Source organism: Quercus lobata, chromosome 9 (assembly GCF_001633185.2).
Source record: "Quercus lobata isolate SW786 chromosome 9, ValleyOak3.0 Primary Assembly, whole genome shotgun sequence".
Taxonomy (NCBI): domain Eukaryota; kingdom Viridiplantae; phylum Streptophyta; class Magnoliopsida; order Fagales; family Fagaceae; genus Quercus; species Quercus lobata.
This window is the reverse complement of record NC_044912.1, coordinates 24,922,335-24,994,423: the sequence shown is the minus strand read 5'-3', so window position 1 is coordinate 24,994,423 and position 72,089 is coordinate 24,922,335. Positions and strand designations below refer to the sequence as shown.

Below are 72,089 nucleotides of genomic sequence, written 5' to 3'. Positions count from 1 at the left end.
CCTACCATCCATGGCTCTGATACCATTGACTACCCAGGAGTGAGCACAGCAGTAATATAGAAGCATAAACAATGATAAAATAGTTGATAAAGAAGAGAATAGCAAAATAGATATAGTCAAAAATAGATTAAAACAGGGTATGGAATATAAAACTGAAACAAATAAAATCTTACTTGAAAATACTTCTGTCTTTGATTAAACTTGAAAACAAACTGTCTTTCTTACAAGCTTTGAAAATAAGAGCTGTCTGAAGAGTTACAAGATTACAAAGTAAAATCTGTAAAGGGTTACAAGGTTGTCTGTCTGGAGGAAGGTTACAAGATTACAAAAAGAAAGTAAAGTACAAAATTCTATCTAAGGGAGAGTACAAAGTCTTTCGGGGAAAGGGAAAAGGAAAGCTAAAAGTCTTTCTGAGGATTGGACCTTGGAATTGAAAAGGAAACTTAGACCTTAGAACTGGACCTAAAATCTGGACCTTAATTCTGGACCTGTCTTCTGTCTTCGAAGTCTGTCTATTTATAGATAAAGTGAACCTTGGTAAGTCTTCAAAAGTAACCTGAGTTAGGTGAAGTGAACTCAAGTTAATCTGTCGGCAGAATCTTGAACAGTAAAAGTCTATCTTGAACAGTGATAGTCTGTCTGCATGTGAATAATATTCTGTCAAAATATCTTTGAAAATATCTTTCTGGATCTGTCTGTATCTGTCTGGACTGTAATGGATCTGTCTGGAAGCTATTCATGCATGTCGATGAGTAGTGATCTGTCGCTGGTGAATAGTGATCTGTCGTCGCTGTCTGTCGGAAGAGTATTCTGTCTGTCTGTGCCTTCTGTCTGTCTGTCTGTCAATCTGTATCCGCGTAGTTATCATAATCTAGCGGATCAGAGTTATCCTCATACTGCTCATGCTCGTGGAGCACTCCATAATCATTACATAGGGCACAGTATAAAATAGGAATGAAAACAGGAACATGATCTTTGGCTGTCATCAATCTGGGATCTTTAACAATCCTTCTTTTCCCAATGAGCCTTCCTGCTGAAGGTCTTGGGCCATACACAGCTATCCTGTCGGTGTAGCCATATAAATGAAAACCTCTATCTAATTCTTTCTGTTCTTCATAAATCTTATTACTCATGAAATTGGACCATTCTTGAGCCAGAGCACCTGGATCATCAAGTGGTAAGTAAGTATCTCCTGTATACCAGTTATATTCAAGGATACCACACCAATCATGAATAAGGACTAAAATGTGTGCTGGCTGAGCTTCCATATAATAGCTAGTGTCCCAAACTGGAAGAGTACTCCAGATTTCTATCTTCATATAATTAAGTCCTCCAATCTGTGCTGCTGCTTCTTGGATGACTCTGGGAAATAAACTAATCTGATTTGCAGAAGTAATGGTTAATTTTCTGATAAACCCTGCTTCTAGCATTTCAGATAACCATAAGGGATCACAGATTACTGGATCTTCTGTCTCTGTGTTGATAAGTAATCCCGGGTAGGGATCAAATCTGTCTCCTGTTCTTTCATAAACTCTGTCTGAATTTCCAAAACTGTCATACCATTTAGCCTTATGAGATAACCACATATCACCTGTCATGTCTTCTGTTTTGATAAATGCTGTAGAGACTAATACTTTAAAAAGATGCATCCATCTGTCATAAGAACTTGTTATAGCTTTATGAATTAAAATATGCTGTTGGATTTCAGGGGGTAAGGTTCTAATAGCAAGTCTCGTTTTTTGCTGAATCTTAGGGTGGAGCTTTGAAAAGCTTGTTCCCATAAGATAGCTTTTTAGAGACTGTAGTTCTGTCTTTGTGGAGCTTGAATCTCCATCCTCCTTGCCAGGGAGTTGACAACCGAGTGCTTCAATAAATGCCCCGATGCTAACAAGATGTAATTCCAAAGCCTGAAGGGTCATTTGGAATAAGGGTTTCTGTCTGAGAGTGAATGCTGCCTGTAAATTATCAAGAAGTAGTTTAATATGAAAAGGAAGGTCTGTAAATTCTCCGTCTTGAAACATAAAATCACTGTCGGGCACTTTTTGCAGAATTACACTTTTATCACCACATGAATACATTGCCTCTGTTAGCAGTGTATCCTGAAGGGATATTGTCTCTTTCGAGACGCCTTCATGCATTTCCGAAATTTTTACTGAAGGTTTTCGGGTACCTTTGGGTTGCACCACTGGTGCCTTGCCCTTGTCTTTTTGAGAGAATCTTTTACTCATGGTAGTCTGCAATTGGGTTTTAGGAAAAGGATTATATTTGGAACAAATATTTTCTGTCAAAACTTCTTTTGAAATTCTTTTGCCTCTGTCTTTCTGTGAAATTCTTTTGAAATATTTTACAAGAAAAGTAATAAAAGCATTTATAAGACAAACAACATTTATAAAACAAACTTTTCTTTGTACACTTTTGTGCTCTTTCTGAGTAGCAATAATATTAGAGTGGTCATGATGGGGTCTGTCAAAGTAAGTGGGATTCAGAGATTGGTTAAAATCTAATATAATTCTATCCATTCTATCTATACATGTACTACTATATATCTCATCTTGTGAGAATATGTGAAATAAAATTTCTTCGTAAAGTCTTTCATTAATAGGGCAATCTATCAGGGGATTAATTCTGTCTGTTAGGAAATTGAATCTGTCATTATTCAAGAAATTACCACAATTAATATTTTCTTTAATGATTAATAAAGAAGATTCTGTCAAAGATTCTTTTATTAAAATATCTGTTATATTTAAAAATGCTATAGAGAGTGTACATTTGTCATTTAGTACTTCTATCAGTCTATCAGTATGTCTGTCATTATTATTAAAAGAAATAATAATTTTACCATCTATATTCTGTGTGGGGGCAATAGTCTCAAATTGCCATCTGTCAGTCCATATACTATTAGTCCATGCATATTGATTACAAAAGACTATATTCATATCTTCGTCTTTTATGCATTCTTCTGTAGATTGGACTTTTTGTAAGAAGGGAGAATAAAAACATATCTCTGTCTCTTTGTCTTGTTTATCTTTCTTTTTGTCATTTTCTATCAATTGATTAACAAATAACATTTCTGCCAAACTTCTTTCAGTTCTATAGATTCCTCTATCGTTGATATTTGTTAAAATAGTAACCTTTTTGGAAGAGTGTATTTCTGTCAAGACAAGTGGTACAGTGAATTTAAAGAATATATCTTTTCCTAACACATTAGTTTTAATTCCTTTATCTGTCATTAAAAAGGGATAAATAAAATTCATAAAAGGAGTTCCTAAAATAATTTTAGAAGGAAAGTCTTTAATTAAAACAAAGGCTATATCAAAATATATTCTGTCATGGCATATATGATTATGAGGTATACAAGTCATATCAACACCTAAATCTGTCAAAGCAATTTCTGTCAAAGAAAACTGTTTAGTAGTATCTGTATGCCATCTTTGGGGAATTACTCTGTCAATTAAACTTAAGAAATTCTGTCTATCAAATTTACTACTATTGTTTGAAACATTAATATCTATAACTTTTTTATCTGTAGGAGGATCAAAGGGGTCTATTATGGAATTGTAAAATTCTTTTACAATATTATGTTCATTTATGTCCGTCAGATTTTCTTCTTTAATTTCTTTAATTTCCTTTTTTATCATTTCTTCTTCTGTCAGTAGAGCTATTGGTTTTATCTCTACACCATCTTGTTTTAATTTTATTTTTACCTTTTCTTTCTTGTCTTTTTCTTTCTTGGCTTTTTCTTCCTTTCTACAATCTGTAACATGGTGACCATATTTCCTGCACCTAATGCAAGCAATAGGTATTTCTATAGTGTCTTTCAATTTTAATAAATATTCTTTCTTGTCTTTATGGTGATTTGGTAGATTTTCTATCAGTTTTATTATTATGTCTTTTTGTTTTCTTTTTCTCTTATTAATTTTAAGTGGGTTGGTTGATTTTAACTCTTGTTTAACTTGATCTATTTCTATCTTCCTACGTAGGGATTCTTTACTACTATTTGTTTTTGGTTTTTGCATGTCCTTTACATCTTTCCTATTTTGTTTTTCATGCAATTCTTTCAAACTATCATCATTATTTCTAAAACTATCATCTATCACTATTTCTTTTTCTAGCTTTCTACGTATAACACCTTCATCTATAACAGCTTCATCTTTATGTCTTTCAATTCTTCTTCTATCATTTGTCTTTATCACTTTCTCTACATCTTCACTATTCTGTCTTTCAAATATTTCTTTCATCTCTTTTACCATTCCTTTTTTTATTATTTCTTTCTCATTATCTATCAACTTGTCTGTCTCTATTAGGCTTCTTTGTCTATCTGTGTCTAGTACTGAACTAGAAATTTCTTTTAGTCTGTCATTTTCTATATTACTTCTATCTCTTATACGTGTTACTCTTTCCGTAATAGGGCCACTTTCTAATCTGTCAGTTGCTTTTAACATTTGTAAATTCTTATCAACTTCTTTTGAATTACTATTTATATACCAATTATCTGTCATAGTTTCTGTAAAAGATGATCTATGATGGGGTCCAAATTCTACTTCTTTTTTAAAATGTGAATTTAAAGCTTTCATTCTTTCATAGAGGTCCAAAAAGCTATCATTTTTCTTTTCAACTTTAGTATATATAGCAAATCTGTCAATATTTTCCAAGGACTCCAATTTTCTATTAATTCTGTCTAAAAAACTATTATTGTGGTTATTAGTCTGTCGGTTGATTTTATCTCCTGTTAAATTACTCCAATTATTTGTGTTACCATTATAATAATTATCCATTTCACTGTCAGAATCAGTTTCATAATCCATATCACTATTTGACCAATTATCATCTATATCTGTCATGCTATAGCCTTCATCATAAACTATATCATCATAGTCCATGTTTCAATTAGTGTGTGCCTAGCCTAAGTGTGAACAAGCAAACAGATGATGAGCTGATAAATGTATTTATTCTCTTTCTAAGCAATTAATAATTACTGGCGGAACTATTACTAACCACTGGTATCCTTGCTATCGGGACCACCTCCTCGGGAAACTCCATTGTGGGACCACCCAAACAACGCTTGTCTGTCGGCTACAACAAAGGGGCTGACCAACGCGAAACTATGGTTTGCCAACGAGTCTCTAGGCTGACCAACGCTAACAAGGAGCAAGTAGTGGCTATGTAGTAATATAAGTTCCTAGTAACTTCTTAATTGCAAAGAAATAAAACTCATACACCTACCATCCATGGCTCTGATACCATTGACTACCCAGGAGAGAGCACAGCAGTAATATAGAAGCATAAACAATGATAAAATAGTTGATAAGGAAGAGAATAGCAAAATAGATATAGTCAAAATAGATTAAACAGAGTATGGAATATGAAAACTGAAACAAATAAAATCTTACTTGAAAATACTTCTGTCTTTGATTAAAACTGAAAACTTCTGTCTTTCTTACAAGCTTTGAAAATAAACACTATCTGAAGAGTTACAAGATTACAAAGTAAAATCTGTAAAGGGTTACAAGATTGTCTGTCTGAAGGAAAGGTAAGGTTACAAGATTATCTGTCTGAAGGGAAGGTTACAAGATTACAAAAAGAAAGTAAAGTACAAAAGTCTTTCGGAGAGGGAAAGGGAAGTCTATTACAAAGTCTATCTAAAGCTTGGACCTTGGAATGGAAACTTGGACTTAAAATTTGGACCTAAATTCTGGACCTGTCTTCTGTCTTCGAAGTCTGTCCTTTTATAGATAAAGTGAACCATGATAAGTCTTTAAAAGTAACTTGAGTTAAGTGAAGTGAACTCAAGTTAATCTGTCGGTAGAATCTTGAACAGTAAAAGTCTATCTTGAACAGTAATAGTCTATTTGTCGATAGAATCTTGAACAGTAAAAGTCTATCTGGCAGTCTGTCCAGGTACGCATGCTGGTGAATAGTATCTTTTCTATCTGTGAAGAATCTGCATACGAATAATATTCTGCTAAAATATCTTACTGGTTCTGTCTGCATTCTGTTATTTTATCTTTTGATCTTTTGTCTTCTTTTTGTATCTATCAGTCTCTTGTCTTCTTTTTGTCTCCTTCTGTCACATGAGTCCTGTAGTTTGGAGAGGAGGAGGAGGATTCCATCTGTCTGTATCTGTTGGAAACTAATCTGGCGCAAGGGGCGCAGTGTCTATCTTGTCTGTTATTTTGTCTAACCACTTGAATACACTGTCATTTGTATTCTGAAGGGATATTATCTCTATTGAGACGCCTTCATGCTTTAATTGAAATCTGTATTAAAGATTTCTATTTTTGGCAGAATTTGGTCTGAGATTTTAGCCTTAGAATGGCTATCTTGCTTGCCAGGCAATTGACCGTTAATTTTAAAATTAACTAATTAAAGGTTATTATGAAATGGTAAAATATATGATGAGAAAGGACAAGAATAAACTAAAAGTCATGAACGAACCTATAGTACAAGACAAAGATCCTGGCAAAGGGATAGGAGAAATGATGGAAAGATACGTAGGAACAAAAGAAAGACTAGAATAGTCAACAAAAGTAGGAAATTTTATATATATATATATATATATATATACATATATATATACATACTTAAGTATATATATACTTAAGTACTACTGCTACTGGGTAGAATAGTATTATCTACCATTGTAGGAATCTCATCATCATCTATTACTAAGTCTGTCATTGTAGGAATCTCATCATCACTTTTATCTTTTGAGATGGAAATTTCTTTCAATAAGTGTATATCTTTGGGGAATGGGGGTAGGAGGAACTTAAAGAAAACTTCTGTCTTTAAAATATTAGTACATATTCCATTATCTGTCGTGAAGAAAGGGTAGATTAAAGCCAAAAAAGGATTTCCTAATATAACTTTAGAGGACAACTTATCTGTTAAGAAGAAAGGTGTTCTGAACTTGATTCCATTATTATATATGTATGCCTTAGTTAGTTTATTACTTATTTTAAGTCTATCACCATTAGCCTGAGTTAATCTGTCTGTCGTTGATTCATAATACTTAGAGGGTATTAATCCTTCTTGTATGCAATTCATATCAGCACCTGAATCAACAAGGGCAATAACAGTTAATGAAAATTCTTTATGGACTACCAAAGTTATCTCTGTGTACCACTTCTGAAATATCATTCTGTCAATTATATTTAAAAATTCATCTTTATCATCTTCTTTATGAGAACTTTCACCAGTACAATTATGCCTGTCAAGAAGAGAGGAGTCTGTCAGAGGTTCATTACAATATTTAATTCTATCTTTTATGCTGATTACTTGTGCAGTTATCTGTTCAACCATGCCTTTTAATATGAAATTTTCTGATTTTAATTTTTTCAATTCATTTTTTAGGTTATTAATATCTATTTGTAGGTCTGTCACAGTTATAGGTTTATTGGGTTTAAATCTATCAGTAATTTCTGTAAAATTATAAGTTGACTTATAATCTTTTAGATCTATTTCAAATCTATCAGTTTCAGTTAAGGATTCTTTTAATTTAGATAAATAATCTTTTTTAGATTGTAGGTCTGGAAGTTTGTCTATCAAATCCATTATTATGTCTTCTTGTTTTGTTAAGACACATATTTTTAATTTTCTTTTACAATAACAATTATCAATATTATTACAGTTACATAATTGAACATTTCCATCATGTGAAGAAACATCTATAGAGGAGGATGAAGTACTGTTACTATTATCTATCTGGTGAATTTCATTATCTGTTTCATCACTATCTGTCAGTTCTGTTATACGCATTAATTTATCCTTTAATTTTTTTGATATATCAAGTTTATTTATCTGTCTTTGAAAGTTACAGTATCTGCTAGTGTGTCCCTTTTTCCCACATTTGAAACAAGTAATGTCACTTTCCCTACGTCTATCATATTTCTTTCTTTTGGACTCTTCTTTCTTGTCTTTAGACTTACTTTTATAATATCTTCTATTATTGTTCTTATATCTATCATATCTATCACTTCTGTCATCTTTCTTTTCTTTTCTTCTTTTTCTAGAGGGAGCAATTAATGGATCAAAACCGTATTGCTCACAAAAAGTTCCTAGCTCTTTTTTAGCAAATCTTTTTTCTTTTTCTATCTGGTTTTTTAACCTTAAGTCATTACATAGCCATAAACCTGTTTTATTAATTGAAGATATTATGTCTCCATATGTTAGGCTAGGATAGTCTATAGTTCCGTCATTATTAACTATATCAAGTCTAACTTTCTGAGCAAAGAAATAGGGTAAACCAGCAATGAATTTTTCTTTCCAGTAGGACTGTTGGCAATCATTCCTACTTAAAACTTTTGAAATAAAAACATCTTTATACCATCTAAAATCTGAAAGTTGTGGACATCTTAAATTAATTAAAACATCTGAAGCTCTTTCTTTATATTGATTGGGATCACCAACAAAATGTTTAGTTATAGTAAAAATTAAAGTATTAACTGCATCTTGTGAAGGCTGTCTGTCTGTCATTATAACACTTCCATCTGTTTCTCTTTTAACAGCTGTCAATATTCCATTTCTGTCATCATTATTTAAATAATGATCCCACCAGCCTTTCAACTGGCCAGTAAAACCAGTGACTATTAAATGAGCTATCTGATGATCTTGTTTTCCATGATTTTTATAAACATTAGTGAGCAAAGTCATCTCATGTAAAAGGTTTATTATTTCATATTCTGACATTCCATCAATATTCCATTCATAAATTAAATCTGGCGAATAAGATGAATTAACATAAGTATGTCTTTCTTCAAATTGTAAATCAGGGGGAGTAGGTTTAGGATACCAATTCTTTCTGGGGTATAAGTCATCAATTCTTCCTTTTTTACGATCTTGTGATGAAGATGCTAAAATTAATTTATTAATTCGTAATTTATCTGTAAATTGTGATTCCAAATTATTTATATCTGTCAAATCTGTCAATTGATTGTCTTCTGATTCTTCATCCTCTGAAGAGTCAGTTCTTCCTTTTTTATTTAATGTTATAATATTCTTATTTTTTAATGGCTCCATATTCTTTGATGATTCTAATTTCATTAAGTCTAATTTTTTATTTATTTCATTAAGTAAATTATCAGTTTTCTCTGTCATGGGTTTCTTTAAAGGTGCTCTAAGGTGAGGAGGTATCTCATGAGGGATAAATAAAGGGGTATTAGACGTGTTTTCTTTTTTTATGGAAGTAGAAGGGGGTATAAGTCTGTCTTCTATCTCTTGTAGCTTTTGACCAATAGTTTTTAGATAAGTATTGGTGTAATTGTTCTGTTGAATTATACTATCTAGATTCTTATTATCATCACTTAGACTGGGTCTTTTAATAGGTGTAGCCAAAACTTGGACTCCACTATTTTGACTTAATATAATTGATTCAAATGGTGGATAAGTCTGATACACTTTCTCATGATTTTCTGTCTTTGTCCATGATAATATTTTCTCTATTACACTTATCTTTTTGTTATGATAGTCTAAAAAGTCAAAGAAACTAAAGTGTGTCTGTAAGTCTGTCATCATTTCAAAATACTTAGTTCTTAAATTGTTTCTTTCATGTTCATTATATTCTTCAAAAAACTGATTCTTTCTGTCATTATTTTCAGGTTTTAAATAATCATATTTTAGTAGTTCTTTATCTAAAACAAATTCTTTAGATAAAACATTAATTTGTCTATCATCTATAAATCCTAATATATCTGTGTGGGTAGGAGAATCAGGTTGAGGTTGGGGCTGATAAAGAGGTTGGTGAACATTAGGGGTAGGTTGTGTGGTATCTGTCGGATAATAAGCTGGCTCTGTCTGAATAGGGGTTTTCCTAGTATTTATAGGGGGAAGGTGTATAACTGGAGGAAGATTTTGGGGAGGTAAAGGTTTGGAATCAGAGAAAGGTGTCCTAGAGGAAAAGGAGCTTCTAGGGGTAAACATCATTGGGGTCTTTTTGCCTGTAGAACTACTAGGTCTTATGAGACTATCAGTATGTCTGTCATTATTATTAAAAGAAATAATAACTGTACCATCTGTATTTTGGGCTATAAAGTCTAGTTCAGTGTTTTCTATTTTTGGTGTGGGGGCAATAGCTTCAAGTTGCCATCTTTCAGGAAGGGTTATATCTTTCCACTGTATTTGTTGAGGTACCCGCAATCTAGTATTCCGGGTTGAGGCTTGCATAAGGAGAGTCTGTCCTTTAGGGGAAGGATCAACTATGGATTGAGGGTCTAAAGTGGTTTTCATCAGTTTATAATAAATCCTATAAATAATAGCTAAGGGTTTTGAGCCTTCTTTCATGTAATAACCATTTGTTTTTACATTTAAAGTTAAAGCATCCATAATATTTCTGTCAGATAAGCTTAAAGCAAAGTTAGGATAACAATTAAAATATACTGGTCCTTTATGTAAGCTTGTTTCCATCATTCCAAGAAGTGAGTCATCAAATCTTAAATGTCTGTCATCTCTTAAGCAAAGTAAAACACTTGCATTTAAAGCTTCTCTTGTTAATGGTTTAACAGCTTCTCTTGTTAATGGTTTAACAGCTACTTGAACCAAACCAACATGTAAAAATGCATATTTCTGTCTGTGTCTGTCAATTGAATCTATTGAGAATAACTGAATTGTTTCATATTCATTAAATAAAGAGTAAGTTCTTTCAACAGTTTTTATGGTATAATCTGTCAAGAAAGATAATTTAGAAAAAGTAGTCTGTCTGTAGATTTTATCAGTTCTTTCAGTTGGTATATTCCATTTATTCCATTCTAATAAATTTTTGTCTATATCTCTCATGCTAAATTCTTCAGAATTAACTATCTTATCACTTTCCATGTTCAGATTAGTGTGTGCCTGCCCTAAGTGTGTCTTAGCAATAGATAATGAGCGACCAAACATATTCATTTTATCTCTAAACAATTAATAATTACTGGCGGAACTATTACTAACCACTGGTATCCTTGCTATCGGGACCACCTCCTCGGGAAACTCCATTGCGGGACCACCCAAACAACGCCTGTCCGTCGGCTACAACAAAGGGGCTGACCAACGCGAAACTATGGTTTGCCAACGAGTCTCTAGGCTGACCAACGCTAAAAGGAGCAAGTAGTGGCTATGTAGTAATATAAGTTCCTAGTAACTTCTTAATTGCAAAGAAATAAAACTCATACACCTACCATCCATGGCTCTGATACCATTGACTACCCAGGAGAGAGCACAGCAGTAATATAGAAGCATAAACAATGATAAAATAGTTGATAAAGAAGATAATAGCAAAATAGATATAGTCAAAAATAGATTAAAACAGGGTATGGAATATAAAACTGAAACAAATAAAATCTTACTTGAAAATACTTCTGTCTTTGATTAAACTTGAAAACAAACTGTCTTTCTTACAAGCTTTGAAAATAAGAGCTGTCTGAAGAGTTACAAGATTACAAAGTAAAATCTGTAAAGGGTTACAAGGTTGTCTGTTTGGAGGAAGGTTACAAGATTACAAAAAGAAAGTAAAGTACAAAAGTCTTTCTAAGGGAGAATACAAAGTCTTTCGGGGAAAGGGAGAGCTATAAAGTCTTTCTGAGGATTGGACCTTGGAAATGAACCTGTAAGTTTGGACCTAAGTTTTGGACCTTAATTCTGGACCTGTCTTCTGTCTTCGAAGTCTGTCTATTTATAGATAAAGTGAACCATGGTAAATCTTCAAAAGTAACCTGAGTTAGGTGAAGTGAACTCAAGTTAATCTGTCGGCAGAATCTTGAACAGTAAAAGTCTATCTTGAACAGTAATAGTCTGTCTGCATGTGAATAATATTCTGTCAAAATATCTTTGAAAATATCTTTCTGGATCTGTCTGCATCTGTCTAGACTGTAATGGATCTATCTGGAAGCTATTCATGCATGTCGATGAATAGTGATCTGTCGCTGGTGAATAGTGATCTGTCGCCGCTGTCTGTCGGAAGAGTATTCTGTCTGTCTGTGCCTTCTGTCTATCTGTCTATCAATCTGTATCCGCGTAGTTATCATAATCTAGCGGATCAGTGTTATCCTCATACTGCTCATGCTCGTGGAGCACTCTATAATCATTACATAGGGCACAGTATGAAATAGGAACGAAAACAGGAACATGATCCTTGGCTGTCATCAATCTGGGGTCTTTAACAATCCTTCTTTTCCCAATGATCCTTCCTGCTGAAGGTTTTGGGCCATACACAGCTATTCTGTCGGTGTAGCCATATAAATGGAAACCTCTGTCTAATTCTTTCTGTACTTCATAAATCTTATTACTCATGAAATTATACCATTCTTGAGCCAGAGCACCTGGATCATCAAATGATAAATAAGTATCTCCTGTGTACCAGTTATATTCAGGGATACCACACCAATCATGGATAAGGACTAAAATATGTGCTGGCTGAACTTCCATATAATAGCTACTGTCCCAAACTGGAAGAGTACTCCAGATTTCCATCTTCATATAATTAAGTCCTTCAATCTGTGCTGCTGCTTCTTGGATGACTCTGGGAAATAAACTAATCTGATTTGCAGAAGTAATGGTTAATTTGCTAATAAACCCTGCTTCTAGCATTTCAGATAACCATAAAGGATCACAGATTACTGGATCTTCTGTCTTTGTGTTGATAAGTAATCCCGGGTAGGGATCAAATCTGTCTCCTGTTCTTTCATAAACTCTATCTGAATTTCCAAAACTGTCATACCATTTAGCCTTATGAGATAACCATATATCACCTGTCATGTCTTCTGTTCTAATAAATGCTGTAGAGACTAATACTTTAAAAAGATACATCCATCTGTCATAAGAACTTGTTATAGCTTTATGAGTTAATATATTCTGTTGGATTTCAGGGGGTAAGGTTCTAATAGCAAGTCTCGTTATTTGCTGAATCTTAGGGTGGAGCTTTGAAAAGCTTGTTCCCATAAGATAGCTTTTTAGAGACTGTAGTTCTGTCTTTGTGGAGCTTGAATCTCCATCCTCCTTGCCAGGGAGTTGACAACCGAGTGCTTCAATAAATGCCCCGGTGCTAACAAGATGTAATTCCAAAGCCTGAAGGGTCATTTGGAATAAGGGTTTCTGTCTGAGGGTGAATGCTGCCTGTAAATTATCAAGAAGTAGTTTAATATGAAAAGGAAGGTCTGTAAATTCTCCGTCTTGAAACATAAAATCACTGTCGGGCACTTTTTGCAGAATTACACTTTTATCACCACATGAATACATTGCCTCTGTTAGCAGTGTATCCTGAAGGGATATTGTCTCTTTCGAGACGCCTTCATGCATTTCCGAAATTTTTACTGAAGGTTTTCGGGTACCTTTGGGTTGCACCACTGGTGCCTTGCCCTTGTCTTTTTGAGAGAATCTTTTACTCATGGTAGTCTGCAATTGGGTTTTAGGAAAAGGATTATATTTGGAACAAATATTTTCTGTCAAAACTTCTTTTGAAATTCTTTTGCCTCTGTCTTTCTGTGAAATTCTTTTGAAATATTTTACAAGAAAAGTAATAAAAGCATTTATAAGACAAACAACATTTATAAAACAAACTTTTCTTTGTACACTTTTGTGCTCTTTCTGAGTAGCAATAATATTAGAGTGGTCATGATGGGGTCTGTCAAAGTAAGTGGGATTCAGAGATTGGTTAAAATCTAATATAATTCTATCCATTCTATCTATACATGTACTACTATATATCTCATCTTGTGAGAATATGTGAAATAAAATTTCTTCGTAAAGTCTTTCATTAATAGGGCAATCTATCAGGGGATTAATTCTGTCTGTTAGGAAATTGAATCTGTCATTATTCAAGAAATTACCACAATTAATATTTTCTTTAATGATTAATAAAGAAGATTCTGTCAAAGATTCTTTTATTAAAATATCTGTTATATTTAAAAATGCTATAGAGAGTGTACATTTGTCATTTAGTACTTCTATCAGTCTATCAGTATGTCTGTCATTATTATTAAAAGAAATAATAATTTTACCATCTATATTCTGTGTGGGGGCAATAGTCTCAAATTGCCATCTGTCAGTCCATATACTATTAGTCCATGCATATTGATTACAAAAGACTATATTCATATCTTCGTCTTTTATGCATTCTTCTGTAGATTGGACTTTTTGTAAGAAGGGAGAATAAAAACATATCTCTGTCTCTTTGTCTTGTTTATCTTTCTTTTTGTCATTTTCTATCAATTGATTAACAAATAACATTTCTGCCAAACTTCTTTCAGTTCTATAGATTCCTCTATCGTTGATATTTGTTAAAATAGTAACCTTTTTGGAAGAGTGTATTTCTGTCAAGACAAGTGGTACAGTGAATTTAAAGAATATATCTTTTCCTAACACATTAGTTTTAATTCCTTTATCTGTCATTAAAAAGGGATAAATAAAATTCATAAAAGGAGTTCCTAAAATAATTTTAGAAGGAAAGTCTTTAATTAAAACAAAGGCTATATCAAAATATATTCTGTCATGGCATATATGATTATGAGGTATACAAGTCATATCAACACCTAAATCTGTCAAAGCAATTTCTGTCAAAGAAAACTGTTTAGTAGTATCTGTATGCCATCTTTGGGGAATTACTCTGTCAATTAAACTTAAGAAATTCTGTCTATCAAATTTACTACTATTGTTTGAAACATTAATATCTATAACTTTTTTATCTGTAGGAGGATCAAAGGGGTCTATTATGGAATTGTAAAATTCTTTTACAATATTATGTTCATTTATGTCCGTCAGATTTTCTTCTTTAATTTCTTTAATTTCCTTTTTTATCATTTCTTCTTCTGTCAGTAGAGCTATTGGTTTTATCTCTACACCATCTTGTTTTAATTTTATTTTTACCTTTTCTTTCTTGTCTTTTTCTTTCTTGGCTTTTTCTTCCTTTCTACAATCCGTAACATGGTGACCATATTTCCTGCACCTAATGCAAGCAATAGGTATTTCTATAGTGTTTTTCAATTTTAATAAATATTCTTTCTTGTCTTTATGGTGATTTGGTAGATTTTCTATTAGTTTTATTATTATGTCTTTTTGTTTTCTTTTTCTCTTATTAATTTTAAGTGGGTTGGTTGATTTTAACTCTTTCTTAACTTGATCTATTTCTTTTTGACTAACATTAAATATTTCCATTATTTCATTTATTATATCTTTCTCAAATTCTAATTTACTAATTTGTTTAATAATTCTATTATGTCTGTCACATTGTTTTTTAGTATGTCCATATTTTTTGCATTTATGACAAATAGTATTATTAACATGTCTGTCAGTTTTCTCATTATCTGATAATTCTGTAGTATTTAAAACTGTTATGTCTCTTAATCTGTCTGTTTCTAAAGGTAAACTTAAAAGTTCTATCTTTTTAGCCAATTCTATTAAACTGTGGTTTTCAGTTCTGTCAATTATTTTAAGTCTCTCATCAATTTCTTCTTTAAAGCTATTACTCTTTTTGTCTTTTACTTCCATCTTTACTTTCCCTACACTATCACTAATAATTATTTTGCCTACTATTGTTGACTTTTTCTTTTTGTCTTTCATGTCTCATCTTTTCCTCTATTTCTATCTTCCTACGTAGTGTTTCCTTACTACTATTTTCTTTTGGCATGTCTTTCTGTACATCTTTACTATTTTGTCTTTCATGTAATTCTTTCAAACTATCATCATAACTTCTAAAACTATCATCTTTTAAACTATCATCTTTTCTTTCTTTCATTGTCATGTTTCTTTGTTTTACTATGTCTATCACTTTCTCTACATCTTCACTATTCTGTCTTTCAAACATTTCTTTCATCTCTTTTACCATTCCTTTTTTTATTATTTCTTTCTCATTATCTATCAACTTCTTATGTAGAGATTCTTTCTGGTCTGTCTCTATTAGGATCTTTTGTCTATCTGTGTCTAGTACCGAACTAGAAATTTCTTTTAGTCTGTCATTTTCTATAGTACTTCTATCTTTTGTAAGATCTTTTATTTTATCTTCTACACGTGTTACTCTTTCCTTAATTGGGTCAGTTTTTTCATCAACTAATCTATCAGTTGCTTTTAGTGTCTGTAAATTCTTATCGACAACTTCTTTTAAGCTATTATTTAAATACCAATTATCTGTCATAGTTTCTGTAAAAGATGATCTTTGATGGGGTCCAAATTCTACTTCTTTTTTAAAATGTGAATTTAAAGCTTTCATTCTTTCATAGAGGTCCAAAAAGCTATCATTTTTCTTTTCAACTTTAGTAAATATAGCAAATCTATCAATATTTTCCAAGGATTCCAATTTTCTATTAATTCTGTCTAAAAAACTATTATTGTGGTTATTAGTCTGTCGGTTGATTTTATCTTCTATTAAATTACTCCAATTATTTGTGTTACCATTATAATTATAATTATCCATATCACTGTCAGAGTCAGAATCTGTTTCATATTCCATATCACTATTTGACCAATTATCATCTATATCTTTCATGCTATAACCTTCATCATAAACTATATCATCATAGTCCATGTTTCAATTAGTGTGTGCCTAGCCTAAGTGTGAACAAGCAAACAGATGATGAGCTGATAAATGTATTTATTCTCTTTCTAAGCAATTAATAATTACTGGCGGAACTATTACTAACCACTGGTATCCTTGCTATCGGGACCACCTCCTCGGGAAACTCCATTGTGGGACCACCCAAACAACGCTTGTCTGTCGGCTACAACAAAGGGGCTGACCAACGCGAAACTATGGTTTGCCAACGAGTCTCTAGGCTGACCAACGCTAACAAGGAGCAAGTAGTGGCTATGTAGTAATATAAGTTCCTAGTAACTTCTTAATTGCAAAGAAATAAAACTCATATAAAAATTAGGACATTATCTCTATCTCACTTTTAAATATTATTTCACTAAACCTAAAATAAAAAGTCTCATCTCACTTCTAAACATTATTTCACTAAACCAAAAATAAAAAATAAAAAAGAATCTCATTGCACGCACAAAACACATGTGATAAACCCTTTTTTTTGTCTAGTGTCATAATTTTCTTTTCTAAAAAAAAATTGAATAAATTTGTTTTGAATATATGAATTAGTAGAATAGTATATTATTTTGTAAGCATTTTAAATAGAATTAAAAATATATTTTTATTGAATTATCCTCAAGTTTGTATCCCTTAAGCTTAAAATATAAACATATTTCTAAACTACATAAAAATTCAATCAAAATAATCTTATAGACAATATAGATTAAAGAATTTGAGTCGTGAGTAAATAAATAAATAAATTTATATGAGTCATAAAATGCGTCGCGAATGGGATAAAGAACGTGTCAGGGTTAGCTAAAAAGAAGGATGAGAGTATTGTGGCATTATCTCCATGTTCTAACTTAACTAACTTACCTCTCAAAAAAAAAAAAAAAAAAAAAAAAATCAGTGGGAGATGTGTTTTGTTTTACATTACTTCTCTAGTTCTCTTTCTTTTTTTATCACGTGCACCATTTAGAGTTAGAGTAGGTATTTCTTTGTCTTTTTTCTAATCTAGGGGTCTAATCTAGGAGACTGGAGGACAAAGAAATCAGCCATAGTAATACGGTTGTTTGTATATAGTATATTTTGTTAAAATTAAATAATTATTACTGAAAGTACTATAAATAAAAGTAAAAGTTAATTAAAATAGTATAGTAAAGTTCATGAATAGTGTAAAAAAGTGCAGTGAGATTATGAATAGTAGCAAAAATAAGCTGAATAATAAAATCATTTTAATTTTTAATTCTAACCCAAACGCATAAGTGTGCATTTAGTTTCAAATTGAAAAATCAGCTTATTTTACTATTTAGTTTATTTTTGCTCATATTCATGACCTCACTGCACTTTTTGATACTATTCATGAGTCATACGGTACTATTTCAGTTAATTTTTACCTTTATTTAGCTATTTTTTACCTTTATTTACAGTACTTTTAGCAAAAAAGTTTTCAATTTCAGCAAAATAAATGGATCCCAAACAGACCCTAAGAGGAATTTTTGGCAAAGTCATGGAAAAATTGCCCCCTCGGCCCCCTCGGCCCCCTTGGCTCCGCCAATTATTAAAGTACACTTTTAGCCTTTAATATAATTTGTGGTTGTTTTCATTTTGGGATTTTATGTTTCAAAAAAATGACTTTACTCAAAAAAATAAATAAATATTTTGACCATTCATATTTAATTCACTTTTGTGTTTGGTCCTTTATAAAAATGAAATTTTGAAACATAAAAGGTCAATATAAAAATAATATTAAAACAAATGGCCAAAATTTTAAAGGTGACTAGTATACTTTAGTCTAATAAGATCGACAAGGCGTCAGGGCCAAGGACAATGCTAACTATCAACTAACCAGTGTGGGGTGTGGCTCGATGGTAAAAGTTCTCAAATCGTTTCACTTAATGAATAGTATGAGCGATAACTCTAACAAGATCCTGATGGTACACATGATATTACTTATTGTCGTCACATAGCGTTGAGTAGATGAGTCCACACCGAAAACATCCCTTTTTATTCGAAGAAAAAAAAAAAAAAAAAAAAAAAAAAAAAAAAAAAAAAAAAAAAAAAAAAAAAAAAAAAAAAAACCCAACTAACTACCAACTAGAGAAACGTGGTGAGGAAGAGTAGTGTGATAAAAAATGACCCATGGGAGGTAGGGACGCATAAAACCATTATGAGATCAATGGTCCCCTTGCCCCATTAATTTTTTTTAATGAGAAATCTTATGTCCATAATATTTTCACAACAAATTCTAAGTGGAAAATTGTTATTAACTGTTATGAGTAAGCAAAAAGTAATTTAAATTGTAGATTCAAATTAGATCAAATAATAACTTACTATCTAAGATTTGTTGTGAAAGTGTTGTGAAAACGTTGTAGACATAACACTTTTTTTTAATAGCATGTATATTATTTTAAGATAAATTTCCTTTTAAGAGTCCGTTTAGGAATGACTTATTCAGCTGAAATTGAAAATTTTTTTGCTGAAAGTATTGTAGATAAATCTAAAAAGTAGCTGAAATAGCACAGTAGGACCATGAATAGTATCAAAAAGTGTAATGAGACCTATAAATAGTAGCAAAAATAATATAAATAGTAAACAAAACTGGCTTTTTAAGCCAATGCCAAACACACACTAAATCTTAAAAGTTTGGAATATGTTTCATTTAAATTTTAAACTTTTAAAGTATTTTACGTAAGTATTAAAGTTTTTAAAAAGATTCCATTTAAATCTAATATTGTATAACATTTACAAATGTTGTCATTACTAATGGACTATTATTTGAACACTATTGACATATTAAAATATCACTATTGAATTACATGTTCTATATGTTTATAACATGCATGTCAATTTTCATGCCAATCAGATATTATTTATTATTCAATCCATAAACTCATATTTCAAACATTATTTTAAACTATAGAAACTTGAATTTAAACAATTGATTGATGACATGACTATTAATCTTTTATCACCTTGAAATTTCACAAGTATGAAGAATATAAGAAAATATTATAATTTAGTAGTGGATTTGTCAAAATTCGCATCCAATTAAAAAATATTGAGTTATGTAATATTGCTTAGGTATAATTCTAAATAATGTTACACAATCTAATAGTTTTTTATTAAATTCATATTTGAAAATTCCACCGTTGGATTTCATGTTTTGTTATGTTTTAATATGCACGCCAATTTTCATGCTAATCGAATGTTATTTACCATTTGATTTATAAACTCATTTTTTATGCATTATTTTAAACTATAAAAACTTGAATTTAAACAATTAATTGATGACATGACTACTGATTTTTGATCACCTTGAAACTTTGCAAGCATGGAGAATATACGAAAATAATGTAATCCAACGGTGAAATTCACATCCAACTAAAATATATTTAGTAGTATAATATTACTTAAAGTTTACATCAAGTCTAACTTAAACTCAACCCTATATGTGTGTGTGTGTGTGAAAACTAACAACAACAACAAAAATGCTAATAATCATCGGAGAAACTTGGGAAGGAAGAGTAGTTGTAAGATCAAGAGGGCAAAGGAGGAACCATTATAAGATCAATGGTCCCCCAGTCCCAAGAATTTTTTTAATAGCATGTATATTAGATCATTTTATGATAAATTACTCTTTAAACCTTAGTTTTTGGTATGTTTTAGTTAAACATTAAAAAATACATTTAAATTATCTCACAGTTTCAAATTGTTTTATTTAAACATCAAAGTTTTTCATTCAAACCATCTAATCATGTGATGTTTACAGGTATTAACAAAAAAAAAAAAAAAGGTGATAGAAGGTTTATATATAATAATCTCATCACATGTGCTTTCACGCGTGCGCTGAGGTTTTTATTTTTATTTTTTAGGTTTACACATTTTACTCATGGCAGTTTTATTTTAAGAAGAAGTTGTATTAGTACTTGACTACTAATATGAGAGAGAAATGTGGAGGTGGGAAAAAAAAATAGTTTAGTGATAAAAAAAAAAATGGTACATTTGTGGGGAAAAAAAAAAGCTATTTTATTTTTCATTTGTTTTCAAAAAGAAGAAGTTGTACTAGCACTTGACAACTATCACGAGAGAGAAATGTGGAGGAGGAAGAAAAGACTTCATTTTTTTTTTTCTTTTTTTTATAATTTAGCTAAAAATTAGGAGTTTTTAAATTACTAATTTTACATATCTAACCCTAAGATTTAAGCCTTATAAATGGAAAAATTTGAGGGTATTTTAGGAATCTAAATTGAGGATCTCAAACATGGAAAACCTTTTTTTTTTTTTTTTTTTTGAAAGGAGGAAACCCCTTAAATAATAGTATAGATGAAACATTTTTAGAAACTTTGAAATTTAAATAAAACATTTTGAAAGTTTAAGGTTTGAATGAAATATACCAAAAACTTTAAGGTTTGAAAAGTAATTTACCCATTATTGTATAGCATACAAAATAAAATTTTAAATTTAAACTTCTAAAAATAATATTTGACTCTCTCTCAAAGTTAGCCCAAAGAGACCCTAGAAATAGAAATGACCAACTAGCTTAAACCTATGAGTCCCATCCCAAATATTTTTTTAGTTAATAAGTATGTAAATTTATGTGGCGCTATGATGAACAACTCGTCCGCTAAAAAAAAAGGCTCTTTCTCTCTAGAATTTTTTTTTTTTTTTTTTTAAAGAAAAAATTTGGATCAATCCTATTTGGGATTTTGTTTTCTAGACTACAAAAAACATTAACACCCTCTTACGATTTACTAATTTAAGTTATAGGAATGCAATTTTTTTTTTTTTTTTTTTGAAAAGGCCATAAAGAAATTGTAAACTAATTATTTCTCTATGTTTAGGTGTTGATATAATTAAGAGAATAGTATATATATATAAACAGATAGTGGCTGTCCCGACAGCACTAGGAATTTTTTTCAAGGGGGCCAAGATAAATATAATAAAGTTCTTAAGTGAAAAAAGAAAAGAAAAATTAGTTCATAAATTGACTTTGATTTAAAAGTTGTGCCCTACGCTCGTTCATGGCATTAAAAACATTTATAATTAATTCTAAACTAAATTACTTAGCCATCAGTTTATGGGAACAATATTATTTATTTAGGTTCAAATCTTTGAGCAATTCAAGGTGTTTCAGCACTTAAAGTTTCAATGTTTGATACAAATAATTGAGTATTAACCTTTAAGTTTATAACACTTTTTCTTTTAAAATATTGAAAATTTGAATATTGAATTTTATAATCTTCAATTTCTTGAATTGATAGAATAACAAGTATATAATAATAACTCAACTGGTAAAGTCTCTGATGGTTGTATAAGAAATCTGAGATTCAATCCCCACCTACACCAAAAACTGATTGGTGTCTTGGTCTAATAATAAAGAGTTATTATCAGAAACGGACGTTATAGGTTGAAACTTTCCCTAAAAAAAAAAATCTATAATAATAATTTAATTTAATTGGTCAAGGCACTAATATCAATCAAACAAACGTTCATCAAATAAAAAAAATAAAAAATCAAACAAAAATCAAACAAACAATTAAAAAAATCACTATTATCAAAGTATAATAAATTACTATAATATTGTCTAGAAAGTCTACTAATAATTGTTTAGTTAGAAAGCACAAACTCAACAAAACAATAAAATAAATAAAACCTAGTCTAGTCTAGTGATAACTTTAATTTCAAAGCACACAATTTATCAACTGCTCTTGTACTCTACTTCAGTGAAACGTCAAAACTACCTACTCTTCTATAGTTCTATCCCAAAAACTTGAAAGTATCTCAAACTTAAAGTTGCAGAAGCTATAAAAATAAATGAATAAATAACTTAAAATTGCAGTTGCAGAGCATAGAGAAAGAGAGAGAGGGGCGTATGGCTCACCAGTCACCACTCAAACTCGACTGGCCAGGAGACTCAGGACTTAGATGGCCTCAAAGACTCAAAGGGACCACTAATCGGAGTCCCACTTGAACTATTGCACACGCGTATGGAATTTTTTATATATAATAAATTCATATTTATTTTGGGAGTAAAGGGTTGTGACTTGTGAAGTTGATGGTGTGATTTGTATGTATTTATTTAGATTTTTGAATCATAATTTAATTGAGACTGATATCCTAATTAAGAAGGGATTTAGTTTTTATTTTTTTAGTTATTGTAAATTTCTTATGAGCCAAAGAATGGGCTGTGTTTTTTAGGATTGGAATGGCCACCTATGTCGAAGATATAGGTTGCTGCGGTTGTAAAACTTCTTCTCTATTCGTAATATATTTTGATATCGTAATATATAACATATAGGTTGCTGTGGTTTTCAGGACTCAAAAGAAACACTCACCTGGAGAATTCCTTGGATGAGATGCCCCAAACTGCTCCCCGTGGCCCCATCATTGATTGCTTGGATGGCATTTAGGGAGTCAGCTGGTTCAAAAAAAAAAAAAAAAAACCTAATTAATTGTTAACAATAAGTCAATAACGTTAATGTTAACGTTTCTAGAGAGAGAAAATATCAAAAGTCTCACCAGTCAATACTCCATCGCTCTTCAATCATCCAAAACACTTTTCAAACCTTTGCATCACTATAGGGAGCAATTTGACCTCAAATTTTGGATCTTTCACTAACCGTGTAAAAGAGAAAGAATGATTTGGTACTGCAGCAGAATTTTAAGAAGAAAATGAATATGAGTTAAGATAGTGAGGTGGCAGGAATGGATGATGCGGCCATGGGTGAGATGGTTTCTTTTTTTTTTCTTCTCAAAAGGGAAAAGTTCAAATCCGGCCAGTAACATAATGATAAACTAAGACCTAAAGTAACCCAATTTTAGAGGTATTATGTAGTAAGATAGCAAACTCTTGGTTACTAGAAAGCAACACACAGTTTCTCTTTGCGTGGAGTTAAGGAGTGGAGGCTGGAGGCAGAGGTGCAACAGTTAGAAAGAAAGAACACATTGAGTTCTCTATTTTCTTTCAAGAAGTCATCTTCTCTGTGGAAACGTTAACATCAACGTGAGGGCCAAAATGGGTAATTAGCCATAATTTTCTAACTACGTAGTTAGTAATTCTGGTTCTTAAATTATATTTTTTACTAGCATCTTAAATCTAAGAAACTCGATTTAGGGTCTATAAATCGAGTTTTTGAGACTCGATTTTCATGGGTTGTTCACGTCTGATGTGGCACATTTTCCAGGTGGCATTTACATGGAAATCGAGTCTCTAAAACTTGATTTCTAACCCAAAAATAATATTATTAATGACCCAAAATGCAGAAACAGCAAAAACCGCGAAAAGAAAGAAAAAAGAAAGAGAAAGAAGAAGAAGAAGAAGAAATGGAGATACAGCTCAAGTCGACCCAGGCCGCCGCGCGACCTCTATTTCTGTTTCTGGGTTTTTTTTTTTTTTTTTTCTCCTTTGATGAACGCATATTCTTCTCTGGTTTTTTTTTTTTTTTTTTTTTTTTCCTTCTCTGATGAACACATATTTTTAGATGAACACATATTTTCTGTTGTTGTGGTTTTCTTTTCCTGTTGTCCTTATGGTTTTTTTTGTTTTCTTTGTAAATGTAAATCGAGTCTTAGAAACTTGATTTCCATGTAGATGCCACGAGAAAAAAGTGTCACATCAAACGTGAACCACCCATGAAAATCGAGTCCCAAAAACTCGATTTATAGACCCTAAATCGAGTCTCTTAAACTCGAAATGCTAGTAAAAAATATAGTTTGGGAACCAGAACTACTAACTACATAGTCAGGATTTTATGGCCATTTGGCCATTTTGGCCCAACGTGAGTGAGTTTTTTTAAAATATTTTTTTAATGGATTTGTTAGTGGAATTCTAACTTATCATAATTTGGACCTTTAGGCCTGTTTGGTTAGTTATTTCTAACTAACATTTTCACATTTTAAATAATCTTACAGACTTTTCAACACATTTTTTCATCCACATGTATATCAAAAACACTCAAACAACATTACTTAAACTAACTTACCAAATAGGCTAAATACAAAAAAAAAAAATTAGGATTTAAGAAACTCTACATAATAGAGTATCCTAAGAACTTTAGAAAATCACAATCCAACTAGCATAGCAATTAACTGTCAATGTCAGTCCTTAAGAGCAAATTGTACCAATAATTAATAAACATTACAATCCATGATCAAGTTTGCTGGAGTGGTCCTTAAAAGATGGATTTGGATAGGGTGCACCAAGCGCAACTACCCACTTTTCTCTCACAAAAAGTTTTACCACACCCAATTTTTAACTATTTTTTACTTTATTTTTATTAAATGGTTGAGATTGAAAGCTATTTTTTTAACTCCCAATCTCAATCATCTAAAACTATTGTATCAGGGGCAATACCCTAGATCTTAATTCTTAAACCCTTGTTTGATAGGAAGGAAAAAGACAAACCCTAATAAATAAGCTATCGTTAGAAAGGACCAAAAGTTTAAGAGAAGGGAAAAAGACAAACCTTAATAAATAAGATGTCGTTAGAAATGACCAAAAGTTTAATGGCTTAGGTGAGCAATGGAATAGTTGAAATACTGACCAGCTGCCAAGGTTGTGAAGCTATGGCTATGATTCGCAATTTGATCAAAACCAAGTTTGTTATGTCAAAATAGTGTTCTGAACTCTCACATAAGGGGTGGGCCTCAAGCATGGGCCCTTCCATAGAGCCCACACTACAAGAAAAATGCCTATTAGCGACCAAGAATTTTTTACAGACCCAAAAAGCCCTCTCAAAAAATCTTATTTGTGATGACAAAATAAAGCCCTCGCAAATATTTGGTAAAATGTGAAATATTTGTGACAAACAAAAAAAGCTGTTGCAATTATGTGTTATAGCCGTCACAAATACTAATATTTTGAAGGGAAATCTTCCCTCCATATTATTTGCGAGGGACGATTAAAAATCTCACGCAAAAAGTGTATTATTTGTGATGGTTAAAAAAAACCGTCAATAATACTAAATTATTTGTGAGGGCTAGGATTGACTTTCACAAATAATCATTAAAATGTCAAAAATTTTGGAGGAAAATGTTCCCACCAAATTATTTTTGAGGGACAATAAAAATCCCTTGCAAAAAATTTATTTTTTGTGTGGGTTAAAAATATGCCCTTGCTAATACTAAATTATTTGCAAGGGCCACGATTGATCTTCACAAAAAATCATTAAAATATTAATTTTTTTGGGAGATAAAAGTTATTCTAAAATTCAAAGAAAAATAAAAAGAAACACATAAACATATATCACTTTGTATTCTTTAGATGAACCTTTTGTTTACAGTCTAAAAAAAAGAACCTTTTGTTTACAGTCTAAAAAAAAAAACCTTTTATATACATCCTATATAAGAAAGGTATGTCCTTATTTTCTAAACAATTGTACTCATAAAAAAATGATAGCACTTTAAACTTAAAAATGGTAGCCTAAAATTCAAGAATTTTAGCCTTTTGTACTCTCTCCCTCTCTCTCTCTCTCTCTCAAAAGTGAATAAAAATTTCTTCCCATTAAAATAATGCATAAAAGATGAGTTCATAGATTAAATGGTACATTACATCCGATTGACATGAAAATTGGCATGCATGTTAAAAACATATAGAACATGTAATCCTATGGTTGAATTTTCAAAATATGAATTCAATAATAAGTTATTGGGTGATGTAACATTTTTTAGAGTTACAACATGTGTAACTTGAATCCAACTAAATATTTTTTAATTCGATGTGAATTTTGACAGATCTACCGTTAGATTACATTATCTTCACATATTTTTCATGCTTATAAAATTTCAAGCTAATCAAATATTAATTATCATGTCATCAATCAATTGTTTAAATTCAAATTTTTGTAGTTTAAAATAATGCATTAAAGATGAGTTTATAGATCATATGGTAAATTACATCCGATTGGCATAAAAATTCGCATGCATGTTAAGAACATATAGAGCATGTAATCCAATGGTCGGATTTTCAAAATATGAATTCAATAATAAGTTATTGGGTAGTGTAACATTTTTTAGAATTACGTCAGGTGTAACTTGAATCCAACTCTATATTTCTTAATTCGATGTGAATTTTGACAAATCTACCGTTATATTACATTATCTTCGTATATTTTTCATGCTTACAAAATTTTAAGGTGATCAAAGATCAAAAGTCATGTCATCAATCAATTATCTAGATTCAAGTTTTAATAGTTTAAAATAATGCATAAAAGATGAATTTATAAATCAAATGGTAAATTACATCCGATTGGCATGAAAATTGGCATCCATGTTAAGACCATATAGAACACGTAATTCAACGGTTGGATTTTCAAAATATGAATTTAATTATAAGTTATTGGGTGGTGTAACATTTTTTAGAGTTATGTCAGGTGTAACTTGAACCCAACCCTATATTTCTTAATTCGATGTGAATTTTGATAAATCTACTGTTAAATTACATTATCTTCATATATTATTCATGGTTACAAAATTTCAAGGTTATCAGAAATTAATAGGTATGTCATTAATCAATTGTTTAAATTCAAGTTTTTGTAATTTAAAATAACGCATAAAAGATGAGTTTATTGAACAAATGGTAAATTACATCCGATTGACATGAAAATTGGCATGCATATTAATAGAAAATGTAATCCAATGGTTGGATTTTCAAAATATAAATTCAATAATAAGTTATTGGGTGGTGTAACATTTTTTAGAATTACGTCAGGTATAACTTGAACCCAACCCTATATTTTTTAATTCGATGTGAATTTTGACAAATCTATTGTTAGATTATATTATCTTCGTATATTTTTCATGCTTACAAAATTTCAAGGTGATCAAATATCAATAGTGATGTCATCAATCAATTGTCTAGATTTAAGTTTTAGTAGTTTAAAATAATGCATAAAAGATGAGTTTATAGATCAGATGGTAAATTACATCCGATTGGCATGAAAATTGACATGCATGTTAAAACCATATAGAACATGTAATCCAACAGTTGAATTTTCAAAATATAAATTCAGTAATAAGTTATTGGGTGGTGTAACATTTTTTAGAGTTATGTCAGGTGTAGCTTGAACCCAACCCTATATTTCTTAATTCAATGTGAATTTTGACAAATCTACTGTTAGATTACATTATCTTCATATATTTTTCATACTTACAAAATTTCAAGGTGATCAAATATTAATAGTGATGTCATCAATCAATTGTCTACATTCAAGTTTTAGTAGTTTAAAATAATGCATAAAAGATGAGTTTATAGATTAAATGGTAAATTACATCCAATTAGCATGAAAATTGGCATGCATGTTAAGACCATATAGAACATGTAATCCAATAGTTGAATTTTTAAAATATGAATTTAGTAATAAGTTATTGGGTGGTGTAACATTTTTTAGAGTTACGTCAAGTGTAACTTAAACCCAACCCTATATTTCTTAATTCAATGTGAATTTTGACAAATCTACTGTTAGATTACATTATCTTCATATATTTTTCATGCTTACAAAATTTCAAGGTGATCAAAGATTAATAGTCTTATCATCAATCAATTGTCTAGATTCAAGTTTTAGTGGTTTAAAATAATGCATAAAATATGAGTTTATAGATCAGATGGTAAATTACATCCGATTGACATGAAGATTGGCATGCATGTTAAAATCATATAGAATATATAATCCAACGGTTGGATTTGCAAAATATGAATTCAATAATAAGTTATTGGAAGGTGTAACATTTTTTTAGAGTTATATCAAGTGTAACTTGAACCCAACCCTATATTTCTTAATTTGATGTAAATTTTGACAAATCTACCGTTAGATTACATTATCTTCATATATTTCTTATGCTTACAAAATTTCAAGGTAATAAAAAATTAATAGTCATGTCATCAATCAATTGTTTAAATTCAAGTTTTAGTAGTTTAAAATAATACATAAAAGATAACTTTTTAGATCAAATGGTAAATTACATCCGATTGTTACAAAAATTGACATGCACGTTAAGATCATAGAGAGCATTTAATCCAATGATTGAATTTTCAAAATATGGATTTAATAATAAGTTATTGGGTGGTGTAACATTTTTTTGAGTTACATCAGGTGTAATTTGAACTCAACCCTATATTTCTTAATTTGATGTGAATTTTGACAAATCTACCGTTAGATTTCGTTATCTTCATATATTTTTCATGCTTACAAAATTTAAAGATAATCGAAGATTAATAACCACTTCAACAATCAATTGTCTAAATTCAAATTTTTGTAGTTTAAAATATTGCATAAAAGATGAGTTTAAAGAGCAAATGGTAAATTACATCCGATTTGTATAAAAATTGGCATGCATGTTAAGAACATATAAAATATGTGGCCTAACAGTTGGATTTTCAAAATATAAGTTCAATAATAAGTTATTAGGTGGTGTAACATTTTTTAGAGTTACATTAGGTGTAACACACAGTAACACTAATGATATTATATGTGACATGATAGTATTTTGGGAGTTGAACTCTTATTGAGGCAATTTCAAAATATTTTTGCATGGTGAACAAAATGAAAAAATTTGGATCATTATGTAAACAAATTTTTTGCACAGGTTTTGGAATATGCTTTTGTGTGTTGGCTGGATGTAGAAAAATATTATTTGGCATTTTTACTTTTTTTTTTTTTTAATTTGACTTTTCTTTTGCTTCTGTTTTATGTTTGACTTGGTTGGCACAGGTTTCTTGAACAGGTTGATATATTAATATTGGGCTTGAAAGCCCAATTTTTCTATTATTAAAAAAATAGTTTTTTTTTTTTAATATTTCAAACTGACCAAACCGACTAAACCACACCACTATAGATCGGAAAATCGACCCTAGGCAATGTGCATCAGTTACAATTATGAAAAAACTGATCTCTATCGATTCGGTAATAAATTTGGAAAAATACCATCCTTACTGAACCACGCACACCCCTAGATTTTGCAAGATTGGGCCCTTAAAAGCCAAATTTGAATTTGATGCACCAGGTGCAATTATCCACTTTTCTCTCACAAATGTTTTTACTACACCCACTTTTCAACTATTTTTTATTTTATTTTATTTTATTTAATAGTTGAGATTGAAAGTTTTTTTCTTAATTCAATCTCAGCCATCTAAAGTTATTGAATTAGGGGCAATACCCTAAATCTAAATCCTTAAGCCCTCATTTGAGAAGACGAAAAAAGACAAACCCTAATAAATAAGTTGTTGTTAGAAAGGACCAAAACTTGAATGGCTTAGGTGAGCCGTGTAATAGTTGAAATGCTGACCAGCTAACAAGGTTGTGCTGCTAAGGCTATGACTTGCAATCTAATTAAAACCAAATTTATTTTATATTTTTTTTAATATATATATATATATATATATATATTGTCAAAAAAGTGCTCCAAATTCTCACATAAGGAGTGGGCTTCACACGTGGGTCCCCCCATGGAGCCAGGGACGGAGCCAGAATTTTGAGTTAGGGGAGGCAGTTTTACTGTTGGCTGTGTGCAGTGATTTCAACTTCTGATTCTGCTACTTAGTTGCTGAGAATTTTTTTTTTTTTTTGGCTTGTATATTTTGCTTTAGATTTTAGATCTATGAATTTTTTTTTTGGTCACTAAAATGAGGAAAATGCTAGAGCTGTAAGTTTTTTTTTTTTATAAATTACTTATGTAATAAGTGGTTACTGTTAAGTAAAAAAATTATGTTAGTTGTGTGCTCATATGCGAACCAATAAGAATTTGCTAAAAAAAAGGTTTGTAAAAATGTTATAAAAAAGTTTGCGAGTATAACATTACTCTTAAAAGAAGCAATGATATTGTTAAAGGGAAATAAAATGTAATATTATAGAATAAAATTGCTAAAATTAATACACATATATATAATAATATATATATATATATTTTTTTTTTAAATTAGGGGGGGCCATTGCCCCCCCGGTCCAAGGGTAGTTCCGCCCCTGCATGGAACGCACCCTCTATATGAGAGCTCAGAACACTACTCTAGGACTATTAAGTATTTTTCGTTCAAGTCAGGGTCTTCTTGCAAAAATAAATTATATATATACACAAACACACTAAACTAACTTATTTTGACTATCCTAAAAAAATGTTGAACACTTTGACTTGATAATCATAAAAATTTGGGTTCAACAAAAATAAGAGTAATGTTATGTTCACAACATTTTCACAAATAAGTTCACAACAAATCGTATATGGTAAGCTGACATCACTTTTTTGCTCACTAATAATAGCATGTTACATAAGATTTGTTGTGAAAATTTTGTAGACATAACATTACTCCAAAAATAAGTCTAGCCCCTAAAGGACCCAAACATAATCCTTAACCCCTTAAACAGAAAATAAAGGCTTAAATAATAACAATTATTAACCCCAAAAAAGAAAAAAAAGAAAAAAAAAGACTAGGCCAAACAACAAGTGAACAAATTAATTAAAAAAAATTCATATTCAAAAACAAAAAAATGAAAATGAAAATAAAAATACATAATCATTCAAATTTGTAACTCGTTCAATCCATTACATAAAAATAATCGCTAATTTCATTTTTTCTAAAAAAATGGATTACAAGAGAACACTACAAAAAACACGGGCTATAGTTTTTAGCCACGTTTACAAAAAATGCGGCTATAGGTTAAATATATAGCCGTGTTTTTAAGTGTTTCTAGCCGCATTTTTTTTGGATAGGGCCTATTGCCGCGTTCAAAAAAACGTGGCTATAGGTCCATCTAAGTAGTATATACTGTGGTCATTACTTCTCCTAGATGAAGCTGGCAACTATGCTATCTTTAGCTTTGTAGTTGCATCAATTTTTCTCTCTTTAGTAACTTGGCTCAATTGTAACAAGTATTCTCTCTCTCTCTCTCTCTCTCTCTCTCTCTCTCTCTCTCTCTCTCATATTATTTTTGAAAAAAAGAAAAAATTTGGATCATTCCTATTAGGGAATTTGTTTTCTTGACTACAAAATACATGAACACCCTCTGATGATTTACTAATTTAAGTTATAGGAATGCAATTTAAAAAAAAAAAAAAAGGCAATAAAGAAATTGTAAACTAATTATTTTTGTATGTTTGGGTGTTGATATAACTAAGAGAATAACAAATATATTATATTTTGAAAATCACCTTATATATATATATATATATATATGTGTATGTATGTTTTGTTGAGTATAAAATAATACTGATATAGTTGACTTTTTTTTTTATATAGATTTTCGACCTACCATATCTGTTTTTTGTGCATACAAGAATTGATCCTCAAATCTCAAATTTAACCATTAAAAATTTTACTAATTGATAAGGTCGAATTGAATGCACTAATATATGTCCACTTGTATGGACAAAATAAACGAGAAAAACTTGCTCCTAGTACCTCTAATAAATGTACTGGAGATGGTGACAACTTTAGCCACATGCAACGGAATGACGTGGGATGTGTGCTGCAGCCGTTGATTTAAATTGTACCTTGGATCTTGACTTTATAGATCCAAGTCCTAGGAGATATATATATATATATATATATATTAATCATTTGTAACTAATTGGATGGTGAGAAGAAATTTTGTTTTTTTAGTGGTTTGTATATATATATTCTGGACACATACTAGGCCTTTTTTTTTTTTACTGGCCTCTTCCATAATTGCTTCACATCTATCAATTCTCAACCTCATCATCTATTCAAAGTGAAAACGCCTTGCTTGCCGCCTTCATTGTGGTTGAATTATGATTATAAATAAAACTCAATAAATATAAGAATTTGAAATGCAATAACTATTAGGTTAAAATGTTATTTTCGTCTCTAAAATTTATCAATATGTTTTAATCTCTAAACTTTAAATCATTCTTTTTTTTTTTTTTTTTTTCTCTAAACTACTAAAATTTCGTTTTTCATCTCTAAATTGTTGAAAATATTTCACCTTTTGTACTTAAACCATTTTTTTTTTTTAAAGTGAAAACATCATTTTGGTCCCTACATTTTAGAGTCACAGTCAATTTGGTCCCTACATTCTTGTAGCTGTCAATTTGGTCCCTGTTATTTTTAACTTGTAGGTAAATTTGGTTCTTACTGTTAACTCACTAACGAAAAATGTTTATGTGGCTAACGAATTGCACAGTTGGCATATTTAGAGCATTCTTATCAAGCCTTGCATATGCTATAAATGCTATTTTTTAGCATCTTGAACCCAAAAATCCACTCCATCAAACCTACTAAATGTTATAAAATTTGCAATACTGCTACAGTGCACTCTCACTTTTGAGAGCGCATTGTAGCAGTATTGTATAATATTTTATTAATTTATTTATTCTCTCTCTCCAGCTCTCTATCTCCCACATCTCTCTCTTTCTCTAGTTCTCTCTCCGTCTCCCACATCTCTCTCATTTCCTCACTCCCTTAAAACAAGATCGTACGTTTGAGATCGGCTTGGTGGCGAGGAGAACGGCGTGATGGCGTGAGATCGGCATGGAGGAGATCGATGTGGAGATCGGCATGTTGTGTGTTTTCTTGTGGTTGTTGTGGTCGGTGTCTTGTGGTTCTTGTGGCGGTTTTTGTGGTTCTTGTGCTGGTGGTTTCTTGTTGTGACCAAAGCTATGGCTGTAATGTTTGGTGGGTATCGATGATACTTGGCGACGGTTTTGGCTGGGGCTGAGATCGGGGTGGGGGGTTTCGGTTGGGGTTGAGAACGAGGTGGGTGGGTGGTGGTAGAGGTGGGTTGTTGTGGCTGAGGTGTGGGTCTTGGGTTTGATGGGTTTCTCTATCCTCTGCCTCCCTTTCTTCCTCTCACGGTGAGGCTTTTCTCTCTCAAGTTTAGATTAGTTTTTGTTGTTGTTGTTGTTTTTTTTTTTTTTGGCTGTGGGGTTGATTTTTGGATGGATACTGATTGTGGTGGTAGTGGGTTGGCCATGGATCTGGGTTTGCTGTGGAATGTTGATGGTTTATGGTGGTGGTAGCTGACAATGGCTAGCCATTGAGAAGAAAGTGGTGGAAAGAGAGAGAAAGTGGTAAAATAAAGATAATATTATTTAAATGAAATTGTAAAAAAAATAGAATGTTTGATGTTTAATGGATTGTAAAATGGTTTTGAAGTAGTAAATGCTAAAATATTTAGCATTCTTGATAAGAATGCTCTTATGTTGCTATTAAAATAATAATAAAAAATATTTTTTAATATTTAAAAATTCCACAACAACATTAAATTAAAAAAAATAAAACAAAAAAAATTATTTTCTCAATTTTGAAGATTAAAAACAAAATGTTAATTTCTCAAGACTTTTTTTTTTTTTTTTTTTTTTTGTGGCAACTAATTACAAAAACACAAATCAAATTTAACAAAAAATAAATCCATTTTTGGATTGGAAAATTTGGATAATCTTGGCAACGTGAAGAAGAAGAATCTGGGTTTTCCTCTAAATCTGGGTTCTCAACTCATTTTGAAGGCAATGGCCACCACTAGTCCATCACCACCATCAACTTCCGGCAACGTTAATGGCGAGAGACTATTATTACCAACTTCATAGCCACATTCCGATCGGACTCGCCGATTTTGTCTTCGTACATATAGACAATGCTCCTCGATGACATTAATAGCAAGAAGACGACAAGCAGACAGAGGCGGTGGCGATGGTTTAGGAGCAAGCGGATCTAACAACAATGGCAATGGCATTATGGCGAAGCACAACACAACCAACTTATGGCCCCCTAAGGACCCCACCATGCAACAAGTGTTTCTCACGTTTGTAGAAATTCACAACAATCAAGCCCATATGACAATTCACACTCCACCATGTTCTCTTTCTTCAACAACACCTAAACCAAGAAGAAGTGCTTTATTTGGGATTTCAAAATGAAGCCAAAACCCAGATTCAGATGAGCAAAATGCAAAACCCAAATTTGGGATTTTTTTCTCTTTCAAACTTTACCTCTCTTTTTTTAGATGTTTACGTGGAATTTTTAAAAATCAAATATTATTTATTTTAATAGCCACATAAGCTGTTTAGTGTGCTAACTGTACAATCCGTTAACCAGGTAAACATTTTCTGTTAATGTGTTAACAATAAGAACTAAATTGAATGTAAATTAAAGATAATAGGGATTAAATTGATTACTACTAAAATGTAATAACCAAATTGGCTATAACCCAAAAATGTAAGGACTAAAATAATATTTTTGCTCATTTTCGCATCTAAACTACTAAAGAAAATATCCTTAAACTTTTGGTAAGTATAATATAATATTGAGTATGTTTGATAGAGTTGATTTTTTATTTTGTTTTATAAAATTTTGACCTATGACATCCATTTCTGATAATTGTGTTCTTCATCACCAAATTTTAACACATCAATTGGTTTTTGGTGTAGACTGGAATTGAATCTCAAATTTCTTATTCAACCATTAAAGACTTTAACCAATTGATATAATCAAATTGAATGCATTAGTATATGTCCACTTGTGTCGACGAAATAAAAAAGAGCAAAATTTAGACATGGTACCTCTCATATATGTACTGAATTCATTGCAATGATGACAAATCTAGCCACCATGGACTTGCATGCACCCTTGGACAATGGAAATATCAGATGTCGGTTTGGACAGTAGCAAATGGCATCCAGCAGATGAGATGATTTAAATTGTATCTTTGATCTTGAATTTATAGGTCCAAGTCCTTGGATATATATATATATATATATATATTTTTCATATCCTAATTAATTAGATATGATTTGTTGGGTTTTAAGGAGAAATGAGTGACAACTTAGGATAGCATTGCAATTAACTGTCAATGTCAGTGAGTACTTAAGAGCAAATTGTATCAATACATACCCTAACTCCGTGATGAAAAGTTTGTAGGACAGGGTCCTTAAAAGAAAAAGAAGTACCCTAATAAATAATATATCCTCACAAAAGGACCAAAAAGCTTAATGGACAGACCAGCTACCAAGGTTGTGATGCCAAGACTATGATGGGCAATCTGATCAAAACCAAAATTGTCATGTCTTCTGTTTTTTTTTTTTTTTTTTTTTTTTTTAATAAACATAGGTGTTAAAAATTAGATACAAACAAACAAAATTGTAATGCTTTCTGTTTTCTCTTACTTTCTTACTAACCTAAAAAAAAAGATACAAACCACTAAAACAAACAAAATTTCTTCTCACCAACCAATTGGATACAAATGATTATATATATTTTACTTTTTTAGATTTCTCCCCAACCAAGGAAGATGACTCCATAGCCATGTTAAGGTGAAACTTGATTTTACGTGCTACCTAAGTCCAAACTTGATTTTTCCATAAACATTTTTTATGATTGTTATGGGAGAGAGGCATTGAGTAACAGTAATCACCTTTATGTTGTAGGAAGAACATGGAATGAAGGGGAGAGAGGTGTAGAGGAAATAGTAAGAAATTTATAGGGAAAAGAAGAAGAAAAAGAAGATTTAGAAAAGGGAGATGAGAATTTGGAGAAAGAGTAACAGTAAGGTGAAGAATTATATAGAAGAAAATGAGTTAAAAAATGGTGAAGAATTGTTGGAAGAATTATGAGGGGAAGAAAAAACCAAGAAATTAAAATTGATTACTAAACCTCCATTATTATATATTTTATAGATATTATTATTTATATGTAGTATTAAAAAAAATGTTAGGAAAAAAAAGTGATGTGGCTAAAGACATGGCACAATAGGAGTTTTGCAAAATTTAATGCAACCTTCTATTATTATAAAGAAAATTAAAAAATATGTTAGGAAAAATAAGTAACGTGACTAAAGATTCCAAATCTTCTGATTGACTATAAAAGTGACTGTTTATCACTTTCATATAAACTTATCTTTTTTTTTTCCACCATTTATAGTCATGTCAAGACAAAAATTATGTCCACAAGTAAAGATTTCTGTTTGGAAGGATAGAAATAGCCAAATAGGTAGGTGCATGGCGAACTGGGAGATAGATACATTGAATCAAATTGTTCACTCAGCTGATATTTTACTAAAGCACATGGCATAATCCAGTTGATATTTTACTAAAGCACACAAATTGTACACACTGTATGAACGAGATTCAACAACTAGCTTTCATGTACAGTACTACAGTGGATCACATGTGAATGGTGCTATTTTTTCACTAGAACGTCAGGTGTGGGGTTAGTCATGTGCAATATATAAGGATAATCGGGGATGAGCGGAGTACTTTTTTAAGGATGTGGCTTTTAATCATGTGCTCAGATATATAGGATAACCAGGCTGCTCTGCCCACGTGTTGGCCAAAGAAGCACAAAATGGAGAACTTGTGAAGACTTTTATAGGTTATAGGGAGTGAGACAGCTCCAATGTCATACGTAACTGTTTCTTAATTTCTTTAGAGCCCACTGTACTGTCTCTTTCATCTATTAATGATAGTAATTCCAGCTATCCATAAAATAAACCCTACCAATAGCGAACTAGCTTTTATATCATGAATTTTTTAAAGAACTAGGCATTACTAGTGCAGTAAGGAAGAAGTAATTAACTTTTAACCCGTAAAACTCACTCATCAATGGAAACAACAATACATTCTTAACAAATATATTCCAAATGAAAAGGAAGAAAGGAAAAAGAAAACATGAACTACAATTGGATAACATAGGAATTAAAGTAAGAAGACAGTGTGAGCCACTGGCTTTATTGATGGGTTCTACTTTCCTTATGACTCCGACTATTACAATTGTCAAACTAAAACTTAAAAGTTACATCCTTATATATCAATAATTAATCACATGAATTTTTCTTTAATGGAATGGATTGAACAAGTAATGACAATATACAGTCCTTAATTTTATGATTCCCAACACCATGTCCATCTCCATGGTGGTACATGAAGTAGGTCATCCTTGGAGCGTTGAATGTCATTTCTATAAATGTTTGAGACAAGAGAGAACTTGTAGCTGGGCATTCATTCATCTTTTTCCATGTTGCACTAATCATACACCTTATGTACTCACGGGCGTCTTCTTCACTTGCACCAGTTTCATTCATGTAACACTGAATCGATTTAGGAACATCACCTCTTTTTAACTCATCCTGAGATTCCATATATCTATGTTAGTGTAAAGTATTTTAGAGCATGCAGGTTGAAACTCCTAGGATAGGGTAGTTTGTGGACAAGGTTCCTAATAAAATTAATGGAGAATCCATTTCACAAAAGAATATGTCCAAGCCTATAAGTATTTGTGTACATACTACCATGTTATCTACTTATTTGAAATTTAATTCACATTTAGATTTGTAACGTTGAATATGAATCATACCGGAGATGTTCCAAGATCATTCTCAAGTCGTGAAATCAATGATGACCAACGGATGATGTTAGGGTACTCATTCAAGTAATCCAAGGTTTCCCTTGTTAGTGGATTTGTGACACAAATATAAGCCTGTACCATTTGATTTGGTCCTGCTATTGAAATCAATGCATTCTCAATGTATTCCTGAAGGCTCGGTGTATATCCGCTGCTGTGCCACTTTGCCTCCAACAAATAAGATCTACATAAATCTGCCCACTAAAAAAATTATAGAGAAACAATGACTTAGAGTTAGTATAACACTTATATGTGTTTAAGAAGAAAATGTTGAGGATTTATATTGATGAATTTAGAAATGAAGTCCATACCACTTTTTTAAGGTATGGGACGATGTTGATTCCTTGTTCCTTAAGGGTGTCAAAAGCCATTTCATTAACTGAATTGTATAGAGCAAAGAAACTTGTCTTCATATAATCTGGGAGCCCATCCATTGCATTGACATCCCATCTGAAATTACAAAGATCGCCGTTATATCTATATGTCACACAAAGATATCTTTAATGCATTTGAGGTGTAGCATTATTAATATTAGAAACAGAGAAAGTCTGTAGACACAAGAAAATTTGACAAAAAAATTTTCACTCGACTGATGTAACTGATTGTTAGTGGTAGGTAAAAAGTAATGTTAGTGATAGGTCCAAATAAAAATCAATAAAAACTTATTAACTCAACTGTAATAAAAAATGTTGTGAAATTTTTTGTGTCTATAGTATTGTTCATTACAAACCTCTCAATAGCATCTGTGAAGCGCTCAAGTTCATCCAAAGTGCCATATACATCATAAATATCATCTATTGTTGTTATCAGGGCATTGCACTTTGTTGACATTCTCCTACAATTTCCAAATTGCGGCTGAAATATAAATCCCACTGACCATAAGAAACACTCCAGCAGCCTATCCCTCACAAAGCTCAAATTCCCTGCAAGGCCTGTGCTCTTCCACCATCTTTGTATGAATCAAAGAAGAATATATGAGTGTTATAATTACAAAAATTAATGCTTCTTTCAAATTTAGTAAATCAAACAAAAGCTTAAAAGGCTATTACTTATTTAATATCTATTTTCTCATGTTGCCATGAGATTTATTTTTACCTTGATAATTGTTTTAGTTCTTCTTGGTAGACTGCTTGTACCATGTTAAAATCCAATTCTGCAAGCTCAAGCAAGATAGGGTTCATGTCTTCTCTGCTTCTATATATGTCAATGAACCACCTTTGTTCCAACCTAAGCACCCTCCGATGCAATGGAAGCTCCAAAGAATGGCTCACCAAAGTAGAAAGATTTGTATCTTTATTCTGCATAACATATTCTTCTAGATGTTTGGTTGAGAAATCTCTTGCTTCTTCCAAGATATTTTCATTTTCTATCGAAAGGAATGATGCTTCATACAAGGATAGCATACTCTTTGTATCCTCACAAAGAAATGCTTTGAAACTCCCTCTCTGGTCAGTGAAACTATTGAATACTTCTGTAATGACCAACACGACAATGTTAACTATAAATGAAGTGTGAGGGATTAAAGCTCAAATAGAATTTTTTAGGTATTATATTCTAGGTTCTTTAATTAAATTTAACTATATGGCTGCATTAATCAACAATGTTATTTTTTTCAATGACATTAAATTCAACCATGTGTTTTATTGAACAAAATGACTACATGGTTGAATTTAACCTAAGTTATTACAACTCCTAATTAAGAAACTAAACTTCATTTTTATCTTACGTATAAATATCATCTTGTGATTTTTTTTTTTTATAAAAAAATTCCTTTAATACCTGGAGACACAATATATCCATGTTGTCTTAGGAGTCTAAATTTAAGAGCTGTGGCATATAAATTCTTCATCTTCCACATATCCGTATCACTACCATGGTCAATATTATCGTAAAGTCCTTCTAATATTCTCTTTATTTCTCCCTCAAAGTGATAAGATATTCCCAATTTCTGCAAGATATCTATCAGCTCAAGTTGCTCTAAAGGATCCACTACTTTGTGAAGCATCATCCTCACTTGTTCCTTTAACATATTATTTTGTCTAGTGCACGATTCCCCCTACATCACAATTTTAACATTAATAGGGTATAATCAGTTTCCATTATTAACAATTACTATCACTAGTAAAATTAACAAATGAAAACAGGAACACAAGCGTACCGTATATTCATTTCTCAATGACTGAATGTAGTCATAGTGCCAATCGGTAGGTTTGTAATTTGCTGATCGCCTCAAAATAGTGGAACTGTTTGATATTTTGCTGGCTGGCATGCATTGGACAACGATGCCACTTCTGGATTTTACAAGTGAGATAGGACCTTTAGATGGGATAGGTGGTAGTCTATTGAAATTGCAGATAGGGAGTGAAGCAAGTAGGTTAAGAGCCATTGACTAAGGTCTTTGGTGAAGCTACTACGTTTTTTAGTGGAATGGGTTACTTGGGAACATATTACTTCACATGGACACCTTTATATAGCCCTTGCGCCTTGACTAGGGTTATAAATGAGCTGTTGGGTTTGGTCAAGAATGAAATTCATTTAGTTACCAAACGAGCTATGTTTAATATAATTTTTTTTTAATTTTAAAAATATTTTTTCAATATGAAATTTTATAATATTATAATTATTAATAGACATTTATTTGACCATGTTTGTATATGGAATTATATATTCTAGCATTAGATATTTATTATTATTGTTTTTTATATGGAATTCTAGTTTACATGGTGAGCACTTTTAGTCCCTGATATTTCAAATAAGTTATTTTAACACTTAAAGTTTCTCAAAAGAAAAAGTCCTTAAATTTTTTAAATCTGCCCACTCCCCCTTCTTTTTATTAACAAAAATTTTAAATTGTCAATAAATTATACATTTTTTAGAAGGCTAAATAAATTTTACTTAATTGGTCCCTTGTTTGTTTTTTATGTTTTGAGAGGAGAGAGATATAAAAGGGTAGCAAAAATATAAATTTATCCCTACTTTTAATAGAGGTGAGTAATGGGAGACAAATAAAGCTTACTTTAGGTGGGTAAAATGCCAATTTTTAAACCGCGGGTAAGTAAAGTGTTTTTCGGGCAAACCACAAGCGGGCAAAGTGTAATTTTCCCATTTAAAAAATATGCAAGCTAATACCATGTATCTTTTGAACTATGTGATTATAATTGTTTTTAATTGTACTCATGCATATACACGAAGTTGCACACTAGTTGTGATAAAAGTTGTAGACTTTTTTATGTTTTTAGCATTTTTTTAGTTTTTTTTTTTTTTAAATAAATAAACGTGTTGAATTGAGCAACATGGCCTCGTGGAATTTAAACCTTAATAGAAACTAATTCGCCAAGGAAAATGTTAACACCTAATTAGTGTTGTGGTCAAGTCAACTGACCCCATGAGTTCAATTCTACCATGTAATTCAAGGATTCTATGTTTTGGGAATTGCTTATTGATTTGTATAATATGTAGAAAAAAAAATCAAGGGCTAATTTATTTTCAAAAACTAAAAGTAAATTATTTGAAATAAAATTGAGACAAAAAAAGCTATGTAGAACCCGCAAATAGTACATGAAATATACAAAAAAAAATTAGCTTATATCTAATGCCAAATTAGCTTATATCTAATGCCAAACGAACACTTAAGCTTATGGGGACAACATTAAAAGAAAATAATAAAAAATTTGATCCTTATATTCATTGAACCATGTTGAATTAGATCAACACTTTATTTTTTCAAATTCTCTTTGTAAAAAAGTATGGTCAACTAGTTGATAAGGTCCACATTGTAGATATGTTCTTCAAACTTGATCTATATCTTTAGGACAATAATAAAAAATTTTCTTCTTAAAGAAGAATCCAAAGGAAGATTTGCAAATTCTATCTCAATACAAGTTTGTTTAGAATTTTCTGGACTCATTATTACATTTAGGATTCTCCACAATCTCAATTAACTACAAATATACATTTTATATATTAAAACAAATAAACAAAATTAGCCCATCTATAGTTACTAACAATTAAAGTAAGAGATTAATTAAAAGGCCAAAAGCTTAGACATATAATTTGATTACTCAAAATATTGAAATAACTTGAGAAAATAATTTAATCTAAAAGTGTTAAAGGTATAGATATACTTGAAAATTTATTGCCTTGCTTCCTTTTTGATCCTTTTTTCTTTTCTTTTTTTCTATTTTCTTCTAAGTATTAAACTTTTGGATTTATGGCAAAATTCGTACTTCGAAACCGTGAAAAAGTAAGATATAGAAGAGAAAAAAAATTATAATGGATGCGGTAAGGTTTTGCTGAAACTTAAAATTGAAAACTGAAAATACTGTAGCAAAATAATTTTTAAATGTGTGAATAGTGCTGTGGGACCCATTTTTAATGAAAAAGTTGATAAAAAGTGTAATTTGTGGGTCCGTGAACAATGTGCACTGTTCACTGCAGAAAGTCAACAATTGCGGTTACTGTTCATTGAACAGTAACCGCAATACTCCAAATGAAAACGCGTGAAAAAAAAAAAAAAAAAAAACAGAAACGCAACGCAAACGCAAAAAGCTGGATCCAAACCCAGCCTGAGTCACACGGGCTGAGTTTCGGAGAGGAAATAAAAATTAAAAAAAATGTTTTTTTTGAGAAGCACGTGAACATGGGACATAAACCTGCCAGTGGGTTCTGTGTACTGTGCATTGGACCACTACTTCTTTGGACGTCCAAATTTTGCGATGAGATGTGTCACACTAATGGGTCCCATACATTATTTACAAGACCCACAAACTTCTTTTTTTAGCAATTTTTTCATTAAAAATGAGTCTCATGGTACTATTCACATATTTAAAAATTATTTTGTTACAGTATTTTCAGTTTTCAACAAAATAAGCAGTATCCAAACGGACCCAAAACCTATGTTTGGATAGAGCTGAAAAGTGTTTTCAGCTGCGTTGTGCGTTTTTCAGTGGATCCCGTGTATTGTTCACAGGACCCGCAAATACTTTATTCAGTAAAAACAACTTTAAAACTAGGTCCCATGGTGCTATTCACACATTTAAAAATTATTTTGTTATAGTGTTTTCAGTTTTCAATAATAAACAGTATCCAAACAGACCTTAAGTAAAAATTTTAAAATAAAATTTTTTTAAAAAAAGTGGTGTGAACAGGTAAAAAAAAAGGAAGACAAGTTTATCCGTACAAGAGATGTATTTTTGTTTTATATATATCCAGACCTCTTCTAGTATCAAACTATTCCCTTTAGTATGTGCAGATCTTTCATCTCACACACACATAAAGTTATTACAAAGAGAAATCTCATATATAATTTTAATCATGTATAATTTTAAGAAATATTACACCCTTCAATTACCTGTTATTAAATTTATATTTTAGTACAGTAGTACCTTCCATATATATACTGGAGTCTGGATCTATTCTGTTTAACCATAGGGTTGTGTCAACGGCACCTTAACAACAGCTTCATCTTCTTCTTTTTTACTTTTTTTTGTACAGTTTTTTTTTTTTGTCCTCTTTTGTAACTTTTTGCAGCTTTATACTATTTTTTACACATTTTTACAACTTTTGTGGCTTTTTAAATGAAAAGTACATCCTTAAGAAGCATCACACCCCAACATTTGCCTTAACCATATGCAACGAAAGGAAGGATCCCTTTCTATCAAAAAAAAGAAAAAAAGAAACAAAGGAAGGATCCAAATATCCAATCCAATACATGTGAATCATGTGATGTGCCTGTGCCACACTGACCAGTTGTTTTTTTTCACATGGCAATATTAGACCGTCGAGTCTTTTGGGTTAATATTGTAAAATTCAAAGTTAATTTGCGTTATACGAACTGTTCAAAGATAATTGGGAAAATGAGGAGAGAGACTGAATTTCGGCAATGGCATTGCCGAAATTCAGCCAAAAAGCAGGAGAGAGAATAAGGAAAAGGAAAAAGTAGGAGAGAGAATAGGGAGAGAGAAAATGTTGAATTTCGGCAATGGAATTGACGAAATTCCACTGCCCAGTTTTCCTACCGAATGCTATGTGTCCGAGTGTGCCCGAGTGTAGAGTGCTCTTAAAAAAAAAAAAAAAAAAAATCGCGGCAATGTCATTGCCGAAATAGGGGAATAAATTTTTTTTTTTTTTAGCAATTGTGATAATGGCATTGCCAAAAATGGAAAAAAAAAATGGTTTCGAAATCTCTGGAAGAGTAAAAAATAGGTTTCATGTCCACAATATTTTCACAATAAATCACATATAATTAGTTATTATTAGTTAAAAAAATTGTGACAACTAATTGTGGCAATGTCATTGCCGAAATAGGGAAAAAAAATTTGTGGCAATACCATTGCCGAAATAGGGAGAAAAATAAAAGTGATAAACTATTTGAGGCAATTGCATTGCCGAAATAGGGAGAAAAAAAATTGGAAATACCATTGCCGAAATAGGGGAATAAATTTTTTTTTAGCAATTGTGACAATGGGATTGTCGAAAATGTGAGAAAAAAAAGAGAAAAGGATTATGGCAATGGGATTTCCGAAATAGGAAAACAAATTTCGACAATTCCATTGACGAAAATGTGGGAAAAAAAAAAAAGATTTGTGGGAATCAAAATTTTTCCCCTATTTCGGCAAAATGTGAAAAAAAAAAAAAATTACGGGATTATTTGCAAATTGTTAAAAAAAAAAAAAAAAAAAAGAGAAAGGGCATGGTATTGCCGTAATCCCTCTCTTTTTTTTTTTTTTTTTTTTTTTTAACAATTACGGCAATGTATTGCCGTAATTGTTAAAAAAAAAAAAAAAGAAAAAAAAAAAAGAAGAGAAATGGATTACGGCAATACCATTGCCGTAATCCATTTCTCTTATTTTTATTTTTATTTTTTTTAACAATTACGGCAATGGTATTGCCGAAATAGGGGGGAAATTGTTTTCCCCCTATTTCGGCAATCCCGTTGCCGTAATTTTTTTCTCCTTTTTTTTTTTTTTTGTTTTTTTTTTTTTCACATTTTACCGAAATAGGGGAAAAATTTTGATTCCCACAAATCATTTTTTTTCCCACATTTTCGTCAATGGAATTGTCGAAATTTGTTTTCCTATTTCGGAAATCCCATTGCCATAATCCTTTTCTCTTTTTTTTCTCACATTTTCGGCAATCCCATTGTCACAATTGCTAAAAAAAATTTTATTCCCCTATTTCGGCAATGGTATTTCCAATTTTTTTTTCTCCCTATTTCGGCAATGCAATTGCCTCAAGTAGTTTATCACTTTTATTTTTCTCCCTATTTCGGCAATGGTATTACCACAAATTTTTTTTCCCTATTTCGGCAATGACATTGCCACAATTAGTTGTCACAATTTTTTTTAACTAATAATAACTAATTATATGTGATTTATTGTGAAAATATTGTGGACATGAAACCTGTTTTTTACTCTTTTAGAGATTTCGAAACCATTTTTTTTTTCCATTTTTGGCAATGCCATTATCACAATTGCTAAAAAAAAAATTTTATTCCCCTATTTCGGCAATGACATTGCCGCGATTGCCTTTTTTTTTTTTTTTTAAGAGCACTCTACACTCGGGCACACTCGGACACACAGCATTCGGTAGGAAAACTGGGCAGTGGAATTTCGTCAATCCCATTGCCGAAATTCAACATTTTCTCTCTCCCTATTCTCTCTCCTACTTTTTCCTTTTCCTTATTCTCTCTCCTGCTTTGTATTCTCTCTCCTGCTTTTTGGCTGAATTTCGGCAATGTCATTGCCGAAATTCAGTCTCTCTCCTCATTTTCCTAATTATCTTTGAACAGTTCGTATAACGCAAATTAACTTTAAATTTTACAATATTAACCCAAAAGACTCATTAGACGTCGGTTTGGACAGTTGGCAGATCCAGCAGATGATTTAAGATGTAACTTGGATCTTTATAGGTCCAAGTCCTTAGGTTTTTTATTTTGGATTGTGTTAACGGTCACGGGTGCCCATTAAACACACCTATTTTTTATTTTTTCTTTAAAGATGGAAATAATTCTTCAATGATTTATTAGTTGAATTATAGTTTAATTAGTTGGGTTCAGTTAATAAATGCACTTTTTTCAACAACAAAAAATAATAATAATAATTGATGCATTTAAACATTCATTAATCATATATTTTAATTATTTTATAATAAAAAATTGAAAATTTGAAAAATAAATAAAATCTATTACTTTTTTAATTTTCTATAAAAAATTTCATAACTATTTATTAATAGTTTGCAGAAGAGGGTCCTTTTCTGCGGAATGCAGGACAGGGTCCTTAAAAGAAGAGAAGCACCCTAATAAATTATATGTCCTTGAAAAGGGCCAATAAGCTTAATGAAAAAACCTGCTGCCAAGGCTGTGACGTCAAGGCTGTGACGCCGAATATGATCAAACCAAAATTGTCGTGTCTTCCGATTTTTCTAGCCACGAAAAAGTTCTTAATTTTTGCGCCCACTTGATGAGTTGTGCCACCACTTGGTAATATTAAAAATTAAAATTTTCCGTCACAAAAAAAAAAAAATAATAATAATAAAATTTGAAAAAAGTTCAATTAGGTTTTAATTGAATCTCAATTTTGAGCTACGTGTCTCATTTAATTTTAAATTTTTGTATCAAACGAGTTATTGAGTGTAAAAATAAAAAAAATTCAAATCTAATTAGATTTTAAATTCAATTTTAATTGGAATCCAATTGTATGCCACATGCCTATTTAATTTTTTTAACTTTTGTGGCGAGTGAATTATTAAGTGCAAAAATCGAAGAGTTTAAATCTAATTAAATTCCAAAAAATGAGAAATTATTATATATTTTAGAAATGTATGATTTAAGAAGGGAAAATTATGCTTTACCCACCTGTAGTTTGCCCGAAGAACACTTTGCCTACCTATAGTTTAAAAATTGGCACTTTACCCACTTGAGATAAGTTTTTTTTGTCTCCCATTACCTACCTCTGTTAAAAGCATGGGTAAATTTATATTTGTGCTACTCTTTTATGTCTCTCTCCTCTTAAAACATTAAAAAAAAAAATTAAGGGAAAAGAAAATCTAAAAGCTAGGTTTTATAAAAATTAAAACCTAGCTTGTAGATCTTAAACATGATATTGACCCGTCACAACAATGCTCCGGACTTGCAATTTGATTAAAACAAAAGTTTGTTATGTTAAAACAGTGTTTTGGACTCTCACATAAGGGGTGGGCCTCACAGGTTGGTCCCCCCATGAAGCCCACCCCCTATGTGAGAGCTCGAAGCATTACTCTAGGGCTATGTAAGTATTTTTCGTTCAAGTCAGGGTCTTCCTACAAAAATAAATTATATATATATATATATATATATATACACAAACACACTAAACTAACCTATTTTGACCATCCTTAAAAAATATTTAACACTTTGACTTGATAATCACAAGAATTTGGGTTCAACAAAATGCTATGTCCACAACATTTTCACAAATAAGTTCGCAACAAATCCTATGTGGTAAGCTGACATCATTTTTTTATTTACTAATAATAGCATGTCACATAAGATTTGTTGTGAAAATGTTGTAAATATAGTATTACTCCAAAAATAATTCTAGTCTTTAAAGGACCTAAACATAATCCTTAACCCCTTAAACAAAAAATAAAGGCTTAAATAATAAGCTGACATCATTTTTTTATTTACTAATAATAGCATGTCACATAAGATTTGTTATGAAAATGTTGTAAATATAGTATTACTCCAAAAATAATTCTAGCCTTTAAAGGACCTAAACATAATCCTTAACCCCTTAAACAAAAAATAAAGGCTTAAATAATAACAATTATTAACCCAAAAAAAAAAAAAAAAAAAAGACTAGGCCAAACAGCAAGTGAACAAATTAATTCAACAAAAATCCTATTCAAAAAAAAAAAATATATATATATATATATATATAATTATTCAAATTTGTAACTCGTTCAATCTGTTACATAAAAATAATCGTTAATTTCATTTTTCCTAAAAAAAAAAATGGATAACAAGAGAAATATCGTGGTCATGAGTTCTCCTTGATAAAGCCGGCAACTATGCTATTTTTCATTTTGTAGTCGCAACAATTTTTCTCTCTTTAATAACTCGGGTCAATTGTAACAAGTATTATTTGTTTCTCTCTCTCTCTCTCTCTCTCTCTCTCTCTCTCTCTCTCTCTCTCTCTCTCTCTCTCTCTCTCTCTCTCTCTCCATTTTTTTCATCTCTATTATCATTTCATACTCTCTCACTTCTCAATTTCCGTTTTATCTCTTATCAATCCTTTTTTTCCTTTTTCTCTTTGTTAGTAGAAGGAAATTGTAATGGTTTATTTATTTGCATTTTTTTGTGACGTTAATATATTTAAGTAATTTCTTTATTAATTTTTTTTATAATTTAGGTGTTTTAGTGACCATTCTAAAAAACATTTTTAGAGCCATCACTGATTATAAAAAATATTAAATTAGTATAAATTTTTTTATAATTATTTTAAAACAATAAAATCATTTTTTGAAAAAATAAATTTAAATAAGAACGGATATAAATTTAATTTTTAGAAAAAGAAACTGAATAGTTTTTTATCCTCAGTTTCTCTTACTTATCAACCAATAAAATAAAATAAAGTAAAATACACACCACCAAGACAAAAAACAAAATTTTCTTATCACCAACCAAATAGAACAAATGATTAAAAAAGCTAAAATAAAATTTTCTTTCACTTGCTTTGATTTTCTCCCTTACCAGTTACCACGGAAGTTCATGGCCATGGTAAAGGTGAAACTGGATTTTATGTGATACTTGAGGGTTTCAAACTTTTTTCTAATTGTCATAGAAAATTTATAGGGTGGTCAAACAAACTCAGCTAGAAAAAAGGCTTTACTGACAACACAGAAATTCAGAAAATGAAAATCCCGCTCAAACTCACAAGTCACAACCATACTCTCAAATAATCCAAGTTATTTGGGCTATTGTCTATAGACTTAAAAGGCACATAAAATCAAGGTTCACCTTTTCCATGGCCATGAATAGTAGCAAATGGCATCCAGCAGATGAGAAGATTTAAATTGTATCTTTGATCTTGACTTTATAGCTAGGTCCAAGTCCTTGGATATATATTTTTTTTGTCTTTTTTGTTTTTCATATCCTAATTAACTAATTAGATATGATTTGTTGGGTTTTAAGGAAAAATGAGTGACAACCTAGGATAGCATTGCAATTAACTGTCAATGTCAGTGAGTCCTTAAAAGCAAATTATATCAATACACACCCTGACTCCTTGATGAATAGTTTGCAGGACAGGGTCCTATAAAGAAAAGAAGTACCCTAATAAACAATAGGGTCCGGTTAATGGACAGAGAAGTATCCTTACAAAAGGACCAAAATGCTTAATGGACAGACCAGCTACCAAGGTTGTGACACGGAGGCTATGAGGCGCAATCTGATGAAAACCAAAATTTTCATGTTTTCTGTTTTGTTTTTTTTTTTTAATAAACATACATGTTGAAAAATAGATACAAACAAAAAAAATTGTAATGCTTTATGTTTTCTCTTTCTTTCTTACTAATCTAAAAGAAAATACAAACCACTAAAACAAACAAAATTTCTTCTCACCAACCAACTGGGTACAAATGATTATATATATTTTACTTTCTTAGATTTCTCCCCAACCAAGGAAGATGACTGTCAATGTCAGTGAGTCCTTAAAAGCAAATTATATCAATACACACCCTGACTCCTTGATGAATAGTTTGCAGGACAGGGTCCTATAAAGAAAAGAAGTACCCTAATAAATAATAGGGTCCGGTTAATGGACAGAGAAGTATCCTTACAAAAGGACCAAAATGCTTAATGGACAGACCAGCTACCAAGGTTGTGACACGGAGGCTATGAGGCGCAATCTGATGAAAACCAAAATTGTCACGTTTTCTGTTTTGTTTTTTTGTTTTGTTTTTTTTTTTTAATAAACATACGTGTTGAAAAATAGATACAAACAAAAAAAATTGTAATGCTTTATGTTTTCTCTTTCTTTCTTACTAATCTAAAAGAAAATACAAACCACTAAAACAAACAAAATTTCTTCTCACCAACCAACTGGATACAAATGATTATATATTTTTTACTTTCTTAGATTTCTCCCCAACCAAGGAAGATGACTCCATGGCCATGTTAAGGTGAAACTTGATTTTATGTGCCACCTAAGTCCAAACTTGATTTTTCCATAACATTTTTTATGGTTGTTATGGGAGAGAGGCATTGAGTAAGAGTAATCACCTTGTTGTAGGAAGAACATGGAATGAATGGGAGAGAGGTGTAGAGGAAATAGTAAGAAATTTATAGGGAAAAGAAGAAGAAAAAGAAGATTTAAAAAAGGGAGATGAAAATTTGGAGAAAGACTAATAGTAAGGTGGAGAATTATAGAGAAGAAGATGAGTTAAAAAAAATGGTGAACAATGGTTGGAAGAATCAGGAGAGGAAGAAAAACCAAGAAATATTATTATATATTTTCTAGATATTATTATTTCTTTATATGTAGTATTAAAAAAATATTAGGAAAAAAAAAGTGATGTAGCTAAAGACGTGGCACAATAGGATTTTTGCAAAATTTAATGCAACCTTCTATTGTTATAAAGAAAATTAAAAAACGTTGGGAAAATAAGTAAGGTTACTAAAGAATCAAAATCTTCTGATTAACTGTAAATGATTATTTATTACTTTCAAATAAACTAATATTTTTTTATCTACTATTCACAGTTATGTCAATGCAAAAATTATGTCCACAAGTAAAGATTCCTGTTTCGAATGATATTAATAGCCAAATAGGTAGGTTCATGACAAACCAGGAGATAGATACATCGAATCAAATTGTGCACTCAGACTCAGTGACATTTTACTAAAGCACATGGCATGATCAGAGGACCGGTACAAATTGTACACACTGTATTAAAGAGTTTCAACAACTAGCTAGCTTTCATGTACGGTACTACAGTGGATCACAACCAATGAAAGTCACCACCACCTCTGGACTGATATAAAGTTAATGTGAATGGAATGGTGCTATTTTTTCACTAGAACGTCAGGTGTGGGGTTAGTCATTTGCAATATATTAGGATAATCGGGGATGAGCCGAGTACTTTTTCAAGGATGTGGCTTTTAATCATGTGCTCAGATATATAGGATAAGATAACCAGGCTCCTCTGCCCACATGTTGGCCAAATAAGCACAAAATGGCAATGGGTTGAAGTGATAATCAATGGTAATGATATTTTTTATAGTGTATCGTATATATAGTTTGAACCCGTCCCTATATATATAGTCAACAAGAGAAACTTGGGGAAAAGGGTAGTTATAAGATAATTAAAGAAAGTGGTAGAGCCAAGATTTTAACTCAGAGGGGCAACATTAAAAGACAATAATAAAAAATGGGTTTTGCTAACGAGTGCTCTTAGGACACTCATTAATAATCCACTTTAAGAAAGTTTTAATATCACTTTTATAGGAAATGAAAAAAGCTGTCAAAATATTAATTACTTTTTTTTCATTTTCCATAAAAACTTTCTTTATATGGATTATTAACCAGTGCCCTAAGAACACTCATTAGCATTTCCTAATTTGATTCTTATATTCATTGAGCCATGTTGAAATAGATCAACACTTTATTTTTTTCAAATTTACTTTGTGGAAAAGTATAGTCAACTACTTGACAAAGTCCATATTGTAGATATGTTCTTAAAACCTGATTTTTTTCTTTAGGACAATGATTAAAAAAATTCTTCTTAAAGAAGGATTCAAAGGAAGATTTGCAAAATCTACCTCAATACAAGTTCGTTTAGAATTCCCCATACTCATTATTACATTTAGAATTCTCTACAATCTCAATTAACTACAAATATATATTTCATATATTAAAATGAAGAAACAAAATTAGCCCATCCATAATTACTAACAATCAAAGTAAGAGATTAATCAAAAGACCAAAAGTTTAGACATCTAATTTGATTGCTTAAAATAACTTGAGAAAATAATTCAATCAAAAAGTGTTGAGGGTATAAATATACTTAGGAAATCACAGCTTTGCTTCCTTTTCGATCTTTCTTTTCTATATTCTTCTAAGTATTAAAATTTTGGATTTATAGCAAAAATTCATACTTTGAAACTGTGAAAAAGTAAGTTATAGAAGAGAAAAAAAATATAATGGATGCCGTAAGGCTTTAGTGCCGCACAAGCATGTACATTTTTGAACTGGATAAAATATGAGCCTGACGGGCCTATTGTAATGGGACTGACAGATAGGAACTGTTGGGCCAGTGTAAAGATGATCCAACACTCTTCGAAAGCCCATCGCCGAAGGGCACAGTAAGGGCCCATGATCTAAGATCTCTATCGCTCATTGCCTAGAAACGCCCTAGAATTCCAGTATGGAAATCCGAGCACAAGGGTGATTCTAGAAGACACGCACACTGAAAATAGATCTCCTCTATAAGGAAAACCTTGCTCACCACACTCAGAAAGACTTGAAGTAGAGTCCCATATGGAAAAGACTTGGACACCAAGAAGGAAAAAACCGACTCTCTACTACTATAAAAGCCCTAATACCCTCGCAAATCAAGGTACGCATAATTTACCCTCTCTAGCTCTCTAGAGTTGTGAGAATAATTCTAACTTGACCTTCGGAGAGTGTTTGGCCGGCGCCACACCGGTGCTCTCTAAGGTTTCCTTTTGATTGTTTTTTGTTGCGCAGGATCGCTTTGAGTCGCGAGTACTGTGTGACCTATTGATGATATTTTTGACATCATCAGTTGGCGCTGTCTGTGGGGAACGTCGCACATTATCGCTTCCTAGACAAAAGAGTTACATGGTACTCACTCGCTCAATAGCGACCACTAACAACGTTCAAGAATAAGAAGCCCCTACGACTGCTCTTGAGAGACAGGTCAGGATGCTCGCCACAGCTTTGGAGCGCCTAACCAAACAAAACCACGATCTAGAAGAGCAGCTGAACCAGAAAAATGCGGCGACCAATAACCAAAGAGCGGATCAAGAAGGGACCAGCGCTGAAAGAAGGAATCACGAAGGACCACAGGAGAGCAACGCCCTAAGCAGACCAATGCGACAGGACACTAGCATTCCTTCTCTGGCAAATACGGCTCCACCACCCATCATCGCGGAGATGCAGGCGATGAAGGAACAGATGGAAGTGATGATGAACGCTCTCAAGGGACGAGTGTCCAGTGATCTTGACGACCTTGTCAACCGGACTGACTCGCCCTTTACTACAACCGTCAACTCCTTCCCCCTGCCAAGCAAGTTCCGCATGCCAAATATGGATAGTTATGACGGGGTTAAAGACCCTCTAGATCACCTAGAGACCTTCAAGACCCTGATGCACCTTCAGGGAGTGGCAGACGCGATTATGTGCAGGGCCTTTCCTACAACCCTAAAGGGCGCAGCGAGGATTTGGTTCAGCCGACTAGCACCCAACTCCATCAGCACCTTCAAGGAGCTAAGCGCTCAGTTTACTACGCACTTCATTGGAGGACATCGGTATAAGAAGTCCACAGCTTGCCTAATGAATATCAAGCAGCGAGAGGAGGAGACATTAAAGGCCTACATATCACGCTTCAATAAAGAGGCGCTCTCGATCGACGAAGCCAACGACAAGATACTGGTAGCAGCATTCACGAATGGGCTGAAGGGGGGTAAGTTTTTGTTCTCCCTATACAAAAACGACCCAAAGACCATGTCAGAAGTGCTTTACAGGGCCACCAAATATATGAACGCTGAAGACGCGCTATTAGCCCGAGAAGATAGGCCCAAGAAAAGAGACCGACAAGAAGACCCCCAACAGGACCAGGGGCGGAAGAAAGGCAGGATGGGAGACCGAAGGGAGGAGAGACGCCCTAAACCCATGGGCGGAAGGTTCACAAGTTTCACCCCGTTAACCACCCCAATGGACCAAGTCCTAATGCAGATTAAGGACGAGGAGGCCCTGACGTTTCCAGGAAAGCTGAAGAGTGATCCCAACAAACGATCCAGGGATAAATATTGCTGCTTCCACCGTGACCATGGTCACGACACAGCTGATTGCTACGACTTGAAGCAGCAAATTGAAGCCCTTATCCAACAAGGAAAGCTGCAAAAGTTCGTCAGTAAGGAGAGAACGGATCCACCCCCACAAGAACAACACCCTCGGCGAGAGAACGAGCGACCAAGACCTCCCATAGGGGACATAAGGATGATAGTTGGAAGAACAGTTGCAGCCGGGTCTTCAAAAAAGGCCCGCAAAACGTACCTCCAGATGGTGCAGAGCGTCCAGTTGACGGGCACCGTGCCAAAGATAGCAAGGAAAGAATGCCCCATTATCGGGTTCTCAAAGGAAGATGCATGACGCCTTCACCACCCACACGATGATGCCCTCATTGTCAGCATGCGAGTAGGAGACTACAACATGCACCGGGTATTGATCGACAACGGCAACTCAATCGATATCTTGTATTATCCGGCGTTCCAACAAATGAGGATTGACAAGGAACGATTGATACCGACGAACGCCCCGCTCGTTGGTTTCGGAGGGAGCCGGGTATTCCCTTTGGGCGCAGTCACGTTATCAGTAACGGTAGGCGATTACCCCCAGCAAATCACCAGGAACGTAACCTACCTGGTGGTCGACTGCTCGTCCGCTTACAATGCTATCGTCGGACGACCCACGCTCAACTCATGGAAGGTGGTGACATCGACTTACCACCTGATGATCAAGTTTCCTACGGATTATGGAGTAGGAGAGCTCCGCGGAAGCCAAATGGCCACACGGGAATGATGGAAGACCAAATCCAGGCCTTGAACATAGAAGAGCACCAAACGGTGGCAGAACCAACAGAGAAGCTAGAGGAGATAACTCTCGACAGCTCCAATCCGGACCGAACAACCAAAATCGGAACACTCGCCAAACTCGCAATCCATCAAGAGCTCATAACTTTCTTGAGGAGCAATCAAGATGTGTTCGTCTGGAGTCATGACGACATGCCAGGAATCGATCCCTCGGTCATGGTACATAAATTGAATGTATTGCCCTCTTTTCCACCCGTCCGACAGAAGAAGAGAGTGTTCGCCCCGAAACGAGACCAAGCAATAGCGGAAGAAGTCCGCAAACTACAAGAGGCAAGCTTCATTAGGGAAGTCTACTATCCCGATTGGCTGGTGAATGTAGTAATGGTGAAAAAAGCGAACGGCAAGTGGCGGATGTGCGTGGACTTCATCGATCTTAACAAAGCGTGTCCCAAAGATAGCTATCCCCTACCAAGGGTCGACGTCCTAGTAGACTCGACGGCTCAACACCAGTTACTAAGCTTCATGGACGCTTTCTCAGGTTATAACCAGATCCGCATGCACGAGGCTGATAAGGAGAAGACTTCGTTCGTGACCAGTCAAGGACTCTTCTGCTACAAAGTAATGCCATTCGGCCTAAAAAATGCGGGGGCAACATACCAAAGACTGATGAATAAGATGTTCGCGCAGCAAATCACGAGGAATGTCCAGGTCTACGTTGATGACATGTTAGTGAAGAGACGGAAGGAGGAAGACCACCTGGAAGATCTTAGGGAAACATTCGGTACGCTTCAATCTTATAACATGAAGCTCAATTCGGGAAAATGCGTATTTGGCGTAACAGCAGGAAAATTCCTAGGATTCATGGTATCCCAAAGAGGGATTGAGGCTAACCCGGACAAGATCCGAGCCATAATAGAGATGGCCCCCCCCGCAAAATGTGAAGGAAGTACAAAGCCTTAACGGCAAGATTGCAGCATTAAATAGATTCGTGTCGAGAGCCACGGACAAGTGTTTACCCTTCTTTCGTACGTTAAAGAAGTCGTTCGAGTGGACGGACGAGTGTCAGCGAGCATTCGAAGAGTTGAAAGCATATCTATCTTCACCACCCCTACTGCGTCCCTCGCAACCAGGTGAAGAACTCTTCCTCTACTTGGCTGTCTCCCCTGTCACAATCAGCGCGGCCTTAATTAGAGAAAAGGATAGGGTACAGAAGCCAGTATACTACGCCAGCCGGGCGCTCCGCAATGCCGAAGAAAGATACCCACCTATGGAGAAACTCGCTTTTGCATTAGTCACGGCGGCTCGCAAGCTCAAGCCCAACTTTCAAGCCCATACCGTGAATGTAATGACTGACAAGCCCTTGCGAAGGGCATTAAGTAATCCTGAAGCTGCAGGACGACTAACGCTGTGGGCAATAGAATTGAGCGAGTTTGATATCAAGTACCGTCCACGTGCAGTCATTAAAGGACAGGTCGTAGCCGACTTCATAGCAGAATTTACTCGTGACGAAGACAAGGGGGCAGAAAGGTCCCCTCAGTGGAGCATATATATCGACGGATCATCCAATCGATGAGCGGGGGGGGGGGGGGCGACATTGTATTGCTGTCACCTGAAGGAGACAAGATTGAATGTATGGTTCGTCTCGACTTCCCCACAACCAATAATGAAGCGGAATACGAAGCCGTGGCGGCAGGCCTCGACCTAGCCAAAGCCGCTGAAGCCGAGAGCATAGCCGTTTACTGCGACTCTCAGGTCGTGACCAATCAAGTAAATGGAGATTATGAATGCAAGGGGGAAAGGATGAAGAGATATCTTGATCAAGTAAGGGCAAAAATCGACGGGCTAAAAGCCAAGGTCATCCAAATCCCCAAGGGAGAAAATGAGCTCGCCGATCGGCTAGCCAAAACCGCCTCAGCAGAACATATGATAACACCGGGTAATGTACTTTCTTTTGTTCAACTTTCTCCACTAATAGACCCCGGCAACATGCAAGAGATACGCTCCGAAAGTAACTGGACTACATAGATAATTTCATACTTGAAGGACGGGTTACTGCCAGATGAGAAGGAAGCAGCAAGAAAGCTAAAGGTCCAAGCGGCAAGGTTCGTCTTGATAAAAGACATCCTGTACAAGAGAGGTTTCTCCCGTCCATATCTAAGATGCCTGGGTGCCGAAGAGGCAGACTACATAATGAGGGAAGAACACGAAGTGATATGCGGGAACCATTCTGGATCGAGGTCGTTGGTGCACAAACTGATACGAGCTGGGTATTACTGGCCAACCATGCAAAAGGACGCCGAGTCTTATGTCAAAAGCTACAACAAATGCCAGAGATTCAGCAATGTTATTGGACAGCCAGCCGAGGAGCTAACCCCTATGACGGCTCCATGGCCATTCGCTCAGTGGGGACTAGATATCATGGGACCTTTCCCAACGGCGGTAAGGCAGCTGAAGTTCTTAGTAATGGGTATTGACTACTTCACAAAATGGGTAGAAGCGGAAGCCTTGGCCACCATTACAGAGAAGAACATTAGAAGTTTTGTCTGGAGGTGCATCGTGTGCAGGTTTGGTATTCCTAGAGTCCTTGTCTCAGATAACTGGAGGCAATTCGACAACGGTTACTTTCGGGATTTCTGCTCACAGCTAGGAATAAAAAACCATTACTCATTACCCGCTCATCCTCAGGCTAATGGCCAGGTTGAAGTCACGAACCGATCCCTGCTTAAGATTATCAAGACTCGGCTCGAGGGAGCAAAGAGCATAAGGCCCGAAGAATTGCCGAGCATACTATGGGCATACAGGACAACGGCGAGGACCCCAACAAGAGAGACGCCATTCCGACTAACGTACGGGAGCGAGGCGGTCATCCCGACAGAAGTTGGGCTCACTTGTTACAGGGTTCACAACCATGACAAGAGCAGAAATGACGAAACTATGAGGCTATAGCTGGACCTGATAGATAAGGTTAGGTCGGCGGCGGAGCAAAGGATCGCTAGATACTAGGATCGCATGGCAAGATAGTACAACTCTCGGGTCCGACACAGAGACTTCCAAATAGGAGACCTCGTACTCAGGAAGGTCATGGGTGCAATTAGAGACCTTACACAGGAAAAGCTCGGCCCCAATTGGGAAGGACCTTATCGAGTTACGTCATGGAAAAGGAAAGGAACCTACCACCTGGAGACAACAGACGGAGAGAAGCTGCTGCATCCATGGAATGCCGAGCACTTAAGAAAGTACTTCCAGTAATAGTAACACGGAGAACGGCAACCAGTTTTTTTTCTTAAGTTTTTTAATTATTAGTTTTTCTTCAGCTGTTTTTTGCTACAATCTAGTCGTGCCTTTTTAAGCCCAAGGGGGCAGGCACCTTTTTTCTTACGCATTTCTATTAAGAATAATAATCAGATACAATTTTGATTTTTCTACATGATGCGTTATTATAATCGCCCACAATGGACGGATACAAAATAAAGTCCACAAGATGGACGGATCATCTTAAATGGATGACAACTTGAAGTCCAAAAATGGACGGATCATCCTAAATGGATGACAACTTGCAGTCCAAAAACGGACGGATCATCCTAAAAGGATGACCACTTGAAGTCCAAAATGGACGGATATTAATTAAAGTCCACAAGGTGGACGGATCATCCTACATGGATGGTAAACTAATGCCCACAAAACGGACAGATCATCCTAAATGGATGACAACTTGAAGTCCAAAAACGGACGGATCATCCTAAAATGATGACCACTTGAAGTACAAAATGGACGGATATTAATTAAAGTCCACAAGGTGGACGGATCATCCTACATGGATGACCACTTGATGTCCACAAGATGGACAGATATAAAATAAAGTCCATAAAATGGACGGATCATCCCAGAAAGGTGACCACTTGAAGTCCTAAATAGACGGACATAAAAGATGTCCACAAAATGGACGAACCATACCACGAGGATGACGATTTGAAGTCCAAAATGGACGAATCCAAAATGAGTCCACAAGGTGGACGGAACATTCTACAAAGGTGACGAGCCCAGACCAAAGTGGACGGATAGAAAGGTTTCCAAAATAAATACTTAGGATAAAAAATATACATATACATGCCGGATCCAATAAGTAATTAATAGCTAGACGGATGTAAATAGGTCAAACAATGACAGAATTCAAGAGCAAAATTAGAAAATTCAAAAAATTAAAACATTTAACATATAAAATGAAGAGAATGGATGCATTTAAGGAAAAATAGGCCATTAAAAGGCAATGTTTACATATCATCAACAACGGATGAGAATTGTTCCCAAAAGTACATGAAAAAAAAAAAAAAAAAATCCAGCTACTGAGCTTTGTCCGCATTGTCAACGAACTGAGGAACCGCTTCCATGTCAGGCTTAGGTTGTTCAACTTTCGTTGGTGCTGACTCCCCGTCACCAATGGCATCGTCATCAGCAAAGAGGTCGTCTATATCCTTTGATGCAGCAGGCACGACGGATGTCTGAGCTGGGTCTTTAACTTTGAACTTCGAAATGTCCAAGTCCGGATAAGCTTGCTTGACCTGACGGAGGGCATCCATGAAGCCTTTATGGAAAGAATCACCTAGCTTAGTAATTAGGGCGTCGGAGTCACGGTATTCACGAACCGCAACATCCTTAGCTTGACGGACTTCATTTTTCAGGTCTACTATCTCCCTGTCCTTGCTCTCTAGAGCCTTCTTCGCCTCTTCCGTCGCCTGTTCAAGGCTTTTCCTTGCCTTCTCTGAAAGTTCAAGCTTCTTCTCCATCTTGGGTTTCCAGTTACGCAACTGAAGAAGTTCTTCCTCCGTCTGCTCCGCTTTCGCCCGTACACGATCCAAGGCTGTCTCATGGCTGAGGCACCATCCCGTCAGCCCCTTCATCATGACCATTGCCTAAAAAATAATAACAATGATAGTTATGAAACAAACAATGGGCAAAAAGGATGTAATTTGCACTTGAATAGTAGACGGGCTGTCTTACCTGTGTAATTGTAAAAAGGCCCGTCTCACCCATGGCCTCCGTCGAGTGATTGCCTAGGTCTTCATAATCCTCCGCCGATATGATGGAGGAAATCTGTTCTAAGGCGTGCTTGGAATCCTCTCGAAGAAGGACGGGCGGCTTCTCTTGATCCTTCGACGGGCCCTTCATTAGGCCCTTGCCAACCCCGTGCTTGATTGGAGTTGCCGTCTTCGGAGGCTCTGCCATAAGATCCACTTTTGGCTGAGTTTTCCTCTTGGAAGACGAATTGCTTGGGCCCGTCACAGGGGGAGCATCATCACCGGTCTTCTTTGCGGCCTTGGCTCTGATCAAAGCTCTTCTCTTGGCGTCATCCATCTCTGAAACATGGACGGGGGTATTAATATCAAAATAAGTTACGTAGCTTACCAAGAATAGGGTGACGAACTTATGCCTCCTTATCTATGCTTCGTATTTGACGGCTGCAGCTGTTGGTTCTGGTCCGTCGCAATACCAATGAATGGTGTTAAGTGTCACAAGCTTCGCCCAAGTCCTTTCCTCTGGCTGGGTCTTTGAGAAGATTTTCTCAAGGAAGGCAAACTCCTTAAAATCGATTTGGGGGCGTCGTCTAACTGCAAAGAAGAGAGGACGGTTAGATTGTTTCAAACATACATAATGAGAGTAAGTAAAAATTTTGAGGACGGTCCATACTAGACAGGTGTAATATGCCCCAAGTAGTATCGACAGGCATGAAATCCGTGTCCCCTAGACGACACATCCAACCGTCACCCTCTAGGAAGAAGTAATGGCTCTTCCAATCCCTATTTGAGTCCGGCGTATCATAGATGACTTTCAATAACGGATTCCTAGGGACGAAGCTATATATTCCCCTAGACCTATCAATTTTGTCCAGACGGTAGCAATGAAGGAACTCTCTAACCGTCAGCCTTTTGGCTCCGTCGGACATTGCGCCATACAAGATCTCCATCGCTATGAAGACCTTCCAAGCATTAGGGGAAATTTGGTTCACAGATAATCCCAGATGACGGAGGAGCTCACGGTGAAGCGAACTTAAGGGGAACCTGAGTCTGGCCTTCAACATTTGCTCATAAACCCCGACACCATCTACCCCTTCATAATAACATTTCTCTGATTTATATGGTAGACAGATGGAAATATTTTCTGGAATTTGATAGTTATCCCTAAACGTCTTAAAGTGCTTCTCTTTGATGACAGACAAGAAGTAATTCACCGTCCATTCTGGTAGCGTGACGAACTCCCTGAGCCCATCAGCACCAACGACGGATCTAACAATCTGTTCCTCACCGTCATCAAATCCTTCGTCTTGTTCAACCACCTCCATATCCTCATATGTTGAGGACGAGGAGGAGGTGGACGGACTCCTATCGTCACTAGGACTATCTTGTTCTCTATGACCGGATGGATATACTTCCTCGTAATCCAGCCTGTCACGAACAACCGACTGATTACTGGACGCACTAGACATTTCCTACATAAAACGACAAGAGCCTAAGACTTTGACGGGGTCTATGTTTCTATAACGGGTGTGGATGGTAAGGAAAATGAAAACAAGATTGACTTTGAGAAGAGCACTTACCAATTGAGTAAGTATAGCACTGACGGTTGAAGCAACTGGACGATTCAGCCTCTGACAAAATGTGACGGGTGTGCTCTGACAGGTGTGACGGGTGAGCTCTGACAAGTCAATTTTTGCTGAAACTGAAGAAATGAGAGGGATAACTCCCCTTATTTATAAGGGAGATGCACAGAAGTCGAAGCGTCGCTTCGATTCGAGTTAAAACCCAATCAAATTATGACACGTGTCGCTATCATTAATGACTTTTGTACAGCCTCTGTAATTGGTATGGTCGACGGACTCCTTGTTTGGATCGTCATCTTAGCTTGCGCGAATCCGTCAACCCATTATCACCATAACCTTTATACCTCCTTTTTTGTTTTGACCTCATTCCGTCATAGAAAATATCCGTCACACCCTTTACCTTGGGATCGTCACCCCATGGTTCCTTTGTTCTAAAAGCTGATGGACCCTTGGGGTGAAGGGGGCAATTGAAGTGGATAAAATATGAGCCTGACGGGCCTATTGTAATGGGACTGACAGATAGGAACTGTTGGGCCAGTGTAAAGATGATCCAACACTCTTCGAAAGCCCATCACCGAAGGGCACAGTAAGGGCCCATGATCTAAGATCTCTATCGCTCATTGCTAGAAACGCCCTAGAATTCCAGTATGGAAATCCGAGCACAAGGGTGATTCTAGAAGACACGCACACTGAAAATAGATCTCTTCTATAAGGAAAACCTTGCTCACCACACTCAGAAAGACTTGAAGTAGAGTCCCATATGGAAAAGACTTGGACACCAAGAAGGAAAAAACCGACTCTCTACTACTATAAAAGCCCTAATACCCTCGCAAATCAAGGTACGCATAATTTACCCTCTCTAGCTCTCTAGAGTTGTGAGAATAATTCTAACTTGACCTTCGGAGAGTGTTTGGCCGGCACCACACCGGTGCTCTCTAAGGTTTCCTTTCGATTGTTTTTTGTTGCGCAGGATCACTTTGAGTCACGAGTACTGTGTGACCTATTGGTGATATTTTCGACATCATCAATTTTATTATTATTTTGTTTGGAATTTGAGTCACACGGGCTGAGTTTTGATGAGGAACAAAAAAAAGGTCAGAAAAAGTGAAAATTTAAAAATAAGATTAAAAAAAAAAAAAAAAAACTTGGCGTGAATAGGTAAAAAAAGGACGACAAGTTTATCTGAACAAGAGATGTATTTTTGTTTGGGTTTTATAGATTCCCTACTAAAATATTCTCCCACCCATTTCTAAACTTTAAAAAATAACCTTAATTTTTAGTTAAATAATTTTAAATTTAAAAATACAAACCAGTTAATAGAGTAATTTATTATTATTATTATTTTTTTTATGTTGCTAAGTTTTAGGTTTTCAAACTTTTATCAACTCTTACATATAGAAATTAGGACACTATCTCTATCTCACTTTTAAATATTATTTCACTAAACCTAAAATAAAAAGTAAAAAAAAAAAAAAAAAATCTCATCTCACTTCTAAACATTATTTCACTAAACCAAAAATAAAAAAGAACCTCATTGCACACACAAAGCGCATGTGATGAACCCTTTTTTTTTTGTCTAGTGTCATAATTTTCTTTTCTAAAAAAAAAAAATTTGAATAAGTTTGTTTTGAAGATATGGATTAGTAGAATAGTATATTATTTTGTAAGCATTTTAAATGGAATTGAAAATATATTTTTACTAAATTATTCTCAAGTTTGTATCTCTTAAACTTAAAATATAAATATATTTTTAAACCACATAAAAGTTCAGTAAAAATCATCTTATAAACAATATATATTAAAGAATTTGAGTTGTGAGTAAATAAATAAATAAATTTATATAAGTCATAAAATGTGTCGTGAATGGGATAAAAAATGTTTCAAGGTTAGCTAAAAAGAAGGATGAGAGTTTTTTTTTTGAAAATGAGGGATGAGAGTTTTGTGGCATTAAAATTCAGTGGGAGATGTGTTTTGTTTTACATTACTTCTCTAGTTCTCTTTCTTTTTCTATCGCGTGCACCATGTAGAGTTAGAGTAGGTATTTCTTTGTCTTTTTTCTAATCTAGGGGTCTAATCTAGGAGACTTGGGGGACAAAGAAATCAGCTAGAGTAATATTAATGGTGCCTTTGGATACAATTTATTTTATCAAAATTAAAAAATTATTACTGAAAGTACTGTAGATAAAGATAAAAGTTAATTAAAATAGTACAATAAAACCCATGAATTCTGCCAAAAAGTGCAGTGGGGTCCATAAATAGTAGCAAAAATAAGCTAAATAGTAAAATAATTTTAATTTTTAATCCTAACCCAAATGCACAATAAGTGTGCATTTAGTTTCAAATTGAAAAATTAGTTTATTTTACTATTTAGCTTATTTTTGCTCATATTTGTAGGCCTCACTGCACTTTTTGATAATATTCATAGGTTGTATTGTACTATTTCAGCTAATTTTTACCTTTATTTACAGTACTTTCAACAAAAAGTTTTCAATTTCAACAAGCGAATCCCAAACAAACCCTAAAAGGAATTTTCAGCAAAGTCATGGGAAAATTGCCCTCTGCCAATTATTAAAGTACACTTTTAGCCTTTAATATAATTTGCGGTTATTTTCATTTTGGGATTTTATGTTTCAAAAAAATGACTTTACTAAAAAAAAAAAATTATTTTGACCATTCATATTTAATTCACTTTTGTGTTTGGTCCTTTATAAAAATGAAATTTTGAAACATAAAAGGTCAATATAAAAATAAAATTAAAACAAATGGCCAAAATTTTTAAGGTGACTAGTATACTTTAGTCTAATAAGATCGACAAGGCATCAGGGCCAAGGACAATGCTAACTATCAACTAACCAGTGTGGGGTGTGGCTCAGCGGTAAAAGCTCTCAAATCGCTTCACTTAATGAATAGTATGAGCGATAGCTCTAATAAGATCCCGATGGTACACATGATATTACTTATTGTCGTCACATGGCGTTGGGTAGATGAGTCTACACCAAAAACATCCCTTTTTATTCCCCAAAAAAAAAAAAATAATGTATTGTCGTCACATGGCGTTGGGTAGATGAGTCCACACCGAAAACATCCCTTTTTATTCCCCAAAAAAAATAAATGCTAACTGCCAACTAGAGAAACATGGTGAGGAAGAGCAATGTGATAAAAAAGGACCCATGGGAGGTAGGGACGCATAAAACCATTATGAGATCAACAGTCCCCTTGCCCCATGAATTTTTTTTAATGAGAAATCTTATGTTCATAGTATTTTCACAACAAAATCTAAGTGGAAAGTTGTTATTAATTGTTATGAGTGGGCAAAAAGTAATTTAAATTGTAGATTCAAATTAGATCGAATAATAACTTATTATCTAAGATTTGTTGTAAAAGTATTGTAAAAATGTTGTGGACATAGCACTTTTTTTTAATAGCATGTATATTATTTTAAGATAAATTTCCTTTTAAGAGTCCGTTTAGGAATGACTTATTTAGCTGAAATTGAAAACTTTTTGCTGAAAGTACTCTAGATAAAGCTTAAAGGTAGTTGAAATAGCACAGTAGGACCATGAATAGTATCAAAAAGTATAATGAGACCCATGAATAGTGGCAAAAATAATATAAATAGTAAACAAAACTGGCTTTTTAAGCCAATGCCAAACATACACTAAATCTTAAAAGTTTGGAATATGTTTCATTTAAATTTTAAACTTTTAAAGTATTTTACATAAGTATTAAAGTTTCTAAAAAGATTTCACTTAAATCTAATATTGTAGAACATTTACAAATGTTGTCATTACTAATGGACTATTATTTGAACATTGTTGACTTATTTATGGTTTGAATCTCACTTTTCTCCTTCTCAAAAAAAAAAAAAAAAAAATCTCACTTTTCTCTCCTCCAAAAAATATATTTATTTATTTATTTATTAAAATATCACTATTGAATTACATGTTTTATATGTTTATAACATACATGTCAATTTTCATGCTAATCAGATATTATTTATTATTCAATCCATAAACTCATATTCCATACATTATTTTAAACTATAGGAACTTGAATTTAAACAATTGATTGATGACATAACTATTAATCTTTTATCACCTTGAAATTTTACAAGTATGGAGCATATAAGAAGATATTATAATCTAGCAGTGGATTTGTCAAAATTCGCATCCAATTAAAAAATATTGAATTATGTAATATTACTTAGGTGTAACTCTAAACAATGTTACACAATCTAATAGCTTTTTATTAAATTCATATTTGAAAATTCCATCATTGGATTACATATTTTGTTATGTTTTAACATGCATGCCAATTTTCATGCTAATTGAATTTTATTTACCATTTGATTCATAAACTCATTTTTTATGCATTATTTTAAACTACAAAAACTTGAATTTAAACAATTAATTGATGACATGACTACTGTTGAGGGTCATTTGTGAGAATCCAGGTGGAAAGAGAAAAAGCCCAATAACAAGGGCAACAAAGAATTGACAAAGCAAACAACAAAACCATTAGGCCCAAGCGGCAGGAATAATGGATCACAAGCCCAAGAAATAAACAAATGGGTCTTGAAGAGGCAAGCGGGCTCAAAGAAGGCCGGAAAGAGAGAAATAGCATCCCATGGGCAGCGTATGAGGTAGAAAAGCGAGAAAGGGTCGCCGCAGGCCCAAAGTAATACAAACTAAGAAAGTAAGGGCTTTATGGCAGGCCATAAACCCCAAGGATGAGAATAAGGTTATTGGGTCAAGGAAGCCCAATGAAGTTAGTAAAAAGGCCATGGGAATGTAGAATTAGCAAAAGGGCCGAGGAAGCCCAAAGAAAGCAAACGAGCAGAGGATGCCCAAAGGAAAGCCAAAGGGACATAGGAGCGCATAAATAAAAGCAAACCAGTGGCCATGCCAAGCCACTGAGAGAAGGAATAAACGGCTGGCCTAAAAGAGGCCCAGCAGGATTAAGTTATTACAGCAGGAATAATAGAACGATATTGCAAGAAATAAAAGAAATCAAGGAATGGGCCAAAGAAATGAAAGATTCATCATCAAATAAAGCCCAGCTCATGAGAAGAGCGGGAAAACAAAGAGCAACCCATATAAGAGGTCAAAAAACACGAACGGCGAGCCTCCAAACCACGGCAGATGAATGGGCAGCAGGCAAGTTTTGGACACATATGGAATTAAGGCACGCGCAAAGCCTAGGCACCACCAACCTGTACCTAGCCAATATAGAGCATGGTGAGGTTAGGGGGTCAGAGGATCAAAGGGCATGGTTTGGTGGTGGGGAGAGGGGAAAATCTATTTTTATGGTTCCGACTTAAGCTCTTTCGGGGAGGTGTCCTGTTGGGATGACTTACTACCCAAAAGAGGTAAGCTGAGTTGGAACCATTAGGTGCATGCCATAAGGGATAGGGAGAGAGAAATAACCCAGACCGTAACAGGAAAGGGTGCCACAACAGACTAAAAAAAAAAATACTCTTCCTTATCTGGCGATGGGAGGACGACACACAGACGAAACAGTGATGGTCGACTAGTACACCTAGACTAGACAAAGGGAGTTAAGGGTTAAAATAGTAAAATCAGGTCACGGCAGGCACTATAAAAGAGGGTCTTGCCATGAACAGAAAAAAGGAGGAACAACGGAACTTTGACTAAGAAATAGAAAAATTAAAAGAAATGGCAAAGAAAACGAAGTGAGAAGAAAGAAAGAAATAGTGAGAATTAGAAAGGTGGGCATGCACCGGTAGATTAGTCCCTTCTCTCCCTCATGAAATTCGACCCTCTGTAAAAAAACTCGAGAGTACCTACGCAGAAAACCACTCAGACCCGTTTCCCTCAGGGCAGTTAACCTCTACGGCATGACTTTTTCCTGAGAGATTGACTACTTTGAGGAGGAACGTTCTCCCCTTTGTGGTTCTGCTCCTGCGAATTGAATTTTCGGTCAATTTCCTCTAATATTCCGACTAACCCATGCTTATAAACATTTGATGTCCTCTGTTATGCCTTTTTCTTTTCCGTAAAAAAGAAAACAAATAGTATTGTTATTGTAATTGATTTTAAGGGCTATTTGGTCAATTCCTCATTAAAGTGGCTAGATATTTTCTATTTATTTTATTATTATTATGTCTGTCTGCCACGATTTATCTGAAATAGTTTCGCCTGCCGTGAACACGTCCCTGGCAGATTTGGCCTAGTTTGCGCACAAGCCGTACCAACTGAAGCTGGGCCGGTCCCGACTCTCTTATCCAGAAAACTTGGGTTTAGTGCAGCAAGAGACAACCCAACACCACAGTCACAACCCACCCCCTTAGAATTGGCGACTTCACTGGGGAGTTTGAAAACAGATAGGGGCAAAAGAAAAAAAAATAGAGCCCCTTGCAAACAATGCCACCAAAATCCAGGACGACACAGAATATGAGTGTTGTACCCTCGCAAGCAGAATCCAAGCCAACAACACCTCACCAACAACAACTTAGCCAAACAGAAGGTGCCAACAGAACGGGGGATGATCCTCAGCCTCAGACAAGAGTCCTCACGGACAATGTCAACACCTTTATTGAAGTATTCCAATCACTGCAGCACTCATAACAATAAATAAAGGAAGAGATCCGTCAACTAAAAGCAGACAAAACAAAGGAGAAAGGCAGCCAGCATGACCCAGAGCATGCGGCAGACAGAAAGGAGACACTGGCAGGAGGTACCCCACGGAACGCAGAACAACGCTTCATTACTATGGCTAAAGTAGCGGCTTTCCTGGACCAAGAGAGAGCCAGAACACCAAAGGAGAGGTTTTACACACGAAGACCTCCTTACCCTCTAAAGGTACTCAGCAAACCATACCCTGAGAGGTATGAGCCAAGGGCCTTTGCACAATATGATGGCAGAAAGGGAAGTGCAGTTGAGCACGTGAGCAAATTTATTGATATCCTTGGTCCTTACGCAGTAGATGAAGACTTATGTCTGCGGAAGTTTTCGAAGTCACTGTGTGACCCGGTATACACCTGGTACATCGGTTTAAAACCAGGATCTATCCCAACTTGGGATGACATGGTGGATGTATTTTGCACTAAGTACTTCCACGGAGAGGAAACAGTAACACTCGCAACCCTGCAAGCGACCAAGCAAAGGAATGGCGAGAATTTGATGGAATACATCAAGTGGTTCAGGGACATAGCACTTGATTGCTATGACCACTGTGAAGAAAGGACCTTAGTAGAAATGTGCATGACTAACATGATTTAGGAATTCAAGGTTGTCCTAAAAAATCTAGAAATTTCCCAGTTTGCACAGCTATTGCAAAAAGCTAGAAAGACGGTTAAGTTTGTAAAACCCAGTTCAGACAAAAGAAAAACCCTGCAGGCTATGGCAGTGTCCACTGGAGAGCGAAGAATGAAAATAGAAAGGAAGGAGTATGATACGCCCCCATCCTTACCATGTACTCCAAAGGAGTTGGATGTGCTGCTAGAAAAATGGATAGCGAATGGGATCTTTAAACCCAACCAGGTTTCCAGAGAGCCCACGGAGGAAGAGAGGAGATATCCTTGCTTCTACCGCCTACACAACTATGTACAACATCCCACTACAGAATGCTAGGCGCTTTGCAAGTTGGTGCACCGCATGATTAAAGAAGGTATATTGGAGCTAACCCAACAGGAAGTCCAAAGAAACCCACTCCCAAACCATAAGGGAAAGGGTGTAGTAGCAGTGATAATATGCGTAGACCCGGGAAAGGACGAGGAAGAAAACTTGGCCCTACCTGCCACGGCGATTACCACTCTACACCAAAGTGCCAAATTCAAAAATCTATTTGACCAGTTGGAACTTACAGTAAAAGAAAGGAAAATAGCCATAGAGGCTTTGGTAAGTATCGCCTTCGGGGCAGGGGAGAAGTGTCTATTAGCAGAAATGCCAGAAGACAGAGCCCTCTTATAGGAATCAACAGAAATCATGTTCTGCAGTGAGGATATGGAAGTGGGACACCCGGATCACAGAAGGCCTCTCTATTTAGCAACATCCATAAATCAAATCCCCATCAAGAGGGCCTTGGTGGATACAGGTGCTTCCGTAAACCTCATTCCGTTGAGCACCTTGCAAGTAGCAGGAATTTCAGAAAGAAAGATCCAAGGATGTCCGATGGAAGTAACAGGGTTCGGTGAAAGAGGTGCGTATACCGCGGGCCACATTCAGTTGTGGTTGCAAGTAGGCCCTATAGCTTCTTTAGCTCATTTCCATGTGGTCAGAATGGAAGTATTCTATCATGTGCTTTTGGGAAGGCCCTGGTTACACAAACACCGATTGGTCCCATCCACCTACCACCAATGTGTGAAAGGAAGATTGAATAGCAGGATGATACGCATGGCTGCAAACCCTTTGCCATTTGAGCAGGCAGAAGCCCACTTGTTGGAAACCATGTTTTATGACCAATGGGCTCCGTCTGGGGAAAACTCGGTTTCAAAGCCGCGAGGAACCTTCGTGCCTAGGTGGGAAGATGTCCTAGGTGACCCAGAACCCAATCTAAGAGAGCTACTAGCACGAAAGAAGAAAAGAAAAGAAGCGTCTGCCGTAGAGCCAGATGAAACACCTCAGTGCATCAGGGTTCGAGGACTTGATGGCAAGATTGTGTACAAGTTATAAAGGTGCGTGGGGTCCACGGGTGAGATGCAAGTGGGTCTCACCCAAAAAGGGCAACACAAGAGTTTGGCGTGTTGCATCGTTGAAGAAAGTTTGGGAAAAGAAGAAGAGAAGGATGAAGAAGTTGCAGCAGAAAAGGACACACAGGTTGTGGCAGTGGAAGAGTTGAAAGAAGTTGATCTAGGGTCTGGTTCACGAGAACCAAGGCCTATCTCAATTAGTGCGAGCTTGACAGAAAAGGAGAAGTCAGAACTGATACTGCTGTTGAAAGAATTCAAAAACATTTTTGCTTGGGACTACAATGAAATGCCAGGACTGGATCCCGGGCTAGTTGCGCATACATTAAATGTAGACCCAGAGGCCAAGCCGTTGGCCCAGCCTACCAGGATATTTCACACAAAAATAGAAGGGTAGATAGTTAAAGAGGTGCAGAAGTTGTTGGCCACAGGATTCATCAAGCCTATTCAGCATCCTCGCTGGCTATCCAACATAGTACCAGTGAAGAAGAAGAACGGCCAGATAAGATGCTGTGTAGATTTCAGAAATCTCAACAAAGTCTGTCCAAAGGACGAGTTCCCATTGCCAAACATGGATTTACTAATAGATTCCACAGCAAGAAGCGCCATATTTTCGTTCATGGACAGATTCAGTGGATACAATCAGGTCAGGATGGCACCAAAGGATATAGAGAAAACTACTTTTAGAACACCCATGGGCAATTTCTACTATACTGTGATGCCCTTCGGGTTAAAAAATGCAGGTGCAACTTATCAACGAGCAATGACGGCCATATTTCACAATATGATGCACTAGGAGCTAAAAGACTATATGGATGACATAGTGGTTAAATCAAGGAGGAGAGAAGAACACTTTTGCGTGTTGAAAAGGGTATTCGAAAAATGCAGAGCTTTTAAGTTAAGGATGAATCCCCTCAAGTGCGCATTCAGAGTGTCCTCTAGGAAATTCTTGGGTTTCTTGGTTCACAGTAGGGGCATAGACGTGGACCCGGCCAAAGCCACAACTATAGCAACTATGAGACCTCCGACCACAGTAAAAGAGTTAAAGAGCTTCTTAGAAAAAGTTTCATATATTCGGAGATTCATCCCTGGATTGGCATCAATCACCTCTGCCTTCACCAAGTTACTCAAAAAGGGGCAAAGTTTTGAGTGGGGGGAAGCATAGCAGACAGCCTTCAAAAGGCTACAACAGATAATGATGAACCTCCCCACGGTGCAAGCTCCTATCCATAAAAGATCACTGCTACTTTATTTGGCCACCAACTCATATGCCATTGGTGCATTAATTGCTCAGGAAGATGGGAGTGGTGCCGAGCAACCAATATATTACATCAGTCACGCCTTAAAAGATGCGGAAACTCGTTACCCAAGGGCAAAGAGAGCATGCCTGGCCATTGTATACGCTTCACAGAGGTTGCATCATTATTTCTTGGCCTACAAAGTATGGCTGATGACTAAATCTCATGCCATTAAAGCTCTGTTACAACAGCCAATCCTCTTCGGTAGAATATCCCAGTAGTTGCTACAGTTATCACAATACGACTTGAGAATGGGGACACCTAGGGCAGTGAAAAGTCAGGCTATAACAGATTTATTGGCACAGTTTCTAGGAGAGGAAGAATTCTCGCTGGATGATGAAGTTTCAGGGGAAGTAGCCATGGCAGAAGAAGTCAGGGAACATTAGTTGATAAAAATTTGATGGGTCTTCTACTACCCATTCCGGAGGGGTGGGAGTAGTTTTGTATTATGAAGAAGACAAGGCAGTGGCACTGTCATTTAAGCTGGAATTCCCCTATTCAAACAACACGGCCGAGTATGAAGCCTACCTAACCGGGCTTGCCACGGCTCTCGAAATGGGAGTCAAACATTTGAGGGTATTGGGAGATTTGAACTTGGTTGTCTGCCAGGCCAAGGGAAGCTTTTCCTTAAAAGAGCCTAACCTAGCCCCATACACAGCTATGGCCTAGAGAATGGAAGAAAAATTTTCAACCTTCGAAATAGAGCATGCTTCGAGAAACGAAAACTGGTTTGCGGATGCATTAGCCGCACTGGGTTCACAAATAATCTTCAAAGGGAGTAGTACTAAGATAGAAGTCAGCATGAGGGAAGAATCCATCATTGAGGTGTTGAAGGAAAAGTTCCGGGAGGAACAGGGCGAAGGGGATTGGCGGATCCCCATAAAGGAAATCTTGATAAAGGGAGACGATGCAG

General features: G+C 34.3%; 3 protein-coding genes across 3 annotated transcripts; 2 read left to right on the top strand and 1 right to left on the bottom strand.

Moving 5' to 3' along the window:
• Positions 1 to 37,117: 37,117 nt before the first annotated feature.
• Positions 37,118 to 40,249, bottom strand: LOC115960741 (myrcene synthase, chloroplastic-like). The gene is made up of 7 exons (XM_031079723.1): positions 39,982 to 40,249; positions 39,603 to 39,879; positions 38,919 to 39,294; positions 38,554 to 38,772; positions 38,135 to 38,273; positions 37,776 to 38,024; positions 37,118 to 37,548 (listed from the first exon to the last, which is right to left on the bottom strand). The coding sequence occupies exons 1-7, from the start codon at positions 40,207 to 40,209 to the stop codon at positions 37,237 to 37,239; spliced, it is 1,800 nt and encodes a 599-aa protein (XP_030935583.1). The 5' UTR covers positions 40,210 to 40,249; the 3' UTR covers positions 37,118 to 37,236.
• Positions 40,250 to 53,581: 13,332 nt separating this feature from the next.
• Positions 53,582 to 54,196, top strand: LOC115961456. Its single transcript, XM_031080437.1, has one exon. It carries the CDS (start codon positions 53,582 to 53,584, stop codon positions 54,194 to 54,196), a length of 615 nt encoding a protein of 204 aa, XP_030936297.1.
• A 39-nt stretch (positions 54,197 to 54,235) lies between these two features.
• Positions 54,236 to 54,625, top strand: LOC115961455. The gene has a single exon (XM_031080436.1). It carries the CDS (start codon positions 54,236 to 54,238, stop codon positions 54,623 to 54,625), a length of 390 nt encoding a protein of 129 aa, XP_030936296.1.
• Positions 54,626 to 72,089: the final 17,464 nt, after the last annotated feature.

What these genes read in the sequence shown, in the direction of transcription:
- LOC115960741 (XM_031079723.1), bottom strand. Translation starts at nt 40,209, where the DNA reads ATGGCTCTTAACCTACTTGCTTCACTCCCTATCTGCAATTTCAATAGA. An exon ending in TGGATATATTGTGTCTCCAG is followed by an intron (nt 39,295 to 39,602) that starts GTATTAAAGGAA and finishes TGGTCATTACAG; the next exon opens with AAGTATTCAATAGTTTCACT. An exon ending in ATGATCTTGGAACATCTCCG is followed by an intron (nt 37,549 to 37,775) that starts GTATGATTCATA and finishes ATGGAATCTCAG; the next exon opens with GATGAGTTAAAAAGAGGTGA.
- LOC115961456 (XM_031080437.1), top strand. Translation starts at nt 53,582, where the DNA reads ATGAACGCTGAAGACGCGCTATTAGCCCGAGAAGATAGGCCCAAGAAA.
- LOC115961455 (XM_031080436.1), top strand. Translation starts at nt 54,236, where the DNA reads ATGCGAGTAGGAGACTACAACATGCACCGGGTATTGATCGACAACGGC.